Source organism: Rhinolophus sinicus, chromosome 16 (assembly GCF_057876585.1).
Source record: "Rhinolophus sinicus isolate RSI-liver-muscle chromosome 16, RSI-T2T, whole genome shotgun sequence".
NCBI classification, from domain to species: Eukaryota; Metazoa; Chordata; class Mammalia; order Chiroptera; family Rhinolophidae; genus Rhinolophus; species Rhinolophus sinicus.
In genome coordinates, this window is record NC_142516.1 from 101,626,550 (window position 1) to 101,698,638 (window position 72,089).

The 72,089-nt window shown below is 36.5% G+C and overlaps 1 protein-coding gene and 1 pseudogene across 1 annotated transcript; one reads left to right on the top strand and one right to left on the bottom strand.

Annotated features, from left to right (window-relative positions):
- Window positions 1-5,323: 5,323 nt before the first annotated feature.
- LOC109449804 (transforming protein RhoA pseudogene) lies at window positions 5,324-6,146 on the bottom strand (annotated as a pseudogene).
- Window positions 6,147-21,822: 15,676 nt separating this feature from the next.
- UFM1 (ubiquitin fold modifier 1) lies at window positions 21,823-34,955 on the top strand. Its single transcript, XM_019736598.3, has 6 exons — window positions 21,823-21,964; window positions 22,040-22,096; window positions 26,313-26,370; window positions 30,186-30,225; window positions 31,397-31,429; window positions 32,833-34,955. Coding segments are annotated over exons 1-6 (258 nt in total). The 5' UTR covers window positions 21,823-21,962; the 3' UTR covers window positions 32,901-34,955.
- The last annotated feature ends 37,134 nt before the right edge of the window (window positions 34,956-72,089 follow it).

The following is a 72,089-nucleotide window of genomic DNA, read 5'->3' on the forward strand; positions in this document are numbered from 1 at the left end:
TCATTTGAGTTTTAGAGATAGCAATGAAGTCAAGAGACTAGCTTTCTCCTCATTATTAATGGAAACCATGGTGCCCAGTCTTCTGAAGCAGCAGGACTCGTCAAGGACTCTGCATCCCATAATTAAACACAATATATAATGAATCTGGAGAAAGTGACAGCTGGGAAGGATTTTTCAGCTTGCCTTAGAGAAATATAAGCCTTTCTTAAATTGCTTATAAAAAGTTACTATGTCCAGCCCAAATCGTATGCTAATGAAAGAGAAAACAGTGTGTAGACACAAAGACTGAGAGTGAGTGAAAAAGAGGGTAAGAGAAAGATTCTATGTATAGAATACCTACTATGTTCCATGCATAGTGCAGGTACATTATGATTAATCTTCCTCAAAATAATCCTGCAAATTTGCTATTATTGTATTTAGTTTACAGATAAATAAATTAAGTCACAGAGTTAGTACTAGATAAGAGTCTGACACCAAAATTTGACCAATTTCTACTACAACTTGCCACCTTCCTAGAATTATTACTTTACACCCTTACTAGTCCAAGAGCCTCCCTGCTCATCTATATTTATGTAGAATCTCCTTTCTCCATTTAATTTTTTTATATTATGACTAGATTTATTTTACTAAAATGCTGCTTTAATTATGTCTGGATTGAAACACTGAAATGGATGTCCAATTCCCAAAAGATAAAATAAAAGCTCCATATACTAACTTTCTACAATCTGAATTCAGGTACTATGCTAATTCTTTACTACTTCCTGGAAATGAAAATCATTCCTTCTTTGTCCCGATAATTCACATCTTAAAGAACCCACTCAAGCCCTCTTTTGAGAGATTCCACTCCCATAACCACTACTGTTTGGCCTCTGAATGACATGAACACATACTCATTTGTTTCTGAAATTAATGGAATCAGAAAAACACACTGGACAAATCCTGGGCATCTGGAATTCTATTTCCTAAAACACCTGGAAGTAGAGCTGAGAGACTGTGATTTGCCTTTTAAAAACTTGGACTATAAAATGATGTAAAGCTGGGAATGAGGACAGAGTTACTGTAAAAGAGAAGGTTCATGATCAGACAGGAAGAGAGAGAAGTCATTGATCTGAGAAAAGTAGGAATGGAAGGCCCTTTACAGAGAAAGAGGGAGAGAGGAAGAGACTACCTTATTGTGGCTTCTTAGGTTTTTACAATGTCTTCTTCTAGTCCCTCTAGTGCATACGATCACAATGGAGGCAATATTGCTTCCAAGGGAAGCAATATTAGATTTTGCAATGATTTTTGGCCCTTAGAGCTCAACACTACCTGACAAAAATCTCATTCCTTAGTATTCAATTTCATAGGCAGGAGGATGACTGGGAAAGAACATCTAAAAATGGCTTTTTAGGAGGGTGATAAAGAAAAAAAGAAGTTGAGAAACACTGCTGTAGCCCCACATTTTAATTAACAATAATTATTGAGCATTATGTACATGTCACATGCTATCCTAGGCAATGGGGATATAGCAAAGAATGAAACAATGAAAACCCTGCCCTGGTAGAACCATCATACTCCACAAGACATCCCAGTTTCTTTGAAATACATCTTTTTTTTTTCTTTAGCCAGTTAGGCTAGATACTGTCATTTGAAAGTAAAGACTCCTTGACTAAGGAAATGAATCATCCTTTCAGCCAAGCAGGAAAATGTTTAACCTGGTTTTACATGTAACTTTTTCTGACTCTGAAAATTATAGCTACACTTTATAGAACACTCACTACACTTAAATTTTTTTTAAGTGTACACTTTTATTTTTTTTTCTAGTTCGGTATACAACATTGATAACTATTCTCATTAAACAGTCCTTTGTAATTTTACTTTGTAATTTTACATGAGTGGCACCAAGTTACATGATTTATAAGGCTTGACACACTTTATTATGAGTTTTAAGTGTAGTGAATTACTTTCATTCTTTTCCAAAGTCATAAGATTACATATGACTTTTTTTCTATTTTAAAGGTGAGGAAATTGAAATTCAAGGAAACTAAACCCCACAGCTAGTGAATGAAAGAGCTAGAACTTTTCACTAGTACTGCCAGCTCCAAAACAATGCTTTTTCTACTGCAACAAGCTATTTTTCCCATGTCTCATCACTGCACACACACAAAGAAAAAATCTGAGTTGTTCCAACATCTTAGCTATTGTGAATAATGCTGCAGTAAACATGGGAGTGTAGATAAAGATACAGTGTATACATATAATAGAATATTATTCGGTTATGAGAAAGAAGGAAATCCTGCCAGTTTCAATAACATTGATGAATCTTGAAGGGCACTGTACTAAGTATAATAAGTCAGACAGAGAAAGACAATGATATTACTTATACATGGAAATAATTAAAAAGCCAAACCCATATAAACTTAGTAGAAGAGGGTTACCAGGGGGTAGGAGAATTGGGGGGATGTGTTTAAAGTTACAAACTTGCTACTAGAAGATCAATAAATCCTGGAGATGTAATGCACAGCATAGTGATTATAGACAACCATGCTGCATTATAAACCTCAAAGTTGCTAAGAAACTAGATCCTAACTGTTCTCACCACACAAAAAAATGATAACTATGCGATGTGATGGATAGGGTGTTAGCTAATGCTATGATGGTAATCATATTACAATATATAAATGTATCAAATCAACACATACACTCAAACTTACAAAATGTTATATGACAATTTTATCTCAATAAAAAACCTCAATTCCATTCCACCTATTTTTTTAAAAAAAGATATCTAGGTTTTCTCCTCCCCTATGAAGTTTTGAGAAGTCATCATATTTCTGTGAGTTTTAGTTATTTTTATCTATAAAAATCTCGGACATAATGTCAAAATATGGTAGGTGATTTCTTAATGTAAAATTATTACTAGTCATTCCTTATAATTCTGTGATGCTACTACACAATCCAAAGACAAGGGACCTCAGCAAGAGTGCTTCAATGTAACACCACTCACATGAATGTCACCTTGTAATTTAGGAATTTCTCCTTTAAAAAAGAGACCAACGTTGCTACTTCAATTGCTGAAGTTGATTATTAGTATATTTTATCTGATGTTCAATAGGTTTTTATGGTGTAGGGCATTGCTTTATAAGTATTGTATAGTTATGTATTTTTCATGAGATACTACTATAACTCATTTGCTTTGAGGCAATATTAAAATTTTTAACAATTATATTTTTGCTTTTGAATAAAAAAACAGAAAAGAGACAGGGAAGTGGATGACAGAGAAGAAAACATCTCTTTCTGTCTCTCTTCCATTTCTCGTCTTTCCTTTTTTATTAATAAAAATACTAATTCTCATATTCACCCTGAATCTGTAAGGCATATTATTATTATGTCTTTATTTAATAATGAGAAAAATGAAACACAAAGATGTTGAGACAAGAGGTTACGCAGCTAATGTCCTAATTATCAGAGCCAAGATTCAACTGTGCGAACGAGTAGCTCTAAAGCCCATGCTCCTTTGTTACCAAAACACACCGCCTCCTAGAAACCAATGAAAAATCCACTCCTACAAAAGGGGGATTTTTCTGCTTTTGCTGAAACTTTATAACATCAATTGTCTACGAGATTTGAATTTGTGAAAATGAATTCTCTCCTACGCCTATATTTTCATTCCTTTTTCATTTCATTCAAGTCACAAGCAAAGCAACTTAAGGTACAGGCAAGAGAAACATTTACCTTTACATTGTTTCATGACAAAATTATATCTCTCAGGAAATGTATAATAGAGTGCAGAAATTGGATATGCTAAATGAGTTATTACTTGTGCTTAAGTACAAATGTAAGGTAAATTTTAAAGGAGGGAAAAAATGCTTTCACATTCATGTCCTTTTATGGCTCATCTTCCTCCAGAAGGGGGAAGTTTTGCCAATTCCAGACTCAGTCGGTCAGGCTCTGCAGTGGTCACAGCATGATGACTGCTCTGCCTTCCGTGCATCTTGTCCCGAAAGCAGATAGATATGTAACCAACAGTATAGAATATTGTCATAAACTTCAATCATTAATTAACTCTAATCCAGCTTCTGTCTAAAACTCATACGAGGCAACACACTGAAGCATGCGGCAATCCGTTTCTCTAGGGCATTATCTTTAAAGAGTGCTATATTCTTATGGAGTGCTGCTAAAATAAAAAGTCAGAGTCTCGAGTTCACCTTAATTCTACTGAATTCAAGTCTCTGGGAGTTGGGCCTGAGAATCTGTTCTTGTTTTTTTGCTTTGTTCTAGAAAACTTCCTTTATCTATTAGTAGTTGGAAAAATTAACTGTTACAGAAAAAGGTTTCGTCAGCTAGAGAGAAGAGAGAAACTGAGTGCCACCCACAAGAACTGCGGACTCCTCTGGGAGGGAACCTGGATACAGTGAGGAGAAAGCACTGTGAACTAGAGTCCAACCCTGTGGTCCAGGAGACCACAGGTTGTGTCATCTTCAAAAGTCTGAGTGCCTCAGGCATGAAACCAAATTCCTATTTACTTAGCCCAGCTCTGAGGATGGGCTACTGGGATATATGGAGCCGAAAACAGGTGCTATGCTGATTCTTTATGAGACAAACTGACAAAATGGGAATTTTAAAAATGAATTTTCCATGTGACTTTATTTTCAAATACACTTTCTTTTTTAAAAAAAACAATATACTTTCTGTGGGGATGACAAATATCAGAATTAAGAAATCCAGTTATACAAAAAAAATACTACATCTAGTCTGGGGTAGATATATTTATTTTGGGTAACCTACATTCAGTGGCACTAATTACACAGTAACTGGAAGGTCACTAATATAAAACTAGAGAACTGTAACTTTGCACAGCTGCATGGACTTGGGCGTTTTTTGCTGAGTGCATTTTGAAAACACTGGATGGCCACTCCAGAGCTATGCCAATGAATCTGTTACGGAGTCAAGTTCTGAAGTGGTGACTCACCAGAGGACCTTGCAGCTGGCAGATGATAGGCAAGACATGTTAGTTATGACGTAGTTACAGCCTAATTCACAAAAGTTACCGTTTCTCTTTCTAGAAAGAAGCAAGAAGAAATTCCTTGAATTGGTGCCTGGTGCATAAGGTGGACTGCAGCGGAGGGCTGTTAGAGCAGTGTTAGCAGGACCCAACGGGTCAGGTGGGTTGGACATCACTAATAATCATGGCTGGCTTCTATTAAATACTGGTAGCAAGATGACTTTTTGTTTGTAATCTTAAGTAAATGATAGATAAATGAAAAAGGCCAGTAATCATACACTAAGATTAATAAAAAGCACTTCAAAATTAACTGATGAGGGCTCTGCTTGCAGCAGGGTTTCACAAGATGAGTCATCCAGATTCTTTCACCCCACATCTGGCTTGCAGAGCAGCTCTCTTGGCCATTTCTAAAACCTCCCTCATTCCATCGTGGTTTTGGGTGAGTCCATGTACCCAAAAGTGCCAATCCAGTTTGCCACATCTCTACCTTCTTTATGGGCTCCTGCTTCACTTTGGCTAGCCCCCACCTTGTGTACTCATCATCCAGAAGACCCTTCTTGTTCCCAACCAGGAGATGGGCAGAAATGCTTGCCTTCCAGACTCCAGTTTTCTGGGATGTTTTCCAAACTATCAGCGCTGGCAATGGAAAAACACATCACTGTAACATCAGTGTTCAAGTAGAAAGAGGCGTCAAGTAACCATAATCTTCCTGCCCAGCTGTGTCCCATATAGCCAACTCTACCTGTTTTTCATCCACTTCAGTGTCTGCCACATAGTTCTCAAATACCGTGGGCACATGCACAACCTCTGGGAACTCCAGCACAACCACCAGTTTCTTCCGGATGGCAGCCCTTGCTTACAAATCTGCAGCAAGATCCACGGCCTGTGTGGCAGAAGTTGTACAAAGTGCCTTGAACTTAACACACTCTGGTGATGGCTCCGAGCTCGGCGTCTCTGTGCCAAGGACGCATGTCCATGAAGCAGCAAGCTCGGAGCCTGTGACAGGTGGCTGAGGAGGCAACAGGGACTAACTAGAGGATCACCGATGACCGCCAGCAGCCAGTGGGGGGGCGCGAGCGAGCTTGAGCATCTGGTCTTAAACAAGCTGTCCAGGTCATTTTGATGCACATTCAGGTACTCCAAGGTCTCTAGTGTTTTCTTTTTACAACTGTTAACATTTACAGAAAGAAATATATGTACATTATATTAATTCTATAGGAATGGCATCAACTGAGTAATAATTTATTATGCAGTTTTATTTTATAAACTCTATAGATTTTAGAAATGTCTCCAAATGTGTATTTCAAAAAATATATGCAAAGTAGTAGTCCAGCTCACTGTCCATTCAATTTTTCATTTCTCTTTTCATAAGCAACTTTATGACAAATTTTCCCCTTAGTTCCTTTTTTAGAAAACAGTTTGTCTCTCAAAAAAAGAAGTTAGTTATACTTACTGAGTTAACAGGAATGAGGAGACTCATTATGTAGGCAATTCTAATGTATGAATCATCAAAACATGGGTCAACCAGCACTTCAAGTATGGAGATATAAACAAAATAAGACAGGGCCTCTGATAACAATATACCATTAGCATATATAAGTCATAAAGGAATTAGAAAGTGTTTCTCTTAGGTTTGAAAATCAAAAAGGTCAAAACTAAATTGAAGCCTTTCAGTTCTGGCTCTGACATGTGAAGGGCTTGGAAGCCACCCTGGCAACAAGAAGAAGCTGAACAAACTGAAAATCACATATTTTTTTGGACCTATCTAAGAACTGAGGTTGGAGGACAAATTGCCCCTGCAAAATTCTAGAGAGACAGACATATCCAGAGAATCATACATGAGACCTACGGGATTGGAAGCTGTTGGAGCCACAAACTGGCAGGAACACTTAAACGGAATTTTTGATGAATCGTTGGAAACTGGGTATAGACTAGCTTGAGAGTGAGTAACTTGTGGAGGACTAACAAATAAGGAATAAGTCTTTAAGGAATCCTCAACAATTTTTTGGGCTTTGTCTCTTGGAATCCCACCAGGTTCTCAGGGTGAAGTTTTGAGAGAAATCTCTGCCTCTCTCTGGCAGAGGAAGAGGAAGTGTGGTCATTGTGACACACTCCCAGTGCCTTCTCAATAACAAACATCTACTCTCTAGGGGAGAACATGTTGCCAGAGCTTTATTCTAGCTGCGGAAAGGGAATTCTTCATGCTACAGCAGTCTCTAGACTTTCTGTATCACCTCAGCGAAAGAGGGATCTTATAGTGAACTAAAGTCAGGCTTCAAGAAAATAGGAACTCTGCAGCCAGGGGAGGAAGAAAGGGTAAGTAAAAGCTACACTACTGCAGAAACATTTGTAAAGGTCACAGAGTTTAGTGGGCCCTGGGAAACAGGCTCACTAAAATACTTAGATTTGATTGTAAGATTACAAACTGCCCCCCATTCCGTAAACCTTCCCGCCAAACTAGCATGGCTTCAGCATAACAACAGTCGTTACAGCTAAAAGAGCTGCATGGTATGGACTTTCTCAAAGGAGTAGTACTTAGAGAAGTTCAAAATCAGGAGAACACACAAAAAATAAGAGCTCCTAGAGGAATTTGAAGACTCTGACACCTACACCCACACCTACTTACAACAAACATTAAATACAGCCAACTCCTAGCCAGATTAACATAAATCCTCATACCAAAGATATAATTATCTCAGTTTCTACTACTCAATACAATATGTCCAGCATTAAACAAAAAACAAAAAGTCATGTCAAAAAGAAAAAAAGAAAAGAAAATGGCTGAGGAAACAAATCGGTTATCATATCCAGACTCAGATATTTCACAGATGTTGGAATTATCAAATAGGGGATTGAATTAACTATGATAAATATGTTATGAAATCAAGTGGAAAAAGTAGGCAACGTGAAAAAACAGGTTAAGTAAGCAGAGAAATGGAAGCTCTAAAAAAAAAAAGGAAATGCTAAAAATCAAAACATTGTAATAGGAATGAGGAATTCTTTTTATGATTTTAACAGTGGATTCACCACAGCTGAGGAAAGAATCACTGAGCTTGAAGATAGGTCAATGCAAATATAAATAAATAAAAATTAATGGAAAATGGAAAAATAAAAAACAGACCATACAAGATCTGTAGGATATTTTCAAAAGGTATAAATCATAGATGCAATTGAAATGCCAGAATACCAGGAGGAAAAGAAAGAGAGCACAGACCAGAAGAAATAGTTGAAGTAATAATGGACCAAGAACTTTCCAAAATTAATGACAGACACCAAACCACAGATTGAAGAAACTTGGAAAGCATCAAGCAGTTAAGCACTAATAAATAAATAACATACATATTGTATTCAAACTGCAGAAAACCAAAGAGAAGGTAAAATCTTGAAAGAAACCAGAGGGTATAAATACTTTAGCTATGGAAGAACAAAGACAGATAAAAATTATAGCCAACTTCTCATTAGAAACCATACCAGCAAGAAGAAAATGGATAAAATATTTAAAGCATTGAAAGAAGACCAATGACCTAGAATTTTATACCCAGTGAAATTAATCTTCAAAAGTGAAGGAGCCACCTGAAACTAATAAAAAAATAAAATAAAAATAAAAATAAAAAAAGTGAAGGAGCAATAAAGACTTTCTTAGAAAAGCAGAACCTGAAGGAATTCATTACCTGAAAACTAGCTCTGCAAGAAATGTTGAAAGAAGTTCTTTAGGAAGAAGGAAAACTTGGTCAGAAACTTGGACCTATATAATGAGAGGAAGCAGATTGTAAAAAGTAAAAAGGAAAAAAGAAATAACATCTTAACATCTTTTATTTGTATTATTCATCATTGATCGAAAAAGTTAACTGTTTGTGTAAAGTAATAATAATAATTAAAAACAAAACAAAACACAATGTCTCAGGTGATTATAGTGTATGGATAGGTGAAATGAATGACAGCAATGTCCCAAAGAGTGAGACGCAGGAATTGGGAACAACACTCTGTTATAAGGTACTATAAGAAATAAGATCTAAATTACATGCTTTCTTATAACATTCTTCCTCCACTACCTGCAGAATGAAGTTCGGCCTCATTAGTGTAATTGATCTCCATGTGGACCTTTTTGGCTTAAACCACATGCAGCTTATGCTTTCGCCATATGAAATAATTATAATTCTCTGAACATAATGAATAAATATCTTTATTCATGCTAATTAGTTTGCCTAGAGTACCCTCCATCTTGCCAGACTCCTTATCACAAATGACTTTTATATATTTTAAAAACTACTTATCCATAACAAAGTTCATATAATATTGCAGGCAACATTTTTCCTTCCTTAATCAGATGTGGAAGTGAAGGTTAATGATAACAAAATAAAGGAGGAATATTCCTAAAATGCCTTGAAAATTTCTTACTGAATGTTAGGAAAGTTTTCTCAATAAGAAAATGTAGAAAGAGAGGTAGATATTACGAGGGGAAGATTCTGAATTTTGGTAATTCTTGAAGAGCCTGCTAGATTTTCAAATGAAGAGGTCAAGCTCTTCGCAAATGCAGAACTGTTAAAATTTGGAAGTTAATTACATTGAGTTGACAATAGAAATGTGGTATAGTTAAGAACTATAGAGATAGAGATATAGAGAAAATGTACGATGTAAAAAGATAAAAGCGTAGATATTCTCTTTGAGTTAAAGAGAAAGAAAACAAAGAAGAGGCAGTCAAAAAGATTGTAATGAAACCCCAAAATCATCTTGTCACAGAAACTAATGAAGGATGTTTCCAAGAAGGTAAATTTGGTCAAAGGTATGAATATTGGACAGAGATTGAAGGTGAGGCTGAGAGGAAGCTATCGGCTTTGGCTTTCAGTAGGAATATGAGAAATAAATGCCCCCCCCCCCCCCCCGCCACCCTGAATCTGTTTCTTTGGTGCCTCACAGTTTCCACAATCTGTTGTAATTTTGATCTGTCACTTTGATTATAAGTAGCACTTACTCCATTTCAGACTGCAGCCCTAAAGGTAGGACCCCAGACCCAGTGGTTTATTCAGAAACAAGTACACAACCTGAGTTGAACCAATGGGATTGCCCCTGTACTATTACAGTAGCTATCAGGAAGGAGACCTTTTCACTCTGGGATTTGAAAGTTGCAAAGGCATAAATTGTGATTTATCAGGAGTCATCACAAAGAAAGATTTTCTGAGAGGGAACATATTTTGAACCTTAATGGACCCTTCAACTTTGCAGATTTTCTTTTAAGATGCATGTAACTTCTATCAATCATAACTGAAGTATTTATAGTTTCTAGGGTGAAGATAGTTTCTGTCACTTCTAACTAAAGAAATCATAGGTAAAATCGATCATTGTTGTGCTTAAGAGTTTCAACAGAAAGGCTAGAATGAAATTCACACACATGTTGAAGAATTAATGAGGGAAGAGAAAAATGAAAGCAGTAAGTATGTGGCATTCTTTAAAAACTTTGGACAATTAAGTGGAAGACATTGTATGGAGAAAGCCAGTGAAAATCATGTTTGGGAAGTTCTTTAAGAACAATTTTTTTTTTCTTAAAAATAGAAAAATTTTGAACAAAAGAAACCTGAGAACATTTGCAGGCTGGGAGCAGGGACTGGAAAAAATGAGGTTGAAGGTGCAAGAAAAATAGGGAGTTTGATACATTTACATTATATTGTCTCAAAATGCTTTTCGGAGGCAGCAACTTTTGACAGTATAACCCATTTCAGAGTGACAGTCACCTTTCTCATTTTGACTGATGGAAACAAATTCACAAGTAAATGTGAACAGAAAAGGAAACAGGCAATTCAGGAAGAGTGGAAAAGTGGGAGAGATGCATTGTAATGTAAAACTATGATAACTAGTACATCATTTAAAAAGCAGTGTTTTATTCTATATTTAATGTGTATGTTTTTAATCTATAACTAGTAGTAATTTTTAAGGCCAGACAGCTCATCTAATATTTCATGTTTTTAATTCCAAAACAATGCTAAAACAGGTGTTTAATACATAATCTTAACATTTATTTAGAGTTAATGATATGAAAGTGTAGAAACTATAAATATATACACTGCACTGTATCAGTATATATACTCTATCAAATACAATTATACTTAAAAATGAATAGTTAATTAAATTCCTACATTTATTATAATGACGAAAATATTAAAGCTTCTGGACATAAGCTTCTCCATCAAATATTTTCTATTCTCTTCAACTTTAACTCTTATAAAAGTCTTTTATTAGATCCGAATATATAGGAAGCTAGGTAGTGAGTTTGCTCAAGAGTTTCCTTGAGAGGAACCTAAAACAGAGAGTTTTGTTTTTGTTTTCGTTTTTGTTTTTGTTTCTGTGTGTGTGTGTGTGTGTGTGTGTGTGTGTGTGTGTGAATATCAGCACAGAAACTGAGCAAAATAGCTGTTCAAATACTATTGTATAAATGAAAGAATTAATAAAATGATTGAATATGAATGATTAAGTCATACAGTAATCTTTCTCTTCCCTTTTTCAGTTTTTTTGTTTTTGTTTTTTTCAAAAATTTCAACTTCTGGTCCTTTTCATGAACCATGTATGGTTTATCTGGAGTATACTAAAGCAAAACTGGACATTTCCCAACATTAAGCAATATTGCTAACTGTTACCATTTAAAAATTCAAACCAGCTTGCTCCTATTATATATATATATATATATATATATATATATATATATAATTATATATTATATATATATATAATTATATAATTATAATATATACACATATATATAACAGATATATATAATATATTATATATATATAACTATATGAACTAGAGCAAATATATATTATATATATATATATAACTATATGAATTAGAGCACTTAAACTGCTAGCTCTTAACCCACTTGGACTGGACAGGCACTGGAATGGAAGCACACTGGGATGGATACTGGGTCCAATAGCAGCAGAGTCCACAAATTTGCTCTGTTATAAATCCTATCTTTCACTGACTAGTCTCATCAATCCAATATTGATCTTTTTATAAAGCTTATAGGTAAGATTTACTTACTAAAAGGCAGTCCAAGTTTTTGGTGAACATAATTCTTCACTTCTCTGGGATAAATACCAAAGAATACAAATACTCAGTCATATGTTAATTGCATGTTTAGTATTTTTTAAAACTACCAAAGTGTTTTTCAGAGGAATGAAGAGTTATGTTCACCAAAAACTTGCACATACATGTTTATAGTAGCTTTATTCATAATAGCCAAAAACTGGTAACAACTCAAATATTCTTCAATAGGTGAATGGTCAAACAAACTATGGTATAGCCATGCCCTAACATATTACTCAGAATATAAAAGGAATGAATTATTAACACATGAAATAAGCTGGATAGATCTCCAAGGAACTATGCTGAGTGGAAAACAAAAATAAAAACAATCCCAAAAGATACACACATTCTTGAATTGGCAAAATTGTAGAGATATAGAACATATTAGCAAAAGCCAGAGATTAAAAAGGGGATGGGAGGGAGGGAAGTGGGAATGGCAATAAAAGGACAATACGAGGGATCTTTGTGATGTAAATGTTTTATATCTTGACTGAGGCAATGTCAGTATCTTTATTTTGATATTGTATATTGTTTGAGGGGAATTGGGTAAAGGGTATGTGGATTAAAATAAAAAGCACATATATATATATATATATATATATATATATATATATATATATATATATATATATGCTTTTATATATATATGCTTTTTATGGCAGTACAAAACATGCTTTTAGATAATTCATGGTTTGGAGAGATTTCAAATACATTTTTACATTTAAAAAACATGTAACTTCCACAGTAAAGATGGCAGAGTAGGTAAATATTGTGCTTGCCTCCTCTCCAAACCACATCAAAATTGCAACTAAACTACAGAACAACCATCATTGAGTGTCACCTGAAATCTAGCTGAACAGAAGTCCTATAATTAAGGATGTACAGAAGAAGCCACCATGAGACTAGTAGGAAGGGTGGAGACACAGAATGGGCTGGTCCAACACCCATGCTTGGCAGTTAAAAATGGGAAGGGATATCTTGCCTGCAGAAGTACCCTTTGGGGTACGAGGGGTCCCAGCCTAACACCAGCCTCCCCAGCTCAGAGTTCCAGTGCTGGGAAGAGAGGTCCCCATAATTTCTGGCTGTGAAAACCAGTGCAGATTGTGGCTGAGTGAGACAGAGGATGGCTTGAGTCCCAGGCATGACTTGCTGATGGACTCATTCGCTCTGAGTTCGAGTGCTGGGACCACAGCTTGAAAGGCGCCAGGGACTTACAGGGTGGAACTGAGTTGTCTGGCTTCAGGACAAGGGCTGGAGGGGCAGCTTTTTCCCCAGAGAGAAGTGCTGGTGGGAACCATTGTTCTTAGGTTGAGCCCTCCCCACACACAACATGCAGAAACAGGTGGCTGCAAATATGAGTCTCCATCAACCTGGCTAACACTGGTTATGCCTCCTGGTGGTTCCCTGAGACCCTCTCCCTACCCAATTTGCGGACTGACTCAAGCCACTTTCAGTGGCTTTTCCATACAAATGGCCTGTTTTGACGTATACTGTGGACATTCATAAAATCTCTCAAAAGTTCACAAACCCCAAAGAAGCAGAATCTACCCTCAGCATGCCCTGTACCATTTGCTTAGCAGCCCTGAGCCCAGCACTAATGTCAGCTGGCCTTGGTTTGCAGCTTGTCCTACCCCAGGAACCTCCAAGGCCAACGCAAATGGCACCACCTGCAGATCACTTTGTAGCTCATACTAAGTCACCCTAGGCCGGGTATAGGCAGGGGCTGAATTTAAACTTCAACACAGCCCCTCCTAGGGGCCCCAGAACCAACACACCTGGTGGCCAGCTTCAAACCACATCAGAGCACCACACAACCACCTCCACAAATGACACCTGAAAGTCACATTGGGCAGGCAACAGAGCCCTGCTAAAGCAAATCCTGTTCTCTAGGTTCAGCCTCTGCATAACAGCTCCTCCACTATAGTCATGTCCAGTCCTCGCAACAAATCAGCCCAAGGGTCAATCCCTCCTGTTGACCTGCAAACAGCAACCAAGGCTCAAATACAACAGGAGGGCACACACAACTCACACAAGGGATACACCTTCAGCATTCAGCTCAAATGACCAGGGAGACTTAGACACTGGGCACCACAGGACACTTACTACATAAGCTACTCCACTGAGACTAGGAGACATAGCAGCTCTACATAATACATAGAACAAACACAGGGAGGCAGCCAAAATGAGGAGACAAAAAAAAAACCAGAAAAATCCCAAATGAAAGAACAAAGCTAAGCTCCAAAAAAAGAACTAAAAGAACTAAACAAAATGGAGACAAGTAATATACCAGATGCAGCGTTCCAAACACTGGTTATAAGGATGCTCAATAATCTTAGTGAGAACTTCAGCAAAGAGATAGGAAACATAAAAATGGAGATAGAAAACATAAAAAGAACCAGTCAGAAAGGAAGAATACAATAACTGAAATAAAGAATACATTAGAGAGAATAAACAGTAAATTAGATGAAGTAGAGAATCGAATCAGTGATTTGGAATATAAGGTATCAGAAAACACATGATCAGAACAGCAAAAAGGAAAAAAAAAAGGATAGTTTAAGGGGAACAATATCAAGTATAACAGCATTATCATCGTAGGAGTACCAAAAAGAAAAAGAGAGAGAGAGAGAGAGAGAGACAGAGAGAGAGAGAGAGAGAAATTAACAATCTATTTGAAGATATAATGATGGAAAACTTCCCCACCCTGGTGAAGGAAATGGATATTCAAGCCCAGAAAGCACAGAGTGTCCCAAACAAGATGAACTCAAATAGGCCCACACCAAGACACATCATAATTAAAATGCTAAAAGTTAAAGACAAAGAGAAATCTTAAAAGCAGCAAGAAAAAAGCAGTTAGTTACCTACAAGGGAACTCCCAGAAAACAGTCAGATGATTTCTAAACAGAAACTTTGCAGGCCATAGGGGCTGGCACATAAAAGCATTGAAAAGCAATGACCTATAACCAAGATTACTCTACCCAGCAAAGGTAGAATTTAGAATTGAAGGACAGATAAAGAGCTTCCCAGATAAGAAAAAGCTAAAAGACTTCATCACTACCAAATCAGTATTGCAAGTACTATTAGAGGGACTTCAAGATGAAAAATAATAATAATAAAAATATGAAGAATATAAGAGCAATAATTACATGTCTATCAACAATTACATTAAATGTAAATGGATTAAATGTTCCAATCAAAAGACATAGGGTGGCTGAATGGATCAGAAAACAAGACCTTTACATAGGCTGCCTACAAGAGACTCACTTCAGATTGAAAGACACACACAGACTGAAAGTAAAGGAATGATATGTTATTTCATGAAAATGGAAACAAAACTAAAAAAAAAAAAAAAAAAAAAAAAAAAAAAAGTTGGAGTAGCAATACTTAGACCAGACAAAATAGACTTTAAAACGAAGGTTATAACAAGAGACATACAAGGATCCCACTTCTGGGTATTTATCCAAAAAACCCAAAATCCTCACTGCAGCATTGTTCATATGTTCACTGCACCACTGTTTACAATGGCCAAGGTGTGGAGGCAACTTGGGTGTCCCTCAATGGATGAATAAAATTTTGTAGACATTTTTTAACACCTGAGAAAGCAAGAAAAAATAGTTACAATTTTTAAAGGAATTATTATAGATTTTGGATAGAATCAACTAAACTGAGGTGAAAAAATCTGCCTAAAAGGCATTCTTAATTGCAGGCAATGACAATGTGGTTAGAGAAACATTTAAATTTGGTAGCAATTAATAGTTTTTGAATCATCTAAGCAGTTTTTGAATTATGTAAATTAGACAATTCTAATATCTAGAGTAGTTCCTTCAAGCTAAACTTCTAAAATCAATTCTTCTTCATGACATAACTCTTAAACTAGGGATAAGTTATTAGACTTATAGCTCTTTGGGTCTTTAAAATCTTCAAGATCTCCAAATTCTGCATTATAAAACATATGTAAGTATTCATATGGTTCTTTTGGCTAATGGAATTGCAACTACAAATGCTTTTCTAAATTATATTGTTTACACCAAAATATAAGCTCAAATGACTGCAGGTGATTGACAGAAAACATGGGAGTGTGATTAGGATAACAGGTGCTGAACTATTTGTATCTGCACCAAATGTATTACTCACTAAGCAGCACTACAAAAACAAAACCTAAAATTCTTCAGGGCTATTTGCCATCAGCTTGCCACCTCTGTTTAAACACTACCACCACGGGAGCTGTAAGGAAGGTTAATATAAATGAGCAATCCTTCATTTCTGAGAAGTACACAATTCTAGAAGAATCAATAATGAGATTTCTAATGCAGGGTCCCTGATTCAGAATAAACATGTCACATAAAGTAATGGTGATGGATCATGTGAGGATATTCACATAATTTTTTTTATTTTAATGGATTCTTTTTAAATCATAATTGATAAGAATCTTTAATTAGCCTTTTCTAACCTCTGCTCTCAGCAGTTGCAGTGAACTGAGTGAATAGTCCTACCCTTTCAATAGATAAGCCTTAAAACACCAATGCAAGAATCAAAGTGTATAACTTACTGCGTTAAGAACATTTATGACTGCAGTTAATGAAATGTAAAAAAACTTTACTGCAATTTGGAAGCATTACCAATCTATGACATTTTTAACACAACATTAATTCATTCAACAAATATTGATTGAGTGCTGGCTATGTCAGATACTGTCTACACGCTGGGAAATAAAAATTGAGTAAGAACTCCTTGTGAAGTTCATCAAATGAGTTTATTAATTCAATTATTTGTATTTCAAACAATAAATATTAAAAATAAACGTTGTATAGAACAAATGAGGTAAATTTTATAAAGAAATGGCAATAACTATGTTTTTGCACTATTCTCTTGCAAACCATGTGTGACCTTAGACGTGTACATAACCTCTTTTTGCTCATTTTCTCAATTTTTGAATAAATAATAGATAATATCCATTCTGAATGCTTTGTATGTTTTATTTTAGACATAAAACAAGGCAGTAAATTTAAAAGCACTTCCAAGACAAATGTTGTATAAACGTAATAGAATATTATCAATGGCTGTTCCTTGCTTTGGTTAGGCATGATAAAGAGTTATAAATGAAAACTGTTTTTATATATCGAAGACCAAAAGTTTCCAAATTAAATAATATTAGTATTTTGATGGTAATGAAGCAATATATTCACAATGTGGCAAGTTATGATGCAATTGTTTTATTTTTGTTTTGTTTTTTCCTTATTCTCGGCCCTATCCTCAGAAATACCAAATATTTAATTGGTCTGGGTGGGATTTAGGGAGTCAGTTGGCTTCAGAAGCTCTTCAGATGATTTTTCAAATTGTTTTTAACAAAAAAAAATTATAAATAAGGTGTACAACATAATTTGAATACATATACATTATGATTACTACAGTTGACCTAATTAAAATATCCTCTCACATAGTTACCATATTTTTTCTGTAAGAAGAGCATCTGAAATCTACATCCATAGCAAATTTCCAATATTCAATACAGTATTAACTATAATCATTATACTATACATTAGATCTCTAGACTTAGTCCTCTTGTATAACTGCATCTTTGTACCCTTTGACCAATGTTTTTATATTTTCCCACCTCCTGGTGCCTGGAAACCACCATTTTATTCTTTGTTTCTATGTATTCAACTTTTTGAGATTCCACATATAAGTGAGAGCATGCACTTTATTTTTTTGTATGTCAGACTTATTTCACTTGGCATAATATCCTCCCGGTTCATTCACGTTGTTGAAAATAATGTATATCTCACAATTTATATATCCATTCATGTATGTCACAATTTCTTCACCCATTCATCTATTGATGGATACTCAGGTGGTTTCCGTGTATTGACTGTGAATAATGTTGCAATAACTATGAGAGTGCACCTATCCCTCCAAGATATTGATTCCATTTCCTTTGGATATATATCCAGAATAGGGATTGTTGGATCATATCGTAGTTTTTAGTTTCTTGAGGAGCGTCTACTATAATGGTTTTACCAATTTATATTCCCGCCAACAGTATACAAGACTTCCTTTTCGCCACATCCTTGTCAACACACCTATTATCTCTTAATTTTTTTTCCTAATAGCCATACTAACAGGAGTGAGGTGATCATATCATTTAAAAAATGTTTTGTATCTCTTTTTTTTGTGTGTATTTCCCTGCTAATTAGTGAGGTTGAGCACCTTTTCATATACCTGTTGGCATTTGTATGTCTTCTTTGGGAAAATGTCTACTAAGATCCTTTACCCACTTTTTACTTTTTAAAAAATCAGTATTTTTTTGTCTTTTTTTTTTTTTTTTTTTTTTTTACTATTTAGTTGTATGAGTTCTTTATTGTTTTGGATATTAACCCCTTATCAGATATATGATTTGCCAGTATTTTATCTGATTTTGTAGGTTGCTTTCTAATTTTGTTTCATTTTCTTTTCAGAAACATTTTAGTTTGATGTAGTCCCACATCTTTCTCTATTATTTTGCTCTGAGCTTCTAGTCATATCAAAAAATTCACTGCGAAGGCCAATGTCAAAGAGCTTTTTCCCTATATTTTCTTCCAGAAGTATTATGGTTTCCCATTAAACAAATAATTCACCCATTATTTAGAGTAAATTTTAATTATACAAGAATGGTATACTCTTGCTTTTTATACTTTAAAATGATTTATTGTAATAAAGGTATTTTACAAATTCAGTAGTTAAAATATTGCAAGTCTTGTGATTAAGTCTCACATTTACAAGGTTTATAGTCAAACAACGACCATCCTAGAAAAGCTGTTATTTTGTTGCTGTTACTGCTTTTATTTTCTCAATGAAGTTCAGGAAATATTTGGGAATGACATTTAACCACAATAATCAGGTGCAGCACATGTAGAGCTGTAATCTCATTGAAGGCCTTTACCTGGCCTTGCTAGGCCCTAATCTCACTTATATTTCATTGTTCTTGGGTTTACAAGGATGTAAACACTCTTTAACCCTACAGCTCTTACTTTAGGATCACCACAGCATTTCCATATTCCCATGTATGTGCTTCTTTCTGTCTAGTAGATCAACTCTCCTCTTTGCATAAGGCTCTTGTCATTGAATTATAACTGATAGCCAAGGTCAAAGTTTAAAGTCTATATTCTGTGATTCCACTTATACTAAATGCTTAACATAATAACTAGCAGAAAATAAATCTTGATAAATTTGCATCCATAATTATTATAATTGCCCCAATGGTATCAATGCCCCTCATAGGATTGTAGGGAGAGGAAAGACAATACAGAAAAACATGACCAAATTAAACTACAATAAAAATATTCATTTATTATTAATGGATCAGGCTACAATTTGTTTCCTATTCTATGAAGTGTCTGGAGTATAAGAGTCTAAGATTTATACCCCAGTCTAAACATACCAGGATTACATAATTTATCTGGTGATTTTAGTCAAAGTCATAAATACAGTCAAATTAAGGTAAAAAAGTTAGGAAGATTTTTTTTTTTTGCATCCAAATCTGACGTTTTCTATTTTATTTAAAGCTGATTGCAGAAATAACTGGTAAGAATTTTTACAACTATGTAAGCAAATCTTTTTACTGCTTCTATAAATTTAATTTCCCTCAATTATCTTCTAATAATGAGAAATTTATATAGTTTTGCAAACAGAATATTGGTATGTTTCACTGACATTTAATGAGTTCTAACATGGTCACACTATACACTTCAACGATTATTTCTGTCTGTACATGATACTAATTGGATCCCTTCCAAAACACATTAGGCTATTTATGCTGTTGTCTTAAAATGTTACATTTGCCAACTATCTCCTAAAATCCAGGGTTCGCTTTTGTTTACAGTCAGCCATTAAATATACTTCAGCAGTTTTAACTTCTCAGTAAATAGTATCGTCTGTCTCTTGCTATATTTGCCAAATTTTGCTCAATGCCTTAGCAGTTTAAAAAACTAAAATACTGAATATCAATAAATCCATTTATAATTTATTTTCTTGTTCTGAGAAAAACAAAACTTAGAAGGTTCTAGAAATTATGCAATGACCAAGGAGACAAACATATGGGGCGGAGAATTAGGGGACTGAAACGGGAAAGAATTCTAAACATTTAGTAATAGGTAGCTCGTAAATATCTCTTGGGAACACAATGTTTTCCCCTTGTCATTTTGATACAACATATTATATTAATATATTTTCTGAAGAGGCAGCAGATAACAAGTACTGAAGTCACACTGCATGAGGTTGAATCCTGTCTTCTCTACTTTTTGTACATACTAAAAACTCTCTCATCTAAATATATTTTTCTTTTTAGGATTTTGCCATATGTTTTTATAGGAGCAGAAATAAAACTACAAAAAGTAAGATGCAAATGTTGTTTAAAAACATATGTCCTCTTAGAAATAGAGAGTGTAAGTATATACTCTAACCTCTTCATTGTTATTTGATATCAGGTAAACACAATCAGTTTTTTTCCTTATTGCTATTCTCAAGAATCTTAATCACCCCAACTACTCCCATTGTTTCAGCTATTAATGCTATAACTGTTGGTCCCAAAATCTACCAATCACAATTTGCCTCCATCTTTCTATACATGGCAAGATCTATAAATTTTTAAAAGTGAAGACAAGTTATGAGAAAGTTGGAGCCTTACTTTCCTAGTCAGAATCAGCACTCTTTCCGTGGGGAGATGTGATCATAAAAGATGTGATCTTTTTTTTCCATGGGGAGATGTGATCATAAAAATTTTGCCTGCTGCAAAATTATGGCAAAGATGAAACTGGTCTTCAGAATTCCCACTAGTTACTTCCCTATTTCTCTCTTAAATCTCTCTCAAGAATGCAACATAATATCCACTAAAACTCTGATCTCTACACACACAAATGGAATACTACTCAGTTATAAAAAAGAATGAAATTTTACCATTTGCAACAACATGGATGAACCCTGAGGGCATTACGGTCTTAGATTTGTAATAAAATTTAGAGGACGTATAGTCTTCTTCCCTCACTATACAAGAACTTCTGACTGTTCACATCGTAGAGGGTTAGCACCCACCTTTCTTCCTCATCCTGCCATCCCTAGTGTTTAGCTTCAGTGCTTGGCACACAGGATTAAGTGCATTGTTAAACTGAGTAAGTGTGGCGGAAGATCAGCAACCCAGTGCCCTGGTTTAATCCTAGCAAACCACATAACAAACTATTGAAATCTCCTGTGAATATTTTGCTCTTCCCAATTAGACTTAAAGTTGCTCAAATGCAGGCACCTTGTCTTTCTACCTTGATAACTCTCATCTGTTGAAATTAAGTAGACGTCAGTACTGCAGAGTAAAGTGCGAAGGAAAAAATATGAGAAATCTAAATGATAAAACAGGATTGGGTTAAACGGAAAGGCAAAAGAATACTAATGCTAAAGCGGGGCGAAAATTCCAGCTTCGCGAATGGAGCCCCAACGGAGCTGCTGGGCTCGGCGGTTGCCTTAGCAACTTCGGAGAGCGTCCGCTGTGCACCCGCCTTCCTGGTACAGAAACTTCCGCCCCAAGCGGCCCGCTGAGACCTGGAGTCCTACTGCCTATACCAGCGCTTGTGCTGCCTGACAAAAATTCGGCAGCAATTAGCTGCATTTAGAAACACATTGATTCCGTACGATCCATACGTTCTTCTCAGGTATACAAATGCAAAATCAACACCTTCTTGTAACTTGGAGGCTCCGCTTAGCATGAGCATCTGAGGCCGATATTCAGGCAGTGCCTTGGACAACAGCAACTTTGGAGGCCCCCAGTTTGCCGAGGGAGACGTGGACTTGAGTGAGGCGGGGCGGTCCCGGGCCCTGCGGCGGAAGTGGGTCTGCTGGGGGCTGTTGGCGTGTGGTCTGTGTTCCTACCCGCTCCACCATGTAAGTGTTTGTCCACAGCCGCCCCTATCCTCCGTCCCACTGCCCGACCTAACTCTCTCCCGCTCTCTTCTTCAGGTCGAAGGTTTCCTTTAAGATCACGCTGACGTCCGACCCGCGGCTGCCGTACAAAGTGTGAGTAGCTCCACCGCGATGAGCCTCTTAAGTGGCAGAGCAGGTCTGAGCGGGGTGGATCCGAGCCTGCCGTATAACTCCCACCCCAGCTGCCTCCATCCTTCTCCTCCTGTGCCCCCGCCCGCGCTCTTCCGGGAGCCTCCCCCGTCCCACCCGAACCTGAGAGGAGAGGTCCCGTGCCCACTCCTCTAGTTGTCAGCTTGCCCCGGCGCGAGGGTGTAGGGGTGTGTGACGAGACGTTGCTGCTGATGTGTGAGTTCCCCTCTGAGGTTATTTAGTGGGTGATGGAGTGGGGGGACATGTGGACAGGGCTCTGGTGATTACTGGAATTCTTAAACAGTCCCTGCCTGCTCGTGATTTACGTGAACGTTTATTACTGTCAGGCTTCTGACTTTTGTGTGAGAGCGACTCGCCAGGCGTACATCACACAGTAGTGAGCCTCAGATCGGATCCTAACTAAGTTGGATTTAGTACAAAGTGATAGCAGAAAGTGGAAATGCAGAAATAGGGCAGTTTACTCGTGCGGGGCTTTTCTTATCCTATAGCAGTTAACATCGGTCTAACCTGGATCTTCTAACCTGGATACTCTCCACCTGGACGTTTCTATGATTGTAGGTAAACATTGAGGTTATGGCAGCTGGAAGTCATATGAAATGTAGCAAAGAACAGGACTTCGGTAGGATTTTATGCATAGTAAGTATTTATGGTGGCCTACCTAATTGAGCTATAACAGCTGTTATCAGTCTCACTGACTTAGCTGTCTGTGACCCATGCAACCTCCTAACCTTTTGCTCTCCTGATGGGTTCATCTGCAGATGAATCTTTTCATCTTATGTCAAGTAATTGCTCCACGTCTAAAACGTCGTTTTCGAGCACTCTTATGGATATTCTCTTCCTACAGCTGATTTACTCTAGCATTTCTTCTGTAATAATAGTTCTTTTAATTCACTAATGAGACTGCTTTTTTAATCTATCACTACCCTCTTCCCCCATGCCTTAACCCAACTTCTTTCATTCTTACCCAGCTTACAGTCCATGGTCCATCTTTAAGTCACTCTTTTGCAAACACCTCAACTCTGATATCCCACTCCTCCCTTCCCCCCCTCCCTTATATTTCATTCCAAACACTTGGCGAAATACCAACTCTGAACTCAACCACTGGGTTCTCTGCATGTCTGACTGACCCTAGAGAAAAGCACACGATTAGGCTGATGGATTTTACGTAAAATTCATGACGATGCTCAGTAGTACCCAAAGCTCCACTGCATTTCCCAAGTTTGCTTATTTTCCTCTTTTTATTCTCTGAATGATTTTTGAAAACTATATCTTCACACTTTCCACAGTTCCTTTTCCTGTTTGTCTCAAGCCATCAGAGCAAAACTTATCTTTCCATCACATTTACAAAGCTACCACTATATCTATAAACCTGTAATTTCTGTCTGTGACCCTGTTAGAATGGAAAACCTCAACTTTGCTCCTGTGAACAGCCAGTTGTACCATTTGGGCTCTGGATCTCATCTATTTCATCTTCCCAAGATTAAAGTAGGTAGAGTCTAGAGATTCCCCTGTCCTCCTCACCTTTGGTTTCCCTGTTATACTAGATTATTCTCATTAATGTGTAAATATGCTTTAGAAAAAAAATGAGAAGGAGGGAGGGACGAAGGTCAGAGTAGGACAGCATCAGTATCTGTAAGAGTGGCTGGAACATTGTACCAGTTCAACTGATTTTGGTGACAGGATGAATTTTGTAGGCATACCTGTTGTTTACTGTATGTGTGGTTGTGTGTGTATGTATATGCGGGTCTATGTGTGTATAAAATATGTATAGCATATGTACCTGTATACATAAAGATAGTTTTGCTGTTTTCTGTTCAAAGGAAACAGTAACTAGTACTTGGGTACTAGTAAAAGCAATTCTTAAGATTTGTGGGAAAACCTGCTTTGACTTTTTAATGTCAAGCAGGTAAACATACACTTTGATAGAAAAACTTCCTTTAACTTTCTAGCATTACTACTAGTTGAATTCTAGGGAGGATGTTTCAATTCCAAATTTATTCTGGATGATATCAGAATTTTCATTTTTTGTTGTTGATATTCCTAGTGTTGATATTGCTAAGAGGTTATAGAAATATTGAAATCAAATATTTTCATGTATATAAAGGATGAATTAAAAAACACCTGTGGCTCTTTCAGTCTGATTTCAATTTTTTCAGTCTGGCTTCTATCTTTTATTCCCTCCCTTTCTTTCTACCACCATCACTTAACAAAGTTTCAGCCATCCTGTTCCCAAATTGACAAGTAAGTCCTTTTAATCCTCCCTGCTTTTACACATGTTCTTTTCTGTGTGGGGAAGTACAGTCTCAGGAACACCACTTCATGACAAACATCACCCTTTAATGATCAGAGTTTTACTTCTGAAGATTTCTGTAATTATTCAAGTTCATCTCATTCTTCTTTAGTTCTCTATAGAAACTTGGTTCTTACTCATTATAACAGTATTTGTCAAGTTGTATCAGTTTTGTTTATATGAAATGCACATTAAGAAAAACAAATTTTGCCAGTAATTTATTTTAAAAATTCACTTTAGTATACAGGTTAGTTCCCAGTTTTTCAAAACACCAGCATAATGTGTGAGTGTCAAATTTACAAAATGATGCAACTGGCAAACACAACAAATTCAAATCTAGATAAAGTCCATGGAGTCGCAGCAACTCCCAGACCCTCTAATTTTCTGCCACATAGAACAGGCCTTAAAATGTGTTTTCATTTTATGCTTTATTGGGATTATCTTTGGACAGGCTCACTGATTTAATATCATTATGACCTCTATTTATGTGTTATAAGGACATTTCCAATCTCCAGTTTAAAAGTGAATTGAAACCCTAAGATTTTAGAAGTTGACCTTTTGAGGACAAGTTTTAGGACAGTGAATCTCAGAATCTAAGCTATAAATGTAATGCAAAAATATTTGCAATGCTGTTCCTTACTTTGTAAACTAATACATTACCAATTTATTAGATAATTTTTAAACAAGTGACTATCCTTTAGAATTTTGTTTTTATTCTCTTCCCCCCCCAAAAAAATGAAAGAAAGGAAAAAAATGATATGTTTTCACCCTTCAGTCGTGTTTCGGAGGAGTAGAATGGGGGCAGCCAAGAAATCTGTTCACACTTATCTTACTGGAAATCATTATAATATGCTATGGCAGATACAATGATTTTTGTATTCAGTGATCTGTAGACTAGGTAAAGAAATGGGACCAATGCATGAAAATGTTACATAATGAAAGTTGGCGTTAAAGCATTAAAGAATAATACAGGGGTGATAATAGAGAAGTTTCAAAGAGAAATGTTAGCTTGTAAGTCTCTCTTTCCTGCTTTGAAAATAATCTGTTTTTCTACCTTTAATCACTAATTCATTTTGTATTAGGAGTATTATATTTTTTTATTTTACGTTTTTTTTAACCTCTTCCTGTCCTTTAGGTGTTTTTGTTTTAGAGTATAATGTCAATTCTTTTTTGGTTTTTAAATTGGAAAATTCATAGATTGATCATTTATCAGTAATCTTTAATATACTTGAAACTGTTCAAGTCAATAACAAAATCATCCATCATTCTCCAAAATGCTATTTCAGATTGTGTTAAGCCCTTTGTCTAACAATGATATAAAAGTTTTGTGGGAAATGACTTCACATTTTGCCATAGTAAACATACTCATTTTCATAAACTTGGTCTACTATTTTAGACTTGATTATTAAAAGTGCAGAGAAAGAAAGGTTCATGAAACGATTTGTGATCCGTGATGCTTCCCAGAGCCTTCTCTTATAATGAAAATGATGACATTCCTATATTGGGTGGAAAGATGTTAGGACTGGAGGTGGTAAAGTGGACTGAAGACTAAGGAGAGATTCCACTTTTGAAATCCACCTCTGGAAACAAGCAACAGACCATATGCTAGACCGATTTGTATCAAAATATTAAAAATATATAAATCTGCACATGTACACGTTGTTAATTTTCAAAGTGGAACTGTGGGTACCATCTCAGATGTAAGGCTGATTGCTTTTTTTTATTTTAGAATTAATGAATGTAGTGTGCAGTCAAACTCTTCAGATTCAAAAGGCAGATTTGTGTATTTCTGCTATAATAGCCCATATAAGGAACAAAGGTTTTTAAAAAATCAGCTTTTTAAAAAATTCTTTTTAATTCTTCTTGCAGACTCAGTGTTCCCGAAAGTACACCTTTCACAGCAGTCTTAAAATTTGCGGCAGAAGAAGTAAGTGTAGAAATTGGAACAACCTGTGTGGAATGCAGCTTGGCAGTGTATCTCAAAAATGTTTAAATTTTGCATGCACTTTGACCTACCACTTCCCTGTGGGTTCATTACTAGGTTTATGCTATCAAAAAAATTAAGCTTTACTTACCGATATAAGTAGAATGAAAGTTAAGATTTAAAAGCTGAAAGAAGAGTTAAACAAATCGATGCTTCTATTCAATGCAGCCATTGAAAATTATAAGGAAAATTTTTATTGAAATTGAAAGGGTTCAATGATATGTAAATTTTTTTAAACAGCAGCATATCACACTGTGGTCTGTATACTCATTTTTACCGCTTTTGATTCTAGAATTACAATTTTTTAAATATATCATATTTTTCAATTTTCTGTTTGGGTATATAGACTGTCAGTAAAATTTGTTTTAAAAGTATGCAGATTTTTTAATGTTTAGGTTTTCTGTTTTTAAGAAATAAAAATTTTCCATCCAAAATTATCAGAAGCATCTATAAAGCAGCTGTTTGGACTTGACTCTTGGGAGAGTAGTTTGGATGGAAATGGCACCCAGATTTGACGTGGGAGAATTAGGGTTCCTATTTTAAATGTCATTCACTATCTGTGACATGGGCAACCCTCTCAATTTCTCTCCTCAAATTTCTTAATTTGTACAATGTGAGTACATAGTTAATGTCTGTCTTTTCTATTTGATTGATTTTGAATAAAAATATAACATTTACTGAAATATTGTGAAGTTAAAAATGCTGTACTGTTACAGAGTAACTCAAATCCAAATGTTATGATTCAGAATCTTCAGAAAAGTTTATATTCATGGGAAAACAATTTTAGTAACTAAGTAAATATGAAACCAACTTAACCCACAATCCTCTGTATTTAAGTGATTAATGGAAAATCAGCCAACTCATCAGCACTTACAGCCCCTTATAAACTATTGTCCAGGGACGCATTCAGAATTAAACTGAAAAGTGGAATACTCGTTTATAGTCAGTTTTGATCTATTCTGCATGCAGAAAGAATAAGTAAAAAGAGATGGGAAACAAATCTGAATATAGCATTATCATTACTTTTTGCTGCACAGATCACCTGCAAAAATATTCCTGGTCTGCAGCATAGCAGATTTCACAGATTCCAATTTAAGAAATAGGTCTGTACAAGTTATAATTAACATTTATTAGATTTTAAAATTGCAGTTTCATAGTGCGTCCTTCATAAGGCTAAAGCATGATGTGATCTTGGTCTTCTAGTGTGAACATAACAGCATCCTAACACATGTAGTAGAAAATAAGTTAAACTTCGCACAACTGCATATATTAAAGTTTGAATATAGCGTATAACTGTTGTGAATCATGGGTGTTCCACATTTAGAAGGGGTATGAGTTTCAGGCAACAGTGAAAAGGCCTTTCACAAAATGACATAGAGTATTTCAGTGACAACGAGAGTTGACAAACCCAAGAGTTTGTGAATTTAAATGCCTAGTAAAATTCTCTTAATAAAAGTAATAAAATTCCCCAATACCTGACTGGGTTAATTTAAGTGAGTAGTGAGTTGCCAAAGCCTGAGAAGAACCTCTTAAATAACACTTACGGGTTCTGAGGAAGAAAAGAAATGAAAACTGGGAAGCATAAAATACACTTACATCCAGGAGAAAACTTGTCAGCAAGGTAGGACAAAAGTAATTACTACATTTTACATCACTAGTGATGCTTCCCCACATTTCAGCTTAACCATTGTTTCTACATTCTGTAAAAGGGAAAAATGGTGTCCGCAGTTGCTTTTGATTAATGTTCATAAAATATGTTGCCACCATATGGGTATGACTAAGAAAATACCTAGCTTATCTTAAAATGGACATAATCTAAGAATAAGACACTTGGTAGGGTAACTAGAAACTTTGAGTATTTGATCAAAACTTTTTTTTTTTAGTTTACCTCTGTAAATAAATTTTGAAGTTATTGTAAATTAGGTTTACTTAAAATTCTTAAATCTTTAAAAGAACATTCACAACTAAGAATGTACCTTTTAGACCGTAAAACTATTTATTAGGTACATAATCCTGTAACAAGTAGTGGTTCCAATGCATAATTCAGTTATTTTAAAATATTATTCTTTAATTCATAAAATAAGCTTTTGGTTGTTTTTCTAAACTATGCATATGTGACCATTATAAATACCTAAAGCAGCATTTCCCAGAGTAGTATTCCCAAATTACTAGATCCACCAAAAAAGAAAAAGAAAAAAAAACTGGGATCAACGGCTAAAAACTATGGGAACCACTTCATTCACTATTTCCTTCCTGGAATTCAATAAACTGGATTAGCAGTATATTATATGATTCTAAAAAGAATACTAGTGTAACTTAGTGTTTTCCAAAGTTATTTGACCACAAAACTCAGCTAAAATATCTATAAAACTTGTCCATAGCATAGAAGTGCATACTAAATATTTGTTGGATAAATTAATGAACTGTGAGGACATGAATACACTTGGACAACTGCTGTTCTCTGGAGCATTAAGAAAAGAATTCTGCCTTTCAGCTACCAAAGTTTCATACCACATTTCATTGATTTAGAAAACACATCTTTTTACATCTCAGAGTAGATCAGTGGAGTCTTACTATCACTGTTTGCATGTGATAGTCACATAGTTGTCTAGTTGACATCACCTGCACATACTTGAATGTAGTTGCTGTTTCCTGGTGGCATAATTAGATTGTTGCCATCCCATGAGATTTAAGTCAGCAATACATTAAAGGAGAAATTGCGGAAGGAATATGAGCCTTGGTTGGCCTCCCATTAAAAACAAGACAGCATTTGTTTGAGTTTACTGTTTCTACAAAGAAATTTTGGGAAGATTCTAAGCAATTGCCTTGCTTTTATTTTTGCTTATGCAAGAAAGTTATGTAAGAGGTCAGACAATTAAATTCGTGAACTCGGCCTAGAAAAAGAGCTACATACCTCATTGCTGAATATCACTATGGTCACCTTCGAAGTACTCCCCTTGGGAAGCTGTGCACCAACACCAGTGCCTAGTCCACCTTTTCAAAGCAATTTTGGAATTCTTTTTCTGGAATGGCCATCAGAGCTGTCATCATGTTACCCTTGATGTCCTGAATGTCATCAAAATGTCTTCTTTTTGATATTTCCTTTATCTTTGGGTAAAGAAAGAAGTGCGTCAGGGCCAGATCAGGTGAGCAGGGAAGGTGTTCAATACACTTACTTGTTAACTGGCTGAAAACTGCCTCACTGACGGTGCCGTGTATTGTTGTGATGCAAAAGCCATGAATTGGAGAAAAGTTCAGGTCATCTAACTTTCATGCAGCATTTTCAGCACTTCCAAATAGTAAACTTCGTTAACTGTTTGTCCATTTGGTAAAAAATGATAATGAATAATCCCTCTGATATCAAAAACGGTTAGCAACATCGTCATTGCAACAGAGTTCATGAACTTAATTGTCAGATCTTGGATGATGAAAGTAACATGTCTAAGTCTGAACAAGTAAACATTGATTGTGTCATAGATTCACTGATAGTGTTTTCTGGATTTTGTTTTTGGTATGTATAATAAGGTGCACTTTATAATCCATGGTGTTCTAGATACAGTGAAATGTAGTATTTAGAAATTATAGTTTTTAAAAAGAAAGCAAATTACAGTAGCACGTTTTTTGATGATGTTACTTATCCTAAAAGATAAATTGCATTTTAAAATTATAGAATTGATTATGTGTACACTATCCATGCTAAGCTATTCATCTTTCATACAGTGTTTGTATAAAATTTGTTTTCTCTTTCTCCCCTTTAGTTTAAAGTTCCTGCAGCCACAAGTGCTATTATTACTAATGGTAAGAATTCATTTTAAAACTATTACCTCAGAATTATAGAAATTGTTTAAAAGAAGTCAAATTAATTAAAACTGATTTAAATAAAAAGCCCAAAATGTATATCAACATAAATGATACACATAATTCTAAACACTAAGGTTACTGTCCATAATTAGCTCTTTTCAGTTTCTTTATACTTTTGTTGTAGTACAGCACTTTATAATATTTTATGTCCTTATCATTTCATGCCAGATTATTACTGAAAATAACTTTTCCTTTTATTTAATAAGGTATTATTTTTTTTTAAACAAAGTTGTATTGGTAAATGCTTTTAGAATTTAGAAAGTTAAACAAGGTACCTTTACTACTATACCTTATAATTGCTTTCCTGGTGAAAACTTTCTTAATGTTTGCAGTAATGAGGATTTTATTTAATTAGATATCTAATTTAAATTCTGAATGTCTTAAAATACTATTAATAATTAAGTTTGATGAAACTTTCTCTATGAGAAAGTAAGATGAGGAGTAAAGATGGCAGTGAGAGTTTAACTATTTTTCAAGAATACACTAATATTTATGGGTGCAAGTGAGTGGTTTCTGTGCAGTTAGGATAGACTGAAAAGATGGATTTAATGTGTAAGTAGCATGATTTAGTTTAGAACAAAATTGCTCTTTCTAAAACATTCTGCATGCTGTCACTTGAAATGTTTATTTAGAAGAAAGCCTACTTTCTAGAAAGTTTCAGATTTACAGATGAATAGCTTTTGAAAAGGTGTTTTATAAATCTTTATCAAGTGTCAGTGGAACTTGAATTAAGTGACTGTGGGCTCTCCTGACCTCAAAATTTTTATGCATTGGAGCAAAATGTAAATGAATAATAATAAGCCTAAGGTGCTCTGGGTTGTGTTTTTCACTGTGTGTGACATAACAGAATAAAAAACTATCTTCTGTAGACCTTATCAAGATCATTGCATTGATAGATGTTCTCTCTAATCCATCAGTGAGTGGGAATGCACAATATAACAGATTTCAACACATAATTTAGCTGAAAGATTGCCATTGATGCTCTTGGATTTAAATTCTTTGTTGTCTTGTGCCTATCTACACAGCAGCACCATTTTGGCCAGTTTCTTGTTATTAAACCATTTTACCTTTAGAAATAACTTAGATGATTTTACAATTTATTTTCTAGATGGAATAGGAATAAATCCTGCACAGACTGCTGGTGAGTATCTGTCTAAAACTCATGGAGAGGTGGGTGGGGCTACTTATGTCAATTGATAATAATAAATACTTAATTCTAATTGGACTTAATAGGATTTTAACAGCATAATTGCTGTTTTTTAGGGATTTTATAGCAGTCTTTACCTATGTGTCTGAATAATAATTTGTTTCATTATATGTATCAGTAATACATGAATTTGGTTACAAAAAGAGAAAACCTGACTAATAAACATTAAAGGTATTTAATACTCATAGCAAAAAGTCTAAAGGTAAGATAATATCCTTATGGGAATGATGGTTTTGACCTACCTACATACCTCATCACATGGTTGTGAGGTAGTACACGCAACATGCTTAAAAGCTGGCATTATCCACAGTAAGCATTCAGTAAATGCTAGCTATTATTATTACTTTAAAGAAGTACTCATTTAAATTTCAAATGGATTAGTCCACATTGAGAACTTCAAACTTAACATTATGCAGTGCTATATATATTGATGTCCTAACTAAATGCAGAGTAAAAGTAATCTTAACATTTTTAAGAGGTAATTTTATATTTTTTAGATGTACCCTTTTTTGCTTAGAATCTATAATCTTTTGAAATTAAACATGCTTTAATATAATGTTACCTCAATTTGAGCAGTATTTATGTTTAAATTATGTTTAAAGTACTTCTGTCTTATAACAAAATTATATGGTCCTCGTAGAGCTTGGGATTAAAATGCAGCCATATAGAAAATGAAGAGGGATTTAAAATTGTAAATTTTTTAACTTAAATCAGTTGTTTTAAGTACATAATTTTATTAAATTGAAAAGGTTATTCATTGAAAACCATGAGGCATCTTACTGTGTAAATGCCTTTAAACTTAGGTTTAAAGCTTTTCTTACTCTAGAAATATTCAGTAGTTTATATTTTAATTACTGCTTATTTTAACATGTTGCCTGTTGTATTAACATTAAAAGTTGAAATGTGCGCATCTTGGGACATGAAGTAAATCTCACAGTCAATTGAACCAAAATAGATCAGAGTTTCTAAACTTTTGTTACTTCTGGTAATTTAGATTCATTATTTTTTCTGTCCTTGATTATTGTAGATTAAAGCAAGTATTGATGGTTAAATTGATTTACATTGTTATTTTCTAAGTGTATTTGTTAGCATTTTTGTGGCTACTATTCTTATTTAAAATTTTCAGACATGGTTGTGTTCTGAAGACACGCGTGAAATAGAAACAAGCCTTAAAAGAATGGAATTGAGTTCTGATGATGTTTGTGCTTTTGTACCTACTTACTTTACACTACTTCGTTTATTGTATTTAATTGTTGGACTGTTAACATGTTTTGTAAACATGCCTTGTCAACGTACAGATTTCAAAACCTAACTTTATGTTTTGTTTGTTTGTATAGGCAATGTTTTTCTAAAGCATGGTTCAGAACTGCGAATTATTCCTAGAGATCGTGTTGGAAGTTGTTAATACTCGCTACTTGGAAAATAGGATTACCTTTCAGAATAAATATTGGTATTGTTGTGAAACTGAAATCAGGCATTTAAAATACTATGAAAACACCAGTGGCTGATGAAATAATGAAAGTCGACTCTCTGTCTCTTGTTATTCCCTCTCTTCTTGTGAAGAGGGAATGCTTATGCATTGAGGGTACCATCTGCACAGAAGATCTTAGTCTCTCATTGCTACCTCACAACACACCTCGTTCGTTTTGGGTAAATGCATTTTCCAACTGTGTTTTATTACTGGAGGATGCTTCTGATAATTCTTAGAACATTTGGAAAATTAAAATTTATTGAATCTTCCTCCTTATCTTTGAGTTAAAATTTTAAGAGGATTTTGGATTATACATGGCAGTTTGCTTGACAGATCTGACTTACAGATTCAAAAATAGTTAAGAATACAGAATTCTTAATTATATACCAGTGATGATAAAGGATATAGACATATCAATGAATATTTAACTGTCTTAACCTTTAGGTTTTTTAAGTTTCAAGTTTCATGTGTTCATATGAATTTTAATTGAATATCAAGGAGCCAAAAATTGAACTTTGATCTCCCATATGTGTAAAATCAATATCCCACACCAAAGAGAATCTAATACTTGTAATGGTGAGAACTGAAAATAAAGTAGATGCATCCTTTGCTGAGTTATGCATTCCTTTATCAGTTTCTTTTAATACAGTCACTAAAAGAGGAATCCCAAAGAAACATTGTCTTTCTGAGGATATTTCTAACTAGCACTCAGGCAGTCAGTATTGCAAGGAAGACCTGAAGTTCACAATAAAGCTCAAGAAAATGCTAATTGGAAATACTGATTAATTATACTCACTGAAGGCCTGACATTTAAGGAAGTGTTAAGATTAGTCAAATGAATAAGGAGCCGGGAAAGGGAAGATGGGAAAGCCCAGGTGACCAGGCTTCTACTAAGGAGGAAAGAAACAAGAGACAACCATGAAGGGGAACAGAAAGCTGTAGCAGAGTGTTACAGAAAAAGCCAGCTGGGGAGGCAAAAGTGCAGAAGCTTTGTTGGCAGAACCTAAGGGGAAAAATACTTGCATTGTCATGAGGAGTAGAAGGCAACTGGAGAGAGCAAAGTGTTGGCCTTGTCAACGTATGAGACAAGGCCAACACTTTAGATTCTCAACAATTATGAGAATCTAAAGAATGATAGGGACAGGAGACAATTTTATTTGCCCTCACAGAGCAAATCAAAATCGATGCAAATCTTTAAAAATTAAATGATGGCTCAGAGTGAGTGAGAACCAATGCTCAATTTGCTGTATTCTAGAAGGTGAGCTCTGGGGCAGGCCTAGTGTCTGTCTTGCTCTTTCTAGACCAGGAAATATAGTAGACTTTCAGTAAATTCTTGCTGAATTATTCATGAATAAAGTATCTTTAGGACCAATTTTTATCTAAGCATGTTTCATGATTTTCCCTATCATATAAACTCTAGGTTCATCGGGGGAAAAAAGTGTAAGGAAATGCAACAAAATCAGCATCTGAAGGGTGACATTGGTAGTGAAGTGTAAGAAATTAACCAGATAGTGTTCATATATTTGACAAATGAACAGCAGCGTTCTGAATTGTAAAGGGAAAAAAAATATTTGCTGAGGTAGAAAAGCAAAGACGTTTGGGGAAGTTTTAATAAATAATATTTGATGCTCAAAGACCCCCTGGTTCTTAATAATATTAAGCCTCAGTTAACCAGAAATTTATGAATACCCATTCCCTGTAGTTTGCTTAATTTAGATTCCCCTCCCATTCTGTTTCTAGTACAAAATCTGCTTGCTGTGTTACATAAATAATGTTATTATATCCTATATGACAAAGTAATGTGTTTAATATTTTTGTTTGGCTTTGAAAATTTTATTGTATGGTTTTAAAAACATTTTCTTAAAGAACTAGACATTTTGTTATTACATATGATCTGTAAGTTCTTTGTGCAAAATGAAATATTTAGTTTAAATGCATTATTGATACATAATTAATATCTTATGAAAATACATTTTGTTGTACCATAAACCATATTTTCTACTCTTGTTTTATTATTAGCTTTTAAAGTTTTGACTCATTAAATCTGGAATAGTGATAAGAATCTCTGTTTTCAAAAAGCAGTCCTGGTGAGCTCTACTGTGCAGCCTTGTGTGAGAATGTAAGGCCAACATTTTCACTTTGTAGGTGAACAAAATGAAGTCTGAGGGGTCAAAATAACTAGAATATGTTCTGGAATCCTGGAAAGTATACATTCCACTGCTTGGTTTTCTGTAGCTGAGTAAGTGCAAAGCCGCCAGTTAGCAACAGTCTGTCTCTCACGGGTAGTAAAGCTTCGTTTTAAAGTGATTCAAGTCCAATGATTGTTTTGGATATTTTACTTATTAAAATTAGTTATCTGAAAGAAATGTCAGTGGAAAGAAACTCAATCCTATTTAAGACCCCCTTTCTCCAAATTAAGATACTACAAATATGTACCATGTCTTTTACGTAAAGACTGAAATATTTCTGACTTGGAAGCATTAATATGCTCTAGTGGAGCAATTCTAAGTGAACTGACAGCAAGTTAATATTCCCAAGCCTATTTATAAAACTTCAAATTACATACATAAATTATGTATGTGTGTACATATATCTGTGATTTATGTATGTGTATGCATGAGGTCTGACAAGTTCGCAAACTTGCCAGTGTGCACTTATATTGGCAGCACTGTACAAATAGCTCGGTAACGTTTCATAACCTCAGAGTATCAGTGTCTCACAGCTGTGTTTGTGTCAATGTGTGGTGGTGTCTTGCTGAGTGGTGTTCATTACTGTGTGTTTTTGTGTGCTGTCGTGAGAATGTCTGAGCTTCAATTAGAGCAATGAACAAACATTAAATTTCTTCTTAAATTTGGCCAGAGTGGAAGTGAAATCAGACATGTTGGTCCAAGTTTATAGGGATAATGCCATGAAGAAAATGGTAGTGTACAAATGAATTAAATGTTTTTCTGTGGGGAGAGAACGTGTCACTGATGATGAGCGGTCAGGGCAGCCAGTAATGAGCAGAACTGACGAAAACATTGCAAAAATTCATCGAATTGTGCATCAAAATCGTCGGCTGACTGAGAAGCATAGCAGGCCAAGTAAACATCGATAAAGAGGAAAATCTTAACTGAAAATCTTGACATGAGAAAAGTGTGTGTAAAATTGGCCCAAAGGAGCTCTTGCCTCACGACAATGCACCAGCTCACACAGCACTGCCCGTGAGGGAGTTTTTAGCCAGTAAATAAGTAACTGTCTCGGAACACCCTCCTTATTCACCTGATCTGGCCCCCAGTGATTTCTTTCTTTACCCGAAGATAAAGGAAGTATTGAAGACATTTTGATGACTTCAGGGCATTATATGAAGACAGATCTGATGGCCATTCTAGAAAGAGTTCCAAAATTGCTATGAAGGGTGTACTAGGCACTGGCGTTGGTGCATAGCTTCCCAGGGGGAGTACTTTGAAGGTGACCATAGTGATATTCACGGATGAGGTATGTAGCACTTTTTCTAGGATGAGTTTGAAGGTGTAATTGTCAGACTTTGTATGATGTATATAATGCATATATATGATTTATACATGTAATTCATCCAAAAGAAATGTATTGAACATCTATGTGTCAAGTACTTAGTATCTTTTTTCACAATATACAAGATCAGTATCGAATAATAAATTTAAAAACATAAAAGAAATGTGTAAGGTTTAAATTCTCATCAGAATACTGAATATGTGTATGACCATGAATGGCATTACTTCTTAACACGTGTAAATATGGTAAACTTATATAGGACCTTAAGTAAAAAACAATCAAAGATAATTATGATTCTGGTGCTACTCTAGAAGGTGGCATATTGGGAGTAGGACTATGGCCCCATATTTATCAACCCCCATCAGACAATTTATGTTTTTTAATCTTATGCATTTTGCAGCTGCAGCTACAAAGATTAGTCCCCTATTAACCTGCTTTTCCAACCAGATTGTTGACCATAAGCTCCTACAATACAGAAATTCTGGAGCCACTCCCTGATAGTGCTGGAGATAGATAAATTATTATTTAAGCCAGACTAAACCATTAATTGAAATAAACATTCTCAAAAGGCTAAATGTTTCCAATCTGTTATCCTCCAAATTGCGTAAGCCAGATATTTAGAACTCTAGATTTTTTTTTCTCTTTCCATAACAAATGAATTACAAAATTCTACTGATTCTTTTATAAAAATATATCTTATACCATCTCAACTGTCTAATTAAAGCCCTTATCCTCTGGTATATACTATTACCAAAGTCTCTAATCTCTTATTTCCTCTTTCACACTGTTGTCACTGAGCTTTTTGACATGGAGATATCATGTGGTTCAATTGTTAAAATTCTACTGAATAAAAATCTACTTTTCATGACTTAGGAGGCCCTTCATGAACCTGTCTTTATTCAGAATCATCTGTTGGCCACTACTCTCTTTCTTAGTTTCCTTCTCCAGTTCACACTGCAGCTACCCTGAACTACAACTACATCTTGATGTGCCATGTTTGTTCCTTCGTGCCTTTACTTTCCCCACTTGTTTGCCTGGGAAACCTAGGACTCATTCTTCAAGTTCAAAAGCCGTCCTCCCAAGCAGAAGTAGATGTTCAGCTGTCTAAGCAACCATTACATTTTGTACATTGTAACAATTGTTAAATACAGATTTATACTATTTGTCTCTGACTCAAATTTTATAAAAGCCTAGGATCATGAGAAACTTTCCAAATTGCCTTGCCAGTAGTATATACCATGTTTCCCTGAAAATAAGACTGGGTCTTACATTACTTTTTGCTCGAAAAGACACATTAAGGCTTATGTTCAGGGGATGTGATCCTGAAAAATCATGCTAGGGCTTATTTTCCAGTTAGGTCTTATTTTCGGGGAAACGTGGTAGGAAGTACTTTAATAACTGAAAGACTACATAAAAGAATGAAAACCTTGAAAATGTCAACTATTTGTGACTCATATGTAATAACTTATTTAGCCAGAATATTTGATTAACCAATATAGTCATATTCCTCATCAATTTTTTTTAATTAAAGTTTATTGGAGTGACAATTGTCAGTAAAGTTACATAGGTTTCAAATGTACAATTCTGTAATACATCATCTATATATCATGTTATGTGTTCACCACCCAGAGTCAATTCTGTTTCTAACACCATATATTTGGTCCCCTTTACCCTCATCTACCACCCCCTTTGTCCCCTTACCCTCTGGTAACCACTAAACTATTGTCTGTGTCTATGAGTTTTTGTTTATTTGTTTGTCTTATTCCTTTGTTGCTTTCAGTTTTATATCCCACATATCAGTGAAGTCACGGTTCTCGACTTTTAAGTCTGACTTATTTTGCTTAGCATAATAATCTCAAGATCCATCCATGTTGTTGCAAATGCTACTATTTCATCTTTTCTTATGACTTAGTATTTATCAAATCATCTACTGAAAGATACTTTGGTAGTTTCAATGTCTTGGCCACTATAAATAAAACTGCAATGAACATTGGAGCACATATGTCTTTATGGATAAATGTTTTCAGATTTTTGGGTAGATACCCAGGAGAGGGATTGCTGGGTCATATGGTAATTCTATTCTTAATTTTTTGAGGAACCTCCACACTGCCTTCCTGGCTGCACCAATCTGCATTCCCACCAACAGTGTATGAGGGTTCCTTATTTTCCACAGCCTGTCCAACGTTTGTTGTTATTTGTCTTGTTGATGATAGCCGTTTCAGCTGGTGTGAGGGGATAATCTCATTGTAGTTTTTGTTTGCATTTTCTGATGATCAGTGGTGTTGAGCATTTTTTCATATGTGTATTGACCATCTGTATGTCCTCTTTGGAAAAACATCCATTTTTTATTGGATTGTTTGTTTTTTTGTTGTTGAGTTGTATGAGTTCTTTATGTATTTTGGATATTAGCGCCTTATCTGAGGCGTTTGCAAAAATCTTCTCCCATTCGGTTGGTTGCCTCTTTATAGAGCAACAGTAATCAAAACAGTAAAACAGCATGGTATTGGCAGAAAAACACAGACCAATGGAATAGAATTGAAAATCCAGAAAGAAACCCACATAAATATGGACAGATGATTTCCAACAGAGAAGCCAAAAACATACAATGGAGAAAAGACAGCCTCTTAAATAAGTGGTGCTGGGAGAATTAGAAAGCCACGTGCAAAAGAATGAAAGTTGACTGCTATCTGTGCCTATGTTCCAAAATTAACTCAAAATGGATCAAAGACCTAAACATAAGACCTGAAACAATAAACTGCATAGAAGAAAACATAGGTACTAAACTTTCGGACCTTGGGTTCAAAGAGGATTTTATGAATTTGACTTCAAAAGCAAGGGAAGTAAAAGATAAGATAAATGAATGGGACTAGATCAAACTAAAAAGATTCTGCTCAGCAAAAGAAATCCTCATCATTTCTTGTAGCAGGGAATTTGCTGTTCCTCAGAAATTAATCACTCCTAAAGTTTAAAGCATTCTCCCATTTTTAACACATACATATTAAAATTATTACCTCTACCATGGATATTGCTAAATATTGGAGATGAAACATGAAAAAGACTCATTCCCTTTTCTTGGGCTCCCCCAAATTTATACATATCGAAACACCAAAATCTACCAAAGAAGTAATTATACAGAAGTGAAGATGTTCATCAAACCCTTTTTTAATGTGCTGGGCATAGTGCTAGGCACTTGACATAGTCGTACATATCTCATTTAATCCTAATCAGTCTACAAAATGCTGGTGTTAACTTTCTTCTCTACTGTTAAGGAACGAAGATTTAGGTTAATGTGTCCAAGATAGAATGAGATTGGCACCGAGGCATATATGATTATAAAGTCCACCCTACAAATTGTTACATGTTTGCCATCATTTTCCTATAATTATATTGAAGTATTTTTTTTCCAAAATGAGGAAAGATGTACAGCATAGAGAATATAGTCAATGATATTGTGATAGTGTGGTACGGTGTCAGATGGTTGCTGGACTTAACAAGGTGATCACTTCTTTAGGTATATAAATGTTGAATAACTATGATGTACCCCTGAAACTAATATTGTATGTTAGCTATATTTTAATAAATTTTTTTTTAAATAATCAAAAGAAAGATACTTCTGGAAGGGTCCCCCAGCTTGCTCTTGAACATTTCTGTGATCTCACTTTGCTTGAGAATTTAACATTCAGTAATCTCCATAAACACACTTACAGACTCTTAGTAAACAAACACATACACACACACTTATAAGAGAATTGCGAACATTTGAAAAGTAGGTTTATGGCTCTATTATCTGCTTTGCTATATAGAGGATGTGATTTTGTCACTGCATATAAAATACCGGCCAAGGTTGGCAGACAAACGCAGAGCCAGTTTTTGGCATAAATCTGATTTTCTGGCAAAACTCGTTAGCAATGTAAAAGCTGTTATTGAGAGCATATTGTGATGATGCATCATGTCAATATTTGTTTGGCTGAGTAACACTGTGGATTTAATAAATTAATTCTTAAATGCACAATTTTCAACAGATGAGCTGTTTTGGAAATAAACTGTACATGATATTTGTCGTCAGTGCCACAAACATTTTGATGTCTTAAGTGGAGATGCTAGCTTCTCTGATTTTCTAAACAAATACATGGATGGAACAGGGCTTTTTGAATTGTCCTGAGATGTGTAAATTATGTAGGAATGAAACATAAGAGACAATGAATAAATAAATGAGTCACAGAAGTCTTAATCCTTGGTGATGTCTGCCGTAAATCCGTGATCTGCTGGACTGTTTTAATCAACATTGTCAATTTTGGCATAGTATTAGAAGATGCCTAAACAAATTTGTTGAATTCATAAATCATTTTTGTTTGTTTTCTTGGTATGTGGGAGGGATACACCTAGCACTTTGAGCCTTAAACCTAAAGTCTTATAAAGGAATAATCACTATTAAGATCTTTCTTATTAGAAAAGATAGTGCACATGGACAACTAATATATATTGACTATTTACTATGTATCAGACACTATGTTTTATGTTTTACAGTCTCATTTAATCCTCCTTAAAGTCTATGAGGTCAATCATGCTTTTTTTTTTTTTTTTTTTTTTAATCATACTTTAAGAAGTTGGAACTTTCAAAGAGATTTGGTAATTTTTTCAAGGTTATACAACTAATATGCAGCAAAGATGTAGATCAAACCTTACCTACTATGAAGCCCCAGGGCATACACTCTAGCAGATATACTATACCACCTCTCTGAATGGAGCCCTGGTAAATTGGCCTAGTTCAAAACCCAGAAAGCAGGTATGTGCCACTCTGACACTTCTGCCACTCTACTTTCTACTTTTTTATTGATCCTGACCTATTCTCTAACCTTTCATGTACCTTAAAGCCATTGGGGGTGGGGGAGTGACATAAATAGAAGCATTTAAGACTAATTAGCTACATCCATATTCATATTTATCTACTTGAAATTCTTTCATTCCTTTATTCAGGCATTTATTTATCAGGGTTACAAAGATGAATTAAACTTGCTCACTGCCCTTGGAGTTGAAAGTCCTGAGACTTGGGCAACACTTTCTAATTGCTTCAACAATCTTTCATAGGTCACATTGGCTGTTCTCATCCCTTGTTTAAGGCCTCATAACCCCCCATTATTACTTTCTACTCACAAAACTTTAGCCTACATTGGCTAATTCAAATGTTGTCTAGTAAAGAGCAGAGGGTCCCTGCCTGAGGCCAGTCAATTAATCTGGAGATGGGGTGAGAAGACGTAAGGAAAGCAAAAACGGCAAGGCCAGGAAGCAAGGCAGTGGCCAAAAGAGACGGACAAAAATAGGCAGAACTGAGAATTCAGAAATGAAGATGGAACTAAACATTCTAACCTGGACCATAGGTCAGGCATCAGGACTCATGGGTAATAGAAAGGTCAAGGCATGGTGGATATTCAGGGGAATGAGGTAGTAAGAGGTAAAATTAGTGTAAGTGTGTCTCAGAGGATGTTCAGAAGTCAGAAATTTAATTTGACACAACCGTCCCAGCTAAGAAGCAGGAGGAAATGTGAAGTCAAAAACCTGATCTGTTCAATGCCTTCTGGTGGGAACTACAGAACCATATTAGGAAGATGCTTAAATAGGTGGAATATAGTAGAGTGCGGTGTGAGTAAGGACAGATACAGATGCTGGCAAATAATTATACTTTTTAGAAACTAAACTGAAATAAGCTATCAGTAGAGTAACTGTCTTCAAATTCATTTTTCAACTGAAATTATTCTTGTAATAAATACTTAGAATGACAAAGTTAGTATCAATGAAATGCTGTGGTGTCTAAAGGAAGGTATACCAACTTTAAAGTGTAAGCCTATGTATTTATTTGCTAAGGCTGCTGTACCAAAGTACCAGAAACTGAGTGACTTACACAACAGAAATTATTGTCTCACAATTTCAGAGCCTAGAAATCTGAAATCAAGGTATCTGCAAGCTTGGTTCCTTTTGATAACTGTGAAAGAAACATCTATTTCAGGCCTCTCTCTTTGGCTTATAGATGGTCTTTGCCCTGTGTCTCTCTTCCCTCTGTCTCTGTTCAAATTTTCTCTTTTTATAAAGGACACCAGTCATATTGCGTTAGTATCCACCCTAATGACTTCATCTTAACTAATTACGTCTACAGTGACCCAATTTCCAAATAAGGCTCCTTCTGAGGTATTAGAGGTTAGGAATCCAACACCTATTTTTTTGCAGGGGGGACCCAGCTCAACTTATAACAGCCCATCTCATGCTATTAATCCATTGTGCCTTTCCAGATAAGGCTATCAATTAAATACATGAATTACAAAATGTGTACTAAAAAAAAAGCTTTGCATATGTGATTACAATTCCCAAATACAATCAGAAATTTATAAATAAAGCTCCATAATTTTGAAAGGGTCAATTGAATGGATTGGAATAAATAGAAGGGAAAATGAAACTCATTATAGATCCCCAGCTTTAACTTTAGATTCTTTCTACCATCTATTGCCTAGCCCGGTTAAGCAGTAAATGACATTATGAGTTTCTCTTTTGTTTAGGTCCTCCCCTGGAAACACAAAGAGCAGAGCAATACACTAAAGATAAGCAACTGAAAGGAACAGAAGTTCTGGGTACTAATTCAGACAATTTACAAACAGTCCCCAAATAGTCATCAGCTGATTTCCGACAGTAGCTGAAAGGATGTGTTTGTGAGATTTCTTGGCCTTGGAAATTTTACTGTGTACAACTACATCATTTAAACACATGAAAAGTTGTTTTTTTGTTTTTCTTTTCAGTAGCCAGACTGCTTCCCATTGCCTATACTACTTAACAAAGCTGTAACAAGCTGTACCCATCATTCAGTTACCCACTTGATATATAAAAGTGTGGAGCCCAAAGTATCAACTAAAAGAACAAACTGTAAGCAGGGAGAAGCATTTCACATGGAGGCTTCACATTAAATGAGAAATAGAAGCAGCAGAGTCAGTTATAGGTACATTTCTGCTTGTTGAAGAGACCTCAAAATAGAAGGTTTTTAAAATCTGCCTTTAAAGCCTCTCTTCAAAAAATTGAAAAAAAAAAAAATGTTAGATCATTTATTAAAAAGACCATCCATCCTGCCTGCCAAAGTAATAATTTTCTTTCTCTTACCAGATTCCAGGCACAGAATAACTGCCTCTCTGATGTTTTGTTATAAGCGTTCTAAATAAACCATTATTGGGGGCCCCTCTTAAGAGCAGCACCCCCTAGGAATCCTCCATTGAGCACTAAACAATATAATTTGTTCCAGACGCTTTGAGCAAAATGCCTTCTTTCCCAGTCTCTAAACTTGATAATTAGGTGTGTTCAGTTAGAGCTGAAAATAAAATGAAATGGAAAGCTATCCAGGTGCAAGTCATTAACCTTAAGGGCTGGCAACACCGAGGGAGGCTTCTAAACATGAACTTAGAGCTGAGCAGCCAACGAGAAAATGGGCCCTCTCCTTTTCCACCAATCTGAGCTGGGAAGAGGACTCTAGGCTCCAGAGAAGAAGGCAGCCTCACTTATGTCTAACCTTGAGACCCTGGGCAGAGAACCCAGCTACGCCATACAGACTCCTGACCTTTGGAAACTGAGATAAGGAATGTTGTTTTGCTTTTGTTTTTTTGTTTGTTTTTTTTTAAATGAACATACATTTTTGGTTCACGTCATAAGTTTCAGACAATTGCTAACAGGTTTATCTGAAGGACCTCTTAATTCTTCACAAAGATCCATTTATATCTATTTTATGGATGATGAGAGATGAAATGACTCCTATACCAAGTAAATAGGAGGAGTGGCATTCAAATCCATGTTTGTTTGACACCAAAGCTTATATTCCTTCCACTCAGTTCCAGCAGTGAGGCATAGGGAGAGAACACACAGAGCTGATTAATTTCTTAACCTGTGTGGGGACAGAGCCAGGAGAGCAGTTCCCAGGCTCTCGACCTCACCTGGAACGGTGCTGGCTGTAGTAGATGGCCATCACCTGTGACTAGTTGGCCATCAGCTGTAATCAGTTAGCCATTAGCCACTAATATTGCTGTGGCTACGCTAACAGACACAGATTGCAGCTAGCGAGTGGGTCGTGGGTTGGTCAGCGGATTGTGGATCGTGTGGCTCCTGCTTCCTGTGTCTCCAACCCAGCCACCACAGAGAATATAGTGGTATGAACCCCCTATCCATGGCTCCGTTGGTGTTCCTTTTGGCCTCACCATATCCTGCATTCTTGTGTGGGAAGCAGGAGCTGAGTCCCTGCATTAAAACCTGTCACCAGGGTTCTTCACATTCTGATCTCTGGTGTCTTTATCAGAATTGCATGTCTACTACACCTCATCCTATACTCTGATCCATAAACCCTGTGTGGGGACAGAGTCCCAGAGAGCAGTTTCCAGTCTCTCGGCCTCACGTGGAAGGGTGCTGGCTGGGGTGGTGGATGGCCCTCAGCTGTGGCTGATTGACCATCAGCTGTGACCAGTTGGCCAATTGGCCTCTGATATAACTGTGTTCGTTGGTGAGTGAGTCGAGAGCCGGGCCAGTCAGTTGGCAGGCAGAGAAGCGGACAGCAGGTTGCGGGTCGTGTGAATCCAGCCTCCAGTGAGACTATAGTGCCACCAGTGAGACTATAGTGGTATGACTCCCCTACCTATGTCTCCATGGGTGTTCCTTTTTGGCCTCATCATATCTTGCATTCTTATGTGGGGAGCGGGACCAGAAACCCCGCAGGCTGCCTCACGCGACAAATGGCGCAGCTAGCAGGGTCTCCCGCATGACACCCTGTGTGGGGACAGAGTCCCAGAGAGCAGTTTCCAGGCTCTCGACGTCACATGGAAAGGTGCTGGCTCGGGTAGTAGATGGCCATCAGCTGTGACTAGTTGGCCATCAGCGGTAACCAATTAGCCATTAGCCACTAATATAACTGCCATGGCTGGACCAGCAGGCACGGATTGCGGCTAGCAAGTGCGGTTAGCAAGCGGATTGTGGATTGTGGATCGTGTTGATCCTATTTCCTTTGTTTCGCCTGGCCACCAGCGAGACTGGGGTGCAGGAAGACCCCTCATTGGGCTTCTGGCGGATGTTTGCTTTTGTGTCTCAACCAGCTGCCATCGAGAATATAGTGGTATGACTCCCCTATCTATGGCTCTGTTGTTGTTCCTTTCTGGCCTCACCATATCCTGCGTTCTTGTTTGGGGAGCTGGAGCTGAGACCCTACATGACACCCTGTATGGGCATTCTTAGATCCATCCTTTTGATCATGCTATTCTTTTTGCCTGGAATGGCCATTTCTACTCCATCTGCAAGAGGTTCTTAACCAGAGGCAGGCCCACTCTCCTAGGAGATGCTTGGTGTGTACACAGTGTGGGTGGTACTAGCAGTGTGCTCCTGGGAGCTGGGGTGGCCTAACAGTCTGCAGTGCCATGCTGCATGGGTAGCTCCATATAACCAAGAACTGCTCAGTGTTGAATGTCCACATGACACTGGGAACACGGACCCTGAATCTTGTTCATTTCTCAAGCCCCACCACCCCCATGAAGTCGTTGATGTCCCCTACCCTTGGACTTGAAATGATCTGCCCCTCTTCAGAAATTCAGAAAGACTTCTTATCTATTAGTCTGTGTGTTTATTGCTAATATAGTCTGAATTCAATATTAGTTATTTTGTTACACATATGCTTTCTTTCTCTTCCTAGCAGTTCTTTTGAAGCTCTTTGAGGGCAGGTATATGTTTTATGTTCATAATCATAATAGCAAATATTTGTATAACTTACATAGCATGTATTTGCCAACTGCTGTTTTCAATGCTTTATGTATATATTAACTCATTTAACCACCTCAATAACCCTATAGAGTATTTTCCTATTTTATAGGCATAAAACTGAGGTACAGAGAAGTTCAGTAGCTTGCACAAAGTCACACAGTATTGAGGTTATGATTCAAATCCAGAGACTGTGACTCCAGAATCTCATTCTTTTAACTACTAAATTCAATGGCCTTACCTGGCAAACATGCCCTGAGTGCTTACTATAGATTAAACACAAAAATAGGACTCTCGTTGTGTGTGTTTTTTTAACATTTATCCCAGCTCTGTGACTCGGTTTTTTGTCTTTTTATTGGGGAATATTGGGGAACAGTGTGTTTCTCCAGGGCCCATCAGCTCCAAGTCATTGTCCTTCAATCTAGTTGTGGAGGGCGCAGCTCATCTCCAAGTCCAGTCGCCATTTTCAGTCTTTAGTTGCAGGGGGTGCAGCCCACCATCCCATGTGGGAATTGAACCAGCAACCTTGTTGTTGAGAGCTTGTGCTCTAACTAACTGAGCCATCCTGCCACCCTAGGACTTTGATTTTTAGAAAATGCTAATAAAATCTGTTAAGTATTGCAATAGAGTGACATACAGAAGCTCCAATGTGGGTACTAACCTGGCTAAATGGGATATGGGAGGCCTCCTAAAAGGATAAACTAAGTCTTCAACATCAAGTTCAAATCAAGGGGCAAAGGAAAAATAAGGCTGGAGAGTAGGTGGACACACAAATCTTGAGAATAAGATTTACAACAGTGCCAGCTGTCAGGAGGCTATGGGAGTGCAGACCAAGACGTGTGGTTGAGGATGGTGATACCCATGAGATGACAAAGACCTGCCTAAGCTACGACCTTACTATCCCTGGATGGCCTATTGTGGAATGACTGCTCCAGGTCACACTGAATCCCCCCCTCTCACTCACCTTCTTCTAGCATACACCTGAGATTCACCTTGTCTTGGATAAGTGGATTGCAAATCAAGCCTATATTTCTTATACTCACATGAGGCGGCAAGGATGTGCTCTGAGATGAGTACTAGGCCATGGATATTAATCTTTGGATTCAATTTTGGTGTTGCGTTGGATTTGTTGTGTCACTTGACCTCTATGAATATATTTCATTATCTGTATAAATGAGGGTACTTTTGAAAAGGCCAGAAAATGTCAGGAAAAAAGGTGTCCATATCTTTTCCAGGGACAAATGTTGCTTACCTTCTAAACACTAAATGTATATGTTATTATAATCCCAGAAAGTATTTAAAATTTATGCTAAATTTGACAGACCTCCATTCTTATCATTTTGCCTGAAACAAGCTTTATTGTTATTATTTTTTAATTTGCTCACTAGCCAAACTCTGCCCTCGGTTCATTTCTTTGGAAATTCCACGGAAGTCAGTGGGATGTGGAATGATTACTAACAGCTGAGCCTGGCCTGTGTTCCTGTGTGATTAGTATGGCAGGAGGCCAGATAGAACTTGGAAAGCAAAGTGCTGTATTTGCATGAACAATGTCTCCAGAACATGAATTTCAGAGGGGCTGCATGAGGGAAATAATGGCTCGAACAGACCGATCTCGTTTTCTGCTTCCAACTTTGCCTGCCAAGCAGCCTTTTTCTATAACTAGTAGGGAGAAAGACTTCTGTGAAAAGGATATATGAAGGGAGTGTGTGTGTGTATGCAGGCTTGTATGTATATGCCTGTGTTCTGTGTGTGTGGTGTCTGTGTAGTGGGTGCATATGTCTATCTTCAGGGCAAAATAAGGATTAGAGAGGAATTCAGTAACAACACATGCTCCTCACTTCCTCAAAAAAAGCCACACAGAGGTAAATGCCTCCAGGCTTAGCATGTTTTTCATAGCTGTTTAATGCACCTGCATCTCCCTAGGTGTTGTATGTTACTGCAGCACAGGGCCTGTCCTCACTCTGTGCCCAGTGTGCTTCTTGGCACACAGGAAGAAATAACATTTGAATTGCTTATTATCACATCAACTCCAATTTTGATAATTAATTTGGATCAGTTGCCTATTCTCATCTGAGTTTGCTCCTATAGGAATTTCAAGCAGGAAAAGAGAAAGTTGTTTTCAACATATATATGGCAGATGCAGTGTTAATCTTAAGATGTAAAGATCTTTGCAATTCCAAAAGAACAAGTGGTCATTGATAAATAAAAATTTATTAGAAAGGAATTCAAATGACTTATAAGTGTATTTAATTTATTTTCAAGCTCACTGGAAATAAGAAATGTAAAATAATATATAGTAAGATGCTATTTCATCCTTCAAAATGCCAAAGATTAAAATTAAAGATGATGCTCAGAGTTAGCAAAGATGCAAGAAATAGACATTCTTACACATGGTGTAAGACACTGTTATGCAATGTAAAGTGATTTAATGTTTCTGGAGGGCCATTGGTAATATGATCAAAAGTCTTAAATATCTCCTTTTACCCTATATCTCCATTTCTAGGAATTTATTTAGTGGAAGTAATCAGAGATGTGCACACAGGTTTCTGTACAAGGATATTTATGATATACTTATGATAGCTTTATTTATAAAAGCAACATTACAAAACAAAAAGAAAGTAACCTAAATTTTCAACAATAGAAATTCAGATATGAAATATACAAAAAAAATGTAGGAATGCCATTGAAAAATATTCATGACATAAAGTAAATTGAAAAAGGGTATAAGACTGTATATATGACATATTAAACATTACATACTAAACATAAGTATATGTTTAAATTTTAACTGTGGTTAGGTGTTGCGTCCTGCTCTATGTGGGTTGTGGGGAGGGAGAAGGGCAGCGCACGGTTAAGAAAAGACAGTAGCCGTGAATAGAGTGAATAATGAAGGACCAAGGGGATCAGCCTCAGGGACTGAACTCGGAATCGGACCAACACGTAGTTTTTATTGGTAAACTTCTTTTTTTTTTTTTTTTTTTTAATTTATTGGGGTGAAAATTGTTAGTAAAATTACATAGATGTCAGGTGTACAATTCTGTATTACATCATCTATCAATCCCATTGTGTGATTGGTAAACTTCTAAAGAGGTGAAAGATTGTTAATCTCAAGATCTCTGTGTTAGTAGCCTGCTGGCTCTCTTCCGAAAGTGCCCATTGTGTTCCAGCTGAACTTTGCCTTCACACACAGGCACCTCTCCAAGGAATCCACTGAAGGGGAGGGACCAACATAATCCCATCGGGTCTCAGTTTGCTGAGACTTCCCCTCAAAGGAGCTTTTCTGATATCTCTCCTTCGGGCCTCAGTTTGCTGAGGCACTCCCTTGTGGAATCCTGGGAAGAGCGCGGGGAGAACAAACGGTTTGGCAGCTGTAAGGCAACAGTTAGGTAATTTTAATTTTTATGCTATACAAATTTTCTGCAAAGAACATGGGTTCCTTTTGTGTGTGTGGCTTTAACCTGTAAGTTTTAAAAGTTATTATTATCAAATATTCAATACCAAAGGAACAATGGCTGTTCAGAATGTGTTAAGATTTAAGAGATACTAAATATTTAATATATTACCTCTAAATATTTATTCAAGAGGAAAATGCCAGAGGTTCTCGCTTTTCTTCTACTTCCTTGCATAGTTCATAATGCTTCAGTTCCTTGCTTAGTATCAAATCAGCTAATATTTTTCACTATGTCAAAAGCTACTTCTAGATGCAGTTTTTGTTTTTATTATTCCTACGTATTCTATTCTTTTTGATGCAGTTGTAAATGTCATTGTTTTCTTAATTTCCCTTTTTTCTTTTTTAAAGATTTTATTAAAATATATCTAACTTACAATATTGTATGTTTCAGGTGTATTCCATATTTAGTCAACATTTATATACCTAAAGAAGTAATCATCATGATAAGTTTAGCAACCGTGTGATATTGTATCACACTACCAAAATATTATTGACTATATTCCCTGTACTGTACATTACATCCCCATGACTTATTTATTTTATACCTGGAAATTTGGACCTCTTATTCCCCTTCATCTTTTCCCCTCCTTTTTAAATTTTTCAATTACAGTTGACATTCACTATTACTTTATATTAATTTCAGGTGGACAGTATACTGGTTAGACATTTTATAATTTAAGAAATGATCCTCTTGACTAGCCTAGGACCCACCTAGTACTATACATAGTTATTACAATGTTATTGACTGTATTCCCTATGCTTTACTTTACGTCCCCATGACTATTTTGTAACTACTAGTTTGTACTTCTTAATCCCTTCACCTTTTTCATCCTGCCCCACAACGCCATCCCATCTGTTACCCCAACAAATCTAGTACCCACCTGACACCATATACAGTTATTACAATATTATTGACTATGTTCCTTATGCTGTACCCTACATCCCATGATATGGTGTAACAACCAATTTGTACTTCTTAACCCATTCCCCTTTTTCACATACCTCCAACCTCCTCCCATCTGGAAACCATCAAAATGTTCTCTGGAATCTATGAGTTTGTTTCTGTTTTATTTGTTTACTTTGTTCTTTAGATTCCACATATAAGCAAAATCACATTGCATCTTTCTCTGTCTGACACTCCACTCAGCACAATACCTTCCACAACCATGCATGCCACCGCAGATGGTGAGAACCTATTTCCTTCCATGGCCAAGCAATATCCCATTGTATATATTTATCACCTCCTCTTTATCTATTTTTCCATCAACAGACACCCAAGCTGCCTCCACATCTTGGCCATTGTAAACAATGCTACAATGAACTTATAGATGCACACTTTCCCTCAAAGTAGCCTTTTGGGTTTCTTTGGATCAATACCCAGAAGTGGGATTACTGGGTCCTTCTTTGTCTCTTGTTATAGCCTTTGTTTTAGTTTGTTTTGTCTAGTATAAGTATTGCTACACCAGCTTTTTTGTTTTGTTTCGTTTTCATAAAATACCTTTCCCTATCCCTTTACTTTACATCTGTGTATATCTTTCAATCTGAAGTGATTCTCTTGTAGGCAGCATGCATAAGGGTTTTGTTTTCTTATCTATTCAGCTCTCCTAGGTCTTTTGAGTGCAGCATTTAATCCACTTACATTGAAATTAATTGTTGATAGATATGTAGCTATTGCCATGGTATTATTCATAATATTTATCTTTTTTCCCATCTAAAAAAGTCCCTCTAATATTCCTTATAGTAGTGGTTTGGTGGTGATGAACTCCTTTAGCTTTTTCTTGTTTGGGAAGCTCTTTAACTGTCCTTTGATTCTAAATGATAACTTTGCTGGGTAGAGTAATCTTGGTTGTAGATTCTTGCTTTTAATCATGTTGAATATTTTGTGCCAATCCCTTCTGGCCTGGAAAGTTTGTGTTGAGAAATCAGCTGACAATCTTATGAGAGCTCTCTTATAAGTTACTAGCTGTTTTTCTCTTGCTGCTTTTAGGATTCTCTTCATTCTAATTATAATGTGCTGTTGGAATCATCTTGTTTGGGACAATCTACACTTCCTGGACTTGTATGTCTATTTCCTTCACCAGGTTAGGAAAGTTTTCAGTCATTATTTCTTCAAACAGATTTTCAGTCCCTTGCTTTTTCTCTTCTCCTTCTGGTACCTCTATGATGCAAATGTTGCTACGTTTGATATTGTCCCAGATGTCTCTTAAACTTTCATTTGTTTGGATTGTTTTTTCTTTTTGTTCTTCCGATTGGGTGTTTTCTGCTACTTTATCTTCCAAACTGCTGATTCAATCCTCTGCTTCATATAGTCTACTGGTGATTCCTTCTAGTGTATTCTTCATTTCAGTTATTGTATTCTTCACTTCTGACTTTTTTCCCCTATGGTTTCTATGTCCTTTTTTATGCTTGCTATCTCTTTTTTGAAGTTCTAAGTTCCTTAAGCATCCTTATAACCATTGTTTTGAACTCTGTTTCTGGTAGGTTGCTTGCCTCCATTTTGTTTAGTTCTGTTTCTGCTGTTCTTTCATTTGGAATGTATTTCTTTGTTTCCTCATTTTGGCTACCTCTCTGTTTCTATATATTAGGTAGATCTTCTATGTCTCCAGGTCTTGACCAGGTGGCCTTATGTACTAGGTGCCCTGTGGGCACAGTCTCCCTGTTCATCTGCTCTGGGTGCTCCAGCAGTGTCCCTTGTGTGGGTTGTGTTTGTCTCCTGTTATAGTTGACCTTTGATTGCTATTGGCATATCAATGGGTGGGATTGAGCCTCAAGCTTATTTGGCATGAAGTTTGGCTATGTCCACAGCTTATAGGCTACTGTGCTGGGGACTTACCACACCTGAATTACCACAGAGTGGGATTCTGGTGCCTGTTGAGATCACCCTTTGTGTGTACCCCCTGTGGGACTAATGGGGTGGTGCTCTGCTGTGGTCTGAAGCCAACCTCCAAGTATGTCGACTCTGGGGCCTCTTTGGAGGGGCCCTGGTGCAGGCCCAGGTCAGCCACTGCCTATGACCAGCTGCGGACTACATGGTACGCGCTACAAAGCGATCCACAATTGTTTGCTGCCTGTGCTAACCCTGGAGGCACGTGGGAGAGGCCATGCTATGAACTGAATGAACTGAAGCCGGCTGCCACCAGTACCAGGCCTGGGGTAGCTCCACAAAGAGCTAGGACACTCTGAGGCCTGCTGCCACCTGCCAGCTCCCTTAAGGTTCAGCCCCTGAAGAAGCCTCGTGTGGTACACAAATTGGGTGAGTAAGAGTATCAGGGAGTCACTATAGTGAAAGAGTTGTAGTCATCAGGTCTGGTTTGCTGCTGGTGCTGAACCTAGAGCAACTCAGCAAAAGTCTCAGAGCACACCAAGGCCAGGTGCCGCCTGCCTGAGTCCTGTGGACGCCAGTAGTTATTCAAGAAAGAGTACAATGCAAGTGAGGCCAGCTGTTCTCTGAGAAAGTGCCTTTGGCTGTGTGTGAGTTAGGTGGGGTGGAATCCCAGCTGAGTCAGCAAGGTGGAGCAGCATAGCTCACCAGGCCAATCAGATTCAGAACTGGTCCGTAGGGGTGGGCTCCACACTGGAAAGATGGCGTCTGCCTGCTGGCTGCACAAGAGGAGGATCACACACGCAGAAAAAATGGTGACTGTGCTCAAGACCTTGCTCCGATGCCCCCTGAGTTACTGTCCCTCTGCCAGAGCCCAAGATGAATGCCTGCGAGTGAGGGAGTCTATGCTTGAGCCATTTAAGAAGGTGTCTGGATATCCTGCAGCCTCCCGTTTCACCCAGATGGTCAGAATCCCCATGGTTTTTTCACAGTCACATATTGTGGGGCCTCCTCTTCCCAGCACCAGTATTCTGGGCTGGGGAAACCTGTGTGGAGCTGGGGTCTCTCACTCCTCTGGGGAACCTCTATGGCCAAGATATCCCTCCCAGTTCTCACTGCCACACGGAGGTTTGAGGCCAGCCCATTTCGTGATTCCACCCCTCCTACTAGTCTCAACATGGCTTCTTCTTTATATCCTTAGTTATAAAACTTCTGTTCAGCCAGCCTCAGATGGTTCTCCAAGTTGATTGCTCTAATTTAATTGTAATTTTAATGTGTTCATGGAAGTAAGCAGGCACAGTACTTATCTACTCCACCATCTTAGCTCAATTTTTCTTTCTGATAGTTTACTAGTATATAGAAACGAAACTGATTTTTTTATATTAATTTTGTATCCTGCAACTTTATTTAATTAGTTCTAACATTCTTTTGGTGGAGGGTTTTCTATATATAGTATCATGACATCTGCAAATAGAGGCAGTTTTATTTCTTCCTTTTCAATTTGGATGTTATTTATTTATTTATTTATTTATGCCTAATTGCTCTGGCTAGGACATCTCCCTGGAAAGAATGTTTACCTAGTCTTCTAATTGCCTCTATCTTTTATATATTTAGTAAAATTGGTACTGGTTGAGATTTACCATTTGTGGTGAGTATAATTTGAGTAGGTAATTTTTCAGGTTAGCATATTGGGTATTATATATATCCATGGTTTACAGATGAAAAAATTAGGAACTGAAAGTTAAGCAGCCTACTAAATGTCTCACCATAGGTGAGGCATGAGTCAAGGTTTGTCATTAGTTGCCAGTCAAAGTTTGCATACATGGAATCTGACGACAGAGCTTATGTTGTTTGGTTATGTTGAATAAAAGTGGTGAGTGTGAGAATTCTTATCTTGGAGGAAAAAGCTTTCAGCATTTCATCATTGAATATGATGTTTTTATATCTGAGCTTGTTGTCATGGCCTTAGTTATGTTGAAGTATGTTCCCTCTGTTGAGACTTTTTATCACGAATAGGTATTAAATTCTTTGAATCTATTGCGATGTTCACATGATTTTTGTCCTTCATTTTGTTAATGTGGTGTATCACATTGATTGATTTGTGGATATCGAACCATCTTTGCATCCCTAGAACAAATCCCTCTTGATCATTTATTTTGCCTTGAACCAAGTGATTGTCTTTATTATAAACTAATACGTGCTCATAGAAACTTGTTTAAATAGTCAAATTTGTAAAGAACAAAGTAAAAATTTCCTGTGAACTCAATTTTAATTTGGTTTACAGTTGGTGTTTTGTGTTTCCTTTCTAACTTTTCTCTGTGTTTGCATAAAATTGACAATTATTCATTTTTTAAACAAATATTTATTGAACATGTCTATAATCTAAGTCCTGCTCTAGGCACTGAGGAGACATTGGCAGTCATATACCTAACCCTTAAAGACTTTAAATTTTAGTGGAGTAACAAATAAAAAGAGCAATGTGTGTATATCTATATCTATATCTACAGTGTTTCCCTGAAAATAAGACCTAACCGGAAAATATTGCTTCTGCTAGTTGCTCACATAATGTGAAAAGCAGCAAAAAAATTTTATTTTGATCTGAGCCAAAGTTCAAGAAAATTTAAAATATATGGTGTTAAAAAGGCTTTGTGCCTATAGATCATTTTTCTTAGTGTTACATGAAGAGAATCAAGCCCTATGTCTTTGACCTTTTAAATGACTTCATGCTGCCAAGAATGTTATTTAGTACTTCAGACAGGAGACAACTTTGAGTACCAGTAAGTACTTGATCAAGAAATGTTATCAGATACACATAGTTGTGTACACATATATATACATATCAGGAACATAATTCTGCCTATAACAATATTTGAATCTTTCAGTAGTTTTAGCTATGTATTCTCTTCATATATTGCTTTCCCAAATAAATTCACCACAATAAAGTCCATAACCTGAAAGTAATCAGCACACAGTTACTAAGAAAATTAGGAAGTAAAATGGAACCTAAGTTTGCCTATCTATACAGTGATTTATAATAAAAGGGGAGAACATCTGGTTTTGGTCTCAGCTTTTGAAGTAAAGCACATTTTTATTAAGTTGTGCTTGACAGAGTAGTTAAAATTTGGCTGCTGTAAATCTTTTCTTTCTCTTAGAGATTTTATTGACATATTTTTACTAAAGAAGGATTGTCAGAGCATTTATGAGCCTTGTATGTATATTTTTGCTAATTTCTTTACCTTGACTTTCCAGTATTTGCACATGTATTTTTATATAAATAAAAATCAGATTTATTTTGTAAAGGTTAGTTTTCATTCCAAACATTGATTTCTCCTCCATAATTTTATTAAATACAATTGATCCAAGGCATTCCTACTTTGATTATATCCTTGATTTTTGGCCAACTATGACACAGCTGTCTCCAAAACTTGGATAATAATCCTTGTTAGCAGGTCAGTCTCTTTTCAGACTGGTGATGTTATCCTTATATGGAGAAGGAATGTTACATAATTGAAAAACAGGCAAATTTGCATTCAAATCCAGGGTTATTTTTGTTTCTCAGTAAAATAAAACTGAAAAAATAATAATGACACCAAGCATGAAATAGTACATGTGGAAGTATCTGGACAGGTGCTCAGTAAGTTAGCTTAATTTTTTGTTTTACCATTTTCTCTTCTTGTCCCACCTTCTTCTCAACAAAATGAACAAGGATTGCATTTTTATTGTCTTGTAAAAATGATTAAAAAAACCGGACATTTATATTCTCCTTTCAAAACATATGAACATCTTCCATTCCCTCACCATCCCTACTCCCGTAAAACCTCTGACTAGCACATTAAAATTTCTGGAATGCTGTTTTTTATTTCCTTGGCTAAGTAAATGTTTATTTTATTCCTTATTATTTCTCCTATTTAGTATTTTTAATGTCTTTCTTCTCAGGATCCAAGAAAATATACGTTATCAGTTATGGTGGAAATATGTTTGGCTACAAAGTAGTCATTCTGTAATAAACTAGGGTTGATTGGAGTGAGGCCTCCTCACAATTCCATGTGCTTTCTTCCAAAGATTCCTAGCATTCCTTTTTTTTCTTTTTTTTTAATGAAAGTTTATTGGGGTGACAGTTGTTAGTAAAGTTACATAGATTTCAGGTGTACAATTCTGTATTACATCATCTATAAATCCCATTGTGTGCTCACCACCCAGAGTCAGTTCTCCTTCCATCACCATATATTTGATCCCCTTTACCCTCACCCACCACCCCCCTCCCCCCTTACCCTCTGGTAACCACTAAACTATTGTCTGTGTCTGTGAGTATTTGTTTCTCATGTGTTTTCTTGTTCTTTAGTTGTTTTTGGTTTATATACCACATATCAGTGAAATCATATGGTTCTCTGCTTTTTCTGTCTGATTTATTTCGCTTAGCATTATAATCTCAAGATCCATTCATGTTGTCACAAATGGTCCTATGTCATCTTTTCTAACTGCCAAATAGTATTGCATTGTGTATATATACCACAACTTCTTTATCCATTCATCTATCGAAGAACATTTTGGTTGTTTCCATGCCTTGGCCACCGTAAATAATGCTGCAATGAACATTGGAGCACACGTGTCTTTATGGATAAATTTTTTCAGATTTTTTGGGTAGATACAGAGACTATTTTGCCAGTTGCCAGATGAGAGGGGGTTTGGGAATGGGTGAAAAATGGAAGAGATTAAGAAGCACAAATTAGTAGTTACAAAATAGTCATGGGGATGTAAAGTATAACATAAGGAATTTAGTCAATAATATTGTAATAACTATGTATGACATCAGTATGGCACTAGATTTACCAGGGTGCTCACTTCATAAGTTATATAAATGTCTAATCACTATGTTGTACATCTGAAATTAATGTAGTGGATGTCAAGTGTAATTTAAAAATAATATATTTAAAACAAACAAACAAGCATATCCAAAAGTTTAGACTTTTTTATTACAGCAGTGGTCCTTATATTTAGAGCGCATCAGAATTACTTGGAGGACATGTCCAAACAAAGATCACTGGTCCACACTCCTGGAGTTTCTGATTCAGTACCTCTGAGGTGAGGCTTGAAATTTGAATTTCTTACAAGTTCCCAGGTAATATAGATACTACTGGTCCAGGACTGCACTTTGAGACCTCTACAATACATAATTGTTCGAGAGAAAAGTTGCCCCGCCTTTAAAACTACATTTGGGAATAAATGGAATAAAATTCTATATAATGTTTTTGATTCTAAAGAAAATAGACTGGCTTTTGTTGGCAAAGTTGGTAGATGTTTACACAACCGATAAACATGATATTCTGAATCGGGCCATTTGAGTGGGATTCACTACAGCTCTGTGACCAGGTTCGTGCATATTCTAGCTTTTCTGAAAAGGAAACAAGCGAGTGATGTGTTGTGATTGTTCACCATCTGGGAGAAAGATGATGTTTATGTCACTCCCACATCTCTGGCATGACACCAAATTAAGCGTGTGAGAAGACAAACAGTGCACAATTTATCCAGATGTTTAGTTTGTAACAATGCATAACGCCAAAATCCAGACATTGTAATTTCAAGTATATTAAATATCTGGATAGTTTATTGTTTTTTACATTCTAGTCTAACGTAACCTAATATTTTGGGGTCATATATAGACTCGATCTTGCCATGAAGGCAATCGTCAGATTAAGAAATTGCACCCCCGTGTTTAAATCTCCTGCTATTTTGTTTTGTTTTGGTTTGGTATTTTCCCCAACATGCAATAGCTATCCCACAGCAGGATCATGGAACATTGGTCTTGCTGCACTTCTGTGTCTTCAAAGTTGCTAATATACTAGCTATAATTTCATTTATCCTCTCACCACTCTTTAGTTGTTTGAATTTTCACAGCAAGAAATCCATAAAGCCCCTAAACAAGAAATTTTACCTATAATGATTTTATCTGGTTACTGCTCTTTAAAAAAAGGGACCTTGTGAATATGTACAATGCTAGGTAAATATACTCTAGTTGAAAAGAACCATAGAGCATCCAGTATATCTAATTTACCATGATTTGTCTAAGCAGTCACATTTGAGGTAGCATTTTCACTACTCAGGCCATATTTAGAAAGCTTAATAAAAATAACAGAAAAAATATTTAAATGTATATGTGTATATGCAGATTAATTTCATATACTTCTATCTAGTCTTTTATTTGAAACAAAATGTAAATATTCTAGTTTGGTTGAATGACACATATTTTTCAAGTGGTATTAGAAGCAAAAGAATGGATTTTTTCAGCCTATTGTGGTTTGTTTGAGATTTGAGATGTGACTTATTTAAAGTCAAAATCAAATGAAGCACACACGACCACACCAAGAAGATATCTACATTAATTTATTTTATATTGGTTTATAAGAACATTTTTTTGCATTGTACATTTTGGACTAAATTATTTAATTTTACAGCTTCTAGTTATAATTCATTTAGAAAGCTGATATTGAGGTGCTTCAAAGACAAACAGTTTCTTAGGTAGTGCCACAAATGGATGGGAACTATTAGCATTAAAAGAATCTCTGAGGTAAAAGCATCATGCTGTATTTTGCTGCCTGATGCTGATGAAAATAAAAACTTCAAAAGCACTGGATTAAGATCTGACCCTAAAATCTAGTTTATGTAAAAGAACACTCATTCAGAAAGAAGGAAGAAAATGGGCAAGTTTTTCTGTGTCCGATACCAACCTGTACAATAATGGAGTGAAATAAACACTAATGATGAGGATCTGTGATTGACAATATGAGGTACAGGATCAGAAGGGGTTAATGTATGCTGTGGTCCTATAAAGACATAAGTTAAATACCCAAGGATCACAAGTACAGCAATGGTCACATTAACTGATAATAATAACCCAAATCTCAGTGCACTAACCCAAGTCTGGGATTAACAGGAAGTCCTATCTTTTCTAGAAATGTCAGGATAACTAATTGTATATGAAATCCAATGTAGTGAGTACAAATCTCTGTCCACAAATCAGCCAGGGCTTGTGAGAGGGTAGGAAAAGCCAGCTGGTGCTTCTGACATCACTCTTGCTACATTCACAATATTTCTTTTAAGCGTTCCTGAATTTTCTGTGATAATTAGAAGATACTCTAAAATCCATTAGGAAGCTGGTCTACCAAGACCCCAACACAGAATCTCTCTAAACAGAAGCCCCCTAATTCTGTAGGATGGCATATTGGAATGTGTACTGTACTCTATGGAACAATTCAGCCCACATATTTAAAAAATAATGTGTGTTAAATGTTGGAATAGCTTTATATACAAAAAATTGAGAAGGTAGTTCTTAGAGTTTCTATACATCCTATACCCAGATTCCCTGTTATTAGCATTTTACATTAATATGGTAGCTATGCCACAATTAATAAATCAATATCAATACATTATTATTAAATAAATTATAGTTTATTTAGATTTCCTTAGTTTTTACCTGTTATCATTTTTCTATTCCAAGATCCTATCCAAGGTCTCAGATTACATGTAGTTGTGATGTCTCCTTAGGCTCCTCTCAGCTGTGACAATTTCTCTGACTTTCTACGTTTTGATGTCCTTGACACTTTTGAAGAGTAATGGTCAGATGTTTTGTAGAATGTCTCTTAAGTGACATTTATTCATGATTACACTGGCACTTCGTGTTTTGGGGAAAGGGAGTAGGAGTATACCAGAGAGATAAAGTGCCATTTTCATCAAATCATTTATAGGGTACATACTATCAGTAAGACGTCACTATCAATGTTAACTTTGATCAGTTGTGACTGAAATAATGTTTGTCAAGCTTTTCCACTACATACATTACTCTTTTGTTTACTTCTCCATACTGTGTTTGGAAGAAAATCACTATGTGCAACCCACACATTAAAAAGTAGGGCAATCCGTAATGTTGATAGGAGTAACTGCAATTTCCATCATTTATGAAATAGAAAAGTAGAACTTTTATTTTCTCTTTCTTGAAATCATTATTTGTAAGCATGGCCTACAGGTCAATACTTCCTAATATTTATTAATTAAGATTCAAATCAAATTATCTTGAATATCCATTCTCCAGTACAATGGTAAACATCTTATTTCTCTTAGTATCTATAGGTTTTCTAGTGGTGCTTATGGTTCTTCTAGTCACCTCTTGTTCTCATTTCTTGCTTCCTTGTAATGCATATTTCCTTTCACACTGCGCCTCTTTGAGTCTGGTCTTTTTTCTCCAACCATCATTTCAAATATGGAAAATAGCAATGATTCCTTTCTTTTCCCAAAGCACTAGGTAGTTATGTATAATAGATTTATTTGAAAATGTGGGACGATGGGAATGGTGGAAAGATCGTGTAGGACATGTAAGGGAATGATGTTACATTACAGCACATCAAGAAATAACTTAATGTTGAATATTCGGCATATGTAATATTAGAGCCACACAACTTTTTTGCCTTTTGTCCATTTGTCATACTCACCATAAGGAACTTCTCACTTGGTTTCTTTCCATTCCTGGGTCCTGGTTTTCCACCATTTTCCCAGAAATTTCTTGACCAGGTAATACTTCTCCAGCTTCTTGACTTCCGCACAACCTCTGTTTCTAGATACTGGCAAAATACCAAAATACTTTTATTCATTACTATGCTCAAGAATGTATTTATTATGGACTCATTTTTAGCCCACCTTGCTGTGTGACGGGGGCTATCATTCCACACCAGATGACTCATCAAGATATTTTACTATGCAAACAAAGTTTTCTTTTCTGAAGAATTCTACTATAAGCTATTTGTTTCTTTCCCTTCTTCAGTCTCTCCCTCTCTCTACCCACCACCATCTCCCATCCTCTCTTGTAGTTAGAAACTGGGAATATAAATCAATGTCCAGCCAGGACATTAAGGGGTTAATTCTGGGAACAGACAATAAAGGTGATTGAAGATGAATAAAGGAGAAAGGGATGAAATACAGAATTAGAAAGTTATATGTAGGAAGGACTGAAAGTCCAGAAGGGCAAAGGTGTCACCCAAAGATTAGTAAGTTGCTCTCACTGCTGGTCTGGAGCTCAGGAGCCCCGGCTCCCTGCTGAGTAGATGGAGGTTCTGTCACTGACGCCCAGCAAGAGCCACCCTGCAGCTGCTGCAATTGCTGCTGAAGTTACTGAAACTATAACTGCTCATGTTGCTGGTGGCACCACACTTGCATCTGAGCAGGAATTCTGTACCTATTGAAGTGGATGGAGTTTTCTGGTACCTTCAATCACTTTCAGTTACCTGCTACTTCTCTTCACAGAACAGGATGACATCTTTCTCTCATATTTGAATCCCTTAGCTGTGGCCTCTGTTGGTGGAAACTAATTATAATCCAATTAACTAGGGTGACTTGGAATTGTTGTTTTCCAGTTTCTATCTCCTTACAATACAAAAGAAAACAGGAACAATGGAGCTGAGTAGCCACGACCATACATAGAACAGCCCATGCTGTTGTCTTCTCAGCATTCATAAACAAGCTTCTATCCATATTTAACTTCCAAACAGCAAAACTAGCAATGACATCATGGCACAACTAGTCCTGATAAGATTTTTAAAAACTATATCCTTTTCCAAAAACATCATAACAAAAGTCCTACCTGTCACAACATCCTTATCTGAGTAATACTTCCCATTTTAGTTCTATCAATTGCCTTGATATTTTATATCCTAAAGATTAAATTCTAATATTAATCACCACCAATGCTCCTTAAATAAAGTACTATGAGAGAGGGAGGAAATATTAATTAACATATTCAAATGTAGGCATCACAAAGTGAGGAAATGTGCACAATGGCTAAATTTTCATTTCTCTAATTGGATGTAGGTTCAAGGTTAATATTAATAATGGTTTTTTTTCTTCTCATTTTGCCTCTTCCCTCTGCCATCCCTCAGCTGATCAGATTCTTTTCCCTGATGACTTGAGCTACATTTTTATTCCTGAAGTGTCCAAGTCTTTACAGGAAATATCATTTTGTGTATGTGCTGTAATCTTCCATTAATTTTATTACTGCACACTAACATGCTACAAGACACTTTTGATACATTCTTCATTTTTCCCATTCCATTTCCTATTGATGTTTCAGATCAATGGCTGCATCCTATAGTCTCCCTTTTTTCTTCTTTTTTTCTTTCGTCTATATAGTTACTGGTGTGAGGATCCCAAAATACCCAGCTATCTGTTTAAACTTCCAGTTCTCTGAAATCATAATTATTTCTTCAGGTGGAGGTATTCCTCTGCTGAGAACTAAAACCTCTTTACTGGCCAAGCCTAAAGTTGAGGGGACAAATCAAACTTTAAAATTAAGTAATGAGGTTTAATGATGAGAGGAGCCACTCTGCTTCTGTGCCTTGATTCCTGGGTTCACGTATTCTGGATATGGGGAAAATAGTACCATATATTGGTTGCTGGTTTAGAGCACATACACTGCATAGGATATGATCTCAGCCCTGGAACATGTCCGCTGGTGAAGTAGAGTTCGCAATAGACTATTCCATCATTCTCACAAACTATATGTTTTTGGATGATGGGGCACATAGTAAGACCAATGAATAATTTGGGAATGGGTCTATATCCTTCTTTTGCTATGAGTTATTCAGCCAAAAGCAGTGTTATGTGCAATAACATGAACATGTATCAGGAATTAAGTTAGGCTATAAAAAAAAGTGCTGGAGGCATGATTTTGGATAGAATCTAGGTGTCTATTTCAGTGAGGATAAATTATCTCCCACTCCCAAATTGGAGGGATTTACTGCACTCAACCTGCCTACAGCTAGTTGGCTACCCTCGCCGCCCCCCAGTAATAATCCCATATTGAGAGCTCAGTGAGGTTTCTGGCTAGGCATTCAGCAGTGAAAATAGCAAAATCAGCCTTGGTGAGGGGAAGACATTTAGAGAACTTGGACCGCCTGGATCATGAGGCCCAATAGCAGAACAGCTTTCATTGAATCCTGGACTTGTTGCAGAGCCTCCTCTTATTTTGGCACCTGCTCAAAAGTGGAAACCTTCTAATAGATAAGTGGGTCAGAGAAGCAAATTCAAGTGTTGTTGTCTCCAGGATTCTAGAAGGCTTACCAAGTATTGTGTCACTTTCTTGGTGGCAGGTTGTACAAGATGCAATCACTTGACCTTCAGTTAGAGAGACTACTGGACATACATGCCCTAGACTACATAGAATGGGCTACTAGAACCCAAGACTACGAGACCTGTATGCTCTAGATTATAGACCGTTACAAATCTCAGTGAGGTAACAGGCTGTGAATTCAACTGGATTTATCTCCTACTCTTTGATATTTATATATCATACCAAGTCAGCTATGATATTTGCTACAATCTCTCACCAGGTACAATCAGCATGATGTCACCAGTGACCAGCAGACCACTATAATATTCTTTCAGATGGCAAAAATAATGAAAGTTTCTGTTGACTATATTATGGCAGAGAAGAGTTGATATAGCTCTGAGAAGGAAGTGAAAATGTAGTGATGCTTCTGTCAGATGGCAGCAAACTACTCTGGTGTAGTTTTTCTAATTAATATAGAGAAAAATCAATTTTTCAAAGTAATAGTTGCATACCAGATAACAGGAGCTGTATTGATTTACTTCAGTAAAGAAACTCAATTGATACTAGTGGAGTCAGTACATGATTAAATTTACAATTTTCTACTGTCATTATCTAAGATCCATTTATCTTTTGCATAGGCCAAATAGGAAAGTTAAATGAGAATCTGAGAAGAATCATCACTCTTGCATCTTTCAATACTTGCAGTTCCCCTAGGTATTCAGAGCTGATTTTTTAAAAATTAAAGTTGTTGGGGTGACATTTAATTTAAAAATTAAAGTTGTTGGGGTTAGTAAAATTATACAGGTTTCAAGTGTACAATTCTATAATACATCATCTACATATTGCATTCTGTGTTCACCACCCAAAGTCAGTTATTCTTCCATCACCATATATTTGACCCCCCGAGTTGCTTTTGATTTACTTTTTTTATAGGGAGAAGTTGTTCCAGAGATTTCTGTTTGGCTAGTCCTACAAAATAGACCTGAATGCATTTTTCAGAATTACCACTAGAAAATTCTGCCAGTTAATGAGTATGTATATTCCAACTATATATCCACAGTGGGTTTCGGGACCCAGTTCAGTCACTGTGAGAAAGACATAAGCCAAAGCTGACTTCCATAAGCTATCACTTTGGCTGATGAACCTCAGTGGCATTTTACGACCTCAGGAATTAGTGTAAGTTTAGAGCCAGTGTCTAGTAAGTCCCACACATCAGTATATTTTTCTCTTCCCGATTTCCTACCAGTTACTGTGGTAAGTGGCTACAGGAGGAAGGTTCAATTGCATACTCATGGCATTGTCTCAATGTTCTTTCTCAAGGGCACTGATCCTATCTTCCCTTTCATTCACTGGATCTGGGTCTATGCATTGAATCAGTTGTGGAAATTTAGTTAGGGTCTAAAATTCTTCAATCCCTGGAGATTGCATAGAGTAAAGTATCTTCACCTAATAGAGGGTTTTTTTCTTTTACATATCAAATGAAACTTTATTAGTCTGTTCATCTATTTTAAACCTATAGGATACAAACACCAAGAATTTTGTGTGTCGTATCATTCTGATATTACTCTGGAGCTGCTGCCCATTTATATAGATAGTCCACCTTTTTTTTTTTTTTTTTTTTTTTTTTTTGCTATACTCCCCCCACAACCTTTTCTTTAGTAATTAATCTTTGCTCCCTAGCGTCTATCACTCTGGAATCTCATCAACCCTACTAAAATCAGAGAACCTGTTTTCAATCTAACAGAGGAGTTGTTTTTGGATGATGCGGCGCATAGTAAGACCAATGAATAATTTGGGAATGAGCCTATCTCCTTCTTTTGCTGTAAAATGAGTCCTTAACACTGTCAAAAACAGTGTTATCCAGGCATCTCCCACTGGCCTCCCCATCACCCAGGGCATAACTATCACAGAGCTTTCCGGTATTGCTAGTTGTGGGGGCAGAGCCCCAGAAAGAAGTTTCCAGGCTCTCAGCCTCACATAGACAGGTGCTGGCTCAGGTAGTAAATGGCCATCAATTGTGATTGCATGGCCATCAGCTGTGGCTAGTTGGCCGTCAGCTGTAACCAGTGAGCCATTGGCCACTAATATAACTGCTGTGGCTAGGCTAGCAGCAAGTGGGGGCTAGCAAGAAGATGGTGGCTGGGCTGGCAAGCGTGGATGGCGGTTTGCGGACAGTGTGGATCCAGCCTCCAGTGAAAGTATAGTGCCGCCAGAGAGAATATAATGGTATGACTCCCCCATCTATGGCTCCGTGGGTGTTCCTTTTTGGCCTCACCATGTCCTGCGTTCTTGTATGGGGAGCGGGAGCAGAGACCCCGCAGGCCTCCCTGCACGACAAATGGCACAGCGAGCAGGGTCTCGAAGGTCGTTGCAGCCCTGTGGGCCGGGGAAGTTCCTGCTCAGGCAGCCCCGATGCAGGACTTATAGTCCCAGGAGGTAACACTTGCTGAGTCCTCCGTGGGAGATAAGGGTGAGGTCAAGGTCATCCCTCACCACTAGGACAGCCCTAGCGAAATGACTATGGACTATGGGGAATTGCCTTCCATCTCTAATTTAATGGACAGCTTGACTGTTTGGGAACATACCACCATGTAGTGGAACTGGGGGATATTTGCTTTTGTGTCTTGACTGGCCGCCATTGCTAATATGTAAGCACCTTGATTGTGAGTCGCTATTGTTCCAGCAGGGTACCCCGAGAGGCCCAGAGAGAGTGGCAGTGCCCTGAGAGCCCTGGCTGTGTCCAGGAAGTGTGGCTGTGCCCTGAAGATACCCTGGCTGTGTCCGGGAAGACAGGTGGTACCCTAAGAAGTCCAGGAAGTCTGGCTGTGCCCAGAAGCACTGGTGGTGCCCTGAGAAATCCTAGCTGTGCCCGGGGAAACTAGTGGTACCCTAAGAAGTCCAGGAAGTCTGGCCGTGTCCAGAAGTACTGGTGGTGCCCTGAGAAACCCTGGCTGTGTCCGGGAAGACAGGTGGTACCCTAAGAAGTCCAGGAAGTCTGGCTGTGCCCAGAAGTACTGGTGGTGCCCTGAGAAACCCTGGCTGTGTCCGGGAAGACAGGTGGTACCCTAAGAAGTCCAGGAAGTCTGGCTGTGCCCAGAAGCACTGGTGGTGCCCTGAGAAACCCTGGCTGTGCCCAGAGAGCCTGGCTATGTCCAGGATATTGCATTCACCCCTAGGCTCCTCGCACAGGTCCCCTCGCGGAAGACGCTTGTCGCGTAGATTGTGAGGCGAGAGCCTGTAGGGGTGGAGTGTGGGGGCAGAGCCCCAGAAAGAAGTTTCCAGGCTCTCGGCCTCACATAGACAGGTGCTGGCTCAGGTAGTAAATGGCCAACTGTGATTGCATGGCCATCAGCTGTGGCTAGTTGGCCGTCAGCTGTAACCAGTGAGCCATTGGCCACTAATATAACTGCTGTGGCTGTGCTAGCAGAGGGAGAGAAAGAGAGAGAAGAATGGGGGCTAGCAAGAAGATGGTGGCTGGGCTGGCAAGCGTGGATGGCGGTTTGCGGACAGTGTGGATCCAGCCTCCAGTGAAAGTATAGTGCCGCCAGAGAGAATATAGTGGTATGACTCCCCTACCTATGGCTCCGTGGGTGTTCCTTTTTGGCCTCACCATGTCCTGCGTTCTTGTATGGGGAGCGGGAGCAGAGACCCCGCAGGCCTCCCTGCACGACAAATGGCGCAGCGAGCAGGGTCCCCCGCATGACAAATGGCGCAGCGAGCAGGGTCCCCCGCCCGACACTAGTAGTTTTTACATCATTGTATTTCTCGATACCTCAATGAAGGAAGTCTCCTTTGGGCCTCTCCAATTAGAAAATTGATAAGCAGTTCACTCCAAAAATTTCTGTATCCCTAGCTTTAAGATTGCTTTCTCTACTGGTACCTCGACATCATTTAACGGAGTCCTCAGTTCAGGCCAGGTTTTAGTCAATCCCTTGCTCAAAGTACTGATGCCACTGTTGAATTAGCATGTTGAACTTAGAATCTCTGATCAGTTCATCAATTTGAACGAACCTGGTCAGATTCAACATTAAATTTTGTCCTCCTTTGCCTAAAATCCTTATAATCCATTTCTCACATAAATTGTCTCAGTGTCTGCAAACCTTTTATTGTGGATGGGTGCTTCCTGATGGACTGCTGGAGGCATTACCTCTGAACAAGACCCACTCTGGCTGCTGTTTCTGGGAATTATAACATTGCCAGAGTCTTTAGTCACTTGCAGTCACAACTTCTTGTTTAATTGTGTAATATTTGGAAAAATATGACTTCTATAATTTCTACTTCATTGAATATAATTCAGTTTTCCTTAAGTATAACATAAAAATGGGTTTTGAAAATATTTCAAGGATGCTTGAAAAGAAAATTCATTCTCCCTAGGATACAAGGTTAAGCATATTTTTCATTGTCTCTATATATATTTTTGTTATTGTTTATTTCTATATTGGAGCTAAAAGAGTTGTGTCAAAGTTTCTCACAGTGATTGCTTCTGCTAATTTCCCTCTGAATTTATAGGATATGTGTGTGTGTGTGTGTGTGTGTGTGTGTGTGTGTGTGTGTGTGTGTTGATGCTATGTTATTAAATTGCCATGATATTATATAGTCTGTCAATGTAGAACGACTGTCTTTGCCCCAATTTAAATTGTTTTGATTTTTTTTCCTTCATATGATTCTTGCTATATCTGCTTATTTTGCTTCAAGGCTATAATTCATCCCTTGTTTTATTTTTGCTATTTCAATACAGTTATTGTGTGAGAAATATAGAGTTAAATTTGTTTTTTAAAAATAATATGACTGTATTGACATCTTAAGAAGGAAGTTTTTTCTATTTCCATTTACTCTAATAATGAGTAATATTGAATAGTTACTTTTATTTTACTTAATTTAAAAGAGTAAATCCATAGTAATAAAATAAAAATGACTCAAAAGGAAAATTAAATGAAAAATCCATTATATGAGAAATATTACATTATAATTAAGAGTCTGAACAATAGTTATGCCTGAATAAAATTGTAGAAAATATAGAAAAATAACACAGAATAAAATTACGAATAATTCAACTACTAAGCAAAAAGCAATGTTAACATTTTGATACATATTTCCTTCTGTATATATAGCTTTGTATCTCTGGGATCAAACTATGTAAATCATTTTACTTTTTTCTAATCATCATCATATTGTATGCATTTTCCACATTATTAAACATCCATTGAACCAATATTTTAATGACTATTTTATCATATGGTCATAACAGTCTTTATTAATCATAATTCTATTATAAAAAAGCGAGTTTTTCCATGTCGTTTACTGTTATTAATAAATCTCTGAATGCATTTTCATTAATTTCTTAGACTCCAAAAACAACATTGTTCTGTAAAAACTAATATATTTTTAAAAGGGTCCTTGATAAATAATGTATGACTCCTTCAGAGAAATGTGTATCAATTTATGTTCCCACCATATTGAGATTAAAGTTAACATTAAAAATTAAGCTAGCACCATGCTGAATAAATATCAGCATTTTGCTCAATGTTTTATTTCTGGTGTCTACATAGTGCTTGGCACCTACAGTAGACAGTCAGAAAATAGTTTGAATCAACAACAATTGAATTATTTTTATGCAGGCAATGGTGTTAGAGCAGGAATTTATAATCCTTTGGAGTACAAGAGGATGTATTTATTTGAAAAAAATGCATTAAGTGATTTCCTATAAATCATGGAGCTATTTTCTTAAAAATCCAGAAGTAGATCAGTTTATTGACTCTAACCTGCAACACCTATAGTCAATTTGAATGTTTTTCTAGTTGATGGTGTCTCTATGTATCAATAATCTAAAATACAATATAATTTTAAATACATATATTTTATTTTGCTATAAATTTGAAATTAAATTGACCATATTTACAAAATTCAGCATGCACACCCACACATATATACAAATCAGATTGGTCAATGATCAATGACAAAATAAAAAGAATCGAAAAGCTGAATCATTTATCTCTGTCTATATGAGTAATATCTCTTTTATATATGTTTTTCCCTGAGGGAATTCTCCAAATCTAATGTATGGGAAAGCTAGAACTTAGGTAGAAATCAAGTCAGATGATGGAATTTGGAACTATCAGAACACCTAGAATTTAAGAAGAAAAGTCTTAATGAGAAGGAACCCACAAGATGGGCAGTCCTCAAATGTACACATAAGCACTCATCAAATTTGATGCATCTCTGAGCTGTAATTTTCTGGATTATACTCCAAGGATCCTGGGGGGTGGGGGAAAATAAAGGTAGAAGACTGAAAGTAGTGGCAGAAATTTCAGGTGCTTCCATCTGTTGGAGGGGAAACAGAGTTTGGAATTCAAGTCTTTCCAAGTTAGATAACATTTGAAAGCACATTGCAATTTCCACTGAAACTCTACACCATAGAAGTATACACTAGATCCAAAGAATAAGGTATTCATTTAAGGGCAAAACCAAAACAGTCTCACCCTAACAAAGAAAAAGTCACTACACATTTAAAGTGATTCAATAATTTAATTACCTTCTAGAATAAAATAAACCACTTTCCAGAAGAGGATAAATTAGAGTTGCTACAATGTGTCATATGCAATATAGAGTATACAATCAAAATTAGTAGACATGCAAAAAATCATGACCTATAATCAAGAGAAAAATTAGTCAAAAGAAAGAGACCCACAAATAACTGAGACATTGAAATTAGCAGACAAGAGCTATGAATAACTAAGATAAATATATTAAAGATACCCCAGGAAAAGATATATATAATGAAAGAAGTGTGGGGGTAATTTAAAATATTTTTTAAAATGATAAAAAAGGAAATCCTAGAATTGAAAATGCAGCACTTCAACTACAAAATTCATTGATGGAATTAACAGCAAAACAGATAAAATAATAGAAGATATTGTTAAAATTAAGTACAGGTCAGTAAAAATCATAGAAAGAGGATGGATTGAAAAGATTGATTAGCCTTAACTTGTGTGACAGTATCAAATGATTTAGCACATCTGTAACTGAAGTCCCAGAAGGAAAAAAGAGAGATAATTGGTCAAAAAAAATACATGAATACATATAACCAAAACCATAGTATTCCATATTTGTTTTACAAAGGTAACCCATATATATAGGAAGTTCAGCAAAGACTGAGAAAGACAAAAAGAAAGTCATGTCAGACATATCATTGTCAATTACAGAAAACAAGTGATAAAGAAAAATATCAATTAAGGAGCAATGGAAGGAGACACATTACATACAGGAGACTCCAATAAGAATGAAAGCTGTCTTCTCATCACAAAAGTTGTAGCTCACCAGACAATGGAACAACATCTTTAAAGTGCTTAAACAAACAAACAAAAACTCTGTGTGTGTGTGTGTGTGTGTGTGTGTGTGTGTGTATTCCAGAATTTAGGCAAAATATAGACATTTGAGATAATCAAGTGTTGATACAAAGTTCTGCCTTCACCATGGCAAAAAAAAAAGCCTATTATAATATATATTTCCCATGATTACAATTTAAAGCTCTAGATAAAATATGAAAATCAACCACCTGAGGATTTTGAAATATGAACAAAAGCAGATGGCTTATGAGGGGTAGTCAAAACTTAGAAAAGCAATCCAGATGGTGTGTGTGTGTGTGTGTTCAATTATTTTTACACAGCTGCATAGTAGAATAGTGGCATGGGAAGCCCTAACTTCTAGAAATATCCTATATATCTAAGCATAGGAATCTGGAAAAGGAACAGATTGTGTCAGAGATCAGGGGGCAGGATGGGAGAGAATTCCAGAGAGAAGAGGGGGGTTCCCTAACTCTATGAACCTTCACAAGACTCATACTCACCCCTTAGCTGTGCATGAATGAGACAGACCCAAAACAGTATATAACAAAGATGTTGACAATTGAACTGCTTTAAACATTGGCCCAAGTCTTAGACTAACCCCTGATTGTTGTATGTGTGTGACAGAACCAGAGCAGCATAGCAAAAGTTTTGAAAACTAAACTGAGATTAGAACCATCACCTGCAGAAGGCAAGATCTAATTTGTGGTCTCAACCTAACTGGGTTGATTGCCTCCTAAAACAACAGTAACAAAAGCAACCCTCTCCAGAAGATCTTAACAGAATCCACAGTTTACAAAAAAAAATATTTAAAATATACACGCTCCAATCCAAAATTGTTTGGCATAAAAAGAACCAGAAAATGTGACCAGTTTTCTTTTTTTTAAAATTAAAGTTTATTGGGGTGACAATTGTTAATAAAGTTACACAGATTTCAGATGTACAATTCTGTAATATATCATCTACATATCACATTGTGTGTTCACCACCCAGAGTCAGTTCCCTTTCTATTACCATATTATCCTCATCTACCTTTCCCCTCATCTACCAATTTTCGAAGGAAGCAACAATCGAGGAAAAGAGCCAGTCAGAATTTTTCAAAGAGGTTACGGAAACTAATACTGTCTTCCATGAAGTAAAG

Coding starts and splice junctions, on each gene's coding strand:
- UFM1 (XM_019736598.3), top strand. Junction 22,097..26,312: donor CCGCGGCTGCCGTACAAAGT/GTGAGTAGCTCC, acceptor TTCTTCTTGCAG/ACTCAGTGTTCCCGAAAGTA. Junction 30,226..31,396: donor AAGTGCTATTATTACTAATG/GTAAGAATTCAT, acceptor TTTATTTTCTAG/ATGGAATAGGAATAAATCCT.